Below are 72,089 nucleotides of genomic sequence, written 5' to 3'. Positions count from 1 at the left end.
GCAGAAGCTTGATTGTATCCATATATTTCTAGCAACAATCTAATCACAGTAAATGGATGAAGCTGTAACACAATCAAGCAGTAACTTAATCAGTTATAGTGAATAGATTAAGTACTCTAATCACAATCAATTGCATTGTAACCCACCTGAAGAAAAAAGTTCTAACTGAAGGGTGGAGGGTGTCTATAAGGAAAAGGGGAACCTGAGAAGCCAGAATTTGTATGTGACTTCAGCTCCCTCCAGCGTAAGATGTGTGGCCACTGCGCTCCACTTAGCAGGCTGGTAGAACCAAGGGCTGTTTCCATAGTAATTTGGATTTCAAAAGCTTTATTCGTGTGTCCATTTGTCTACAGGTAGAGAATGCCTTTACCAGCAAAGCAGCAAAATGCCAAGGATTGCATTCTTAGAAATATAATAACAGGCAAAGAGCAGTTAGGAAAATTAATAAAGGAATAGGATACATATTCACTCAACAATCATTTATGGAATGCCAATTACACTCAAGCCACTGGCCTAGGCACAGGAGATTCAGTGCTGAAGAAGAGAAAATCCATGCTTTTATAGCACATTCATTTAAAAAAGAAAGACAGATATTCAACAACAAGATTTACATGATTTCGTTACAATCGTGATTATTTCTAGGAAGAACATATACAGGATTTATCTGAACTGAGAAAAATCACAGGAGCTCCTGAACTGACCTGAGGTTTAGAGAAAGCTTTTCTGAGGATACTTTTGTTTGATTTATGCATATCTTATTGAAGGGAAAAGAAAGAATGAGGGAATAAATACAGTTAGTTAAGGGAGTAACATTAGGCTAACATTGTGAATAGAGTGGGTGACAATAAGTAGCTCAAAAACGATCTGTGACAAAGCAATTATTTGCATACAGAGCATTTTGAAAGACTATTGCTCATGTTTCTTTAAGAGTGGCATCAAGAGAGGCTTACATAGTAATCCACGTTCCAGAAATGATGTACTATTTAGAAATGAACTACTTCTGATCTTTTTTGAACCGATAACAGCTTTGAAGATTTTCACCACTGGAGTTGACCATGGATCGAAATTATCTATGTTCATTCCTGAAACAAAATGAGGGTACTGGAAGTGTGCTATGGTTACAGCCCCATTGGAAAGCACTGGACAATCAGCTACAGCAGATAAGACCAATTTGAGGATGCAAGACCATAAGGCATGGAGGTAAAATGATTGCAATGTGATGCTGAAATAGGGCATTCTCTTGTAATTTCCTATCTGAGGCAGAGAAGGGTTATTGAAAAGTTTTAGATCAACCATGCACATGCTCTAAGTGGGCCTCAAGGGCACTCAGGCAGAAGCTGCATTACCCAGGAATGCGTTAGGAGTTGGAGAGCCAGGACATAAAATATGAAGTGCTAAAACACTGCAGTGTGTGAGATACAAGCAAAGCGCCAGCATATGTCCGCCCCCCAGTCACAGATCTTAACAGAAAGGGGGCAGGAGCCGAGGAAGCAGTGGATAGGTGAGAGAAAAAGTGTACCTCCTTGTGAAAAGACAAATAAAATGTTTTGGGAAGAAGCACTCATAGATTGTAAAGAAAGCCAATTAATTGACTGTTGCCAGGATTATAATGCATTATGCATGTGTTCTCTAAGTGTGTTTCCCTTAAGCTTTTATTGAGAAATTCTTTGTTTGGGAGGTATTCACTAAATATTATGGGGGTTCTTAAATCTTGCCTTTTTGAGGATTATAGTTTACATAAGCAAGATTTGGTGTGAAAGCAATTCAACAGATAGACAATCAGCACCAACAAAACAGATAAAAAAGAAGGAAGAAAGGAAGGAAGTAGGGGAAAAAAGGAAAGGAGGGAGAGAAAAACAGGAAGGATGAGAAAAGGAAATTCAGAGGCCTTGTGCACAAACAGCAGTGTTACATTTTTCCCCTGGATTGCTAGCTTCTCTGATCTTCTCTTCTCTATCTTAACTTCAGTGAAACTTTTTCTTCTTGTTAGTTTCCAGCCCCTGTGAATTGTTCAACTGACCTTCAAGACAGGGTGCTTCACACTCTGAGATGAGCACAATTTGTTTTGTTTTCTTCTAAAAGTCTATGGGGGAGTTTTAATCAAGCAATTTTCATGGGAATTTACATGTATAAAAGTAAGAATACCTCATTTTAAACAATTGTATAGTAAACTAACCACTGACCTAAAAGAGAGAGAGGGCAGAAAGAAAAGCAGATTTAAAAGTGATGGACAGGGGAACACAGCAGAGAGAGGTCTTTTCAGCACTGCTTTGAAAAGACACAAGAAGCTGAAAACAACTGGAGGTAATCTGAAAAGAGATTGGGGATGATTATACTATTTATTTATGCAAATGGTGAATGCAGAAACTTTTTGAGAAATGTATTTTAGATTTGGAAAGGGATTTTAGAGATCTTCTAATACAACCTTCTTGTCTTATGGCTGAAGACTCTGAGATCCAAGAGAAGTTCTGTATCTTGGCAGAGTTTCATATATCTGTTAGCAATCATATTTATTATTATTATTATTATTAATGATTATTTAGTGGCAGAGCTGAAATGAGAAATCAGGTTGCCTGACTCCCACTGCACTCGCTGTTCTTTTTTCAACCTCACATTTCAATTCCATTTTAAATGAATTAACCCACGTATTACAACACATTTCAAAAAAGAAGTCTCACATGTCTGTTCTAATATAGTATATTAAAATGTTGTCTAAAACACATGCAAATACTTTTTCCTCTAGGACAGGGGTCCTCAAATTTGAGAATGCACAAGGATTACCAGGAGAGCTTGTTGGAGAGCAAACATTCCTGGGCCTTAATCCCGGAGAGTCTAAGCAGCTCTAAGCTGGTGCTGATGCTGCTAGTCCACATTTTATTAGCACTTTTACTTACAAGTGTTGCTCTAGGAAACAGCGGTTATAGTAAGCCCACTCTTGGTAAGTTGGGTGAGAACAGGTAATAATTTGCAATGAATGAACAGCATGCAAATAATTACCATTATTAGAGTGGGTTGATTTTAGCTCCAGTTATCATTCATATTTATAACATGCTAGTTCCTTTCCATGTCAAGCAGCCCTTTATAAATTCTCTGTTTACAGGCTTCTCCTAAACTCTATTTGCTTGAAGTTGGCAACTACCCATCTCTTCAGTGCTGCCTACTTTGTGAAGATTCCTTGTGTCCTCCAGGTTGCAATGGGTGTTCTTTTTCCTGTTTTCTCTTTGCATCCTACCTCTCTCGACTATAGTCCTTGTCACATTGGGCTGTAATTGTTACTTTGCATGCTTAATTCCCCCTGAAGACTTTAAACTCCTTGAGGCACTGTTCTTTATTTATACTTTCACAGTGCCTTGCTGACATCATGCACTTAAACATTTGTTGATTGAACGCTTATAAAAATGAGGATAACTAGAGAGAAAACAAATGTAAAATATATATAGTAGAACTAATTCTCTGTGAAATTTATGGTTTCTAATTTTATCTATCCATTTTATCCTTGGTAGACCTATAAGTAAACTGAAAACTGTCTGTCAAAAAACAATAAACGTGTGCTAAGTGTAATTTCATGATACAAAATCTTTAATGCAAGTATTCAGAAATTGCCCTGCAAAAGTCTAGCACCATTGATAATATATTCATTTATTCTGAGCCATTTTCTTTGGTTTTTTTAATTGGTCAAATTTTTATTTTAATGCATGATATGAGAAATGAACTTTTAAAGCAACTGAATTGTATGGAAAATGACACAGCAAATACATTAGACCCATGTTAAAAGAGAAGGTCAGCTAAATGTCCAAACTTAAGGATATAATGGGCACAGATAAACATAGATTCCAGTCTTCTTTAAGAGGTGGCATTCCCATCTGCTGCTGATCTCTGCACAAGTGTATAGCAAAGTTGTGTTTGAAGGACTTCAACCTCTTTAGTTATAGTTCCCAGAATATTACAGTGGGAAGGAAACTTTGATAGAATCTGAGATTCCTTTTAACCACATCTACCCCTGTAGGAGGTCTGTCGCTGAATTTCTCTGATGACATTCCTGGTAGGAGCTAAGCACCTCACAGCGTCCTCATTTCATTTTTTAAAATTCTAATTTTTGGAATTTTATTCTTCTTTTTAACAATCAAACTCATGTATCTTAGTTCTGTTTTTCTGGACATGCATGGAATAAATATAATTCTTTCTTTTTATATCAGTCTTTCAGATTTCTACAGATAGTTGTCATCTTCTACCTACCATGTTTTCTTTTGTAAAAAACGAATAGAAAAAAAAAGGAGACTACATTTTTTTAAATTTAGAAAAGAAATACTTACCAAGTATATGTATTAATTCAAATGCAAATATATATTTACCAATGGTACTGTATTTAGTGTCATTCAGAAGGAATAGATGGGAATGCACAAATCGAATTTGAACTGAAAATACAAATATGAATGACACACACTCATTAAAGGGATTTACTAACCGACTTCTACTTTTTATTGTATTTTGACTTCCAATTTTACAAGTTTCTTAAATCATTGGTGATATCTTTGTTTCCATATTTTTTATTCAAGAATAATATTTATGTGAATGTTAGAAGTATGATCAGAAGACAATGTAAAATGGCAATATGCCATCAAACCTTAGAATCTGTCCCTCATTTCACAGTGGCACTCCCACCCAATTCAAGACATACCTGACAAACCTCCCTTCCACTTGAAGTCTCCATGTCTGACAAAAAATGGAATAGTTGAGTTTATGCAGCTGTTCCTGGGCTAATTATCTGCAATCACTTCTGATTACTTAATAGGCCATGGTAGGATGTGTGTTTGCTGCTATGTTGAATTTACACATTAGGCTTGAATGTGCTGATATGGCTAATTGTTGTGCTCACTGCTGCCTGCTAATAGACCATTCCTGGAATTGAGACCGTATCTCAATGGAATTTGCTTGTTTATTTTAAATAAGTAATAACTACAAACTCAGATCCTAGATCCGGTGTTTACCATTTTAAGAAGGCACTGTTTAATGCTGTATCATTTCTAATGCATTTAAATTATTCAGGTTTGAAAAAATGAGTTATTAAACCAATGAGTCAATAACCAACTCAAGTACATAGATTTAACATTTTTCCTGCTCTATTCAGTTTCCTAAATTGTTTTGTGGTATTGATAGCAAAATAAATTCTTTAAAATTGTGCCAAACAAGCTGAATGTAATAACATAATAATGAGAAAAATAAATGCATATTACAAGCAGACAAACATTTATTAATATGTAAACCAAGATGCTCATGGTAGCGATTTGGAGTGACATAGATATGTTAATACTCAAGGTAGATATGGAATTGTTGTAATGAGACTTTGAATTTGTTTTGCAGTTTTGCATTTTATGATAGCATTTAGTACAAAATGCTAGTATATAGTTTTAAAAATTTAGAAGACTGTTCTTTTGTTGATTACATATATTTGTGTTTCTGATTACCAAAAACAGTGCCAAGTGCCCATGTAGATATAGATACTTTAGGTGTTCTCTTCATCCTTCTCTTTCTGTTTGTAGTCACAGGATCTTTTTTTTTCTGTCTTCACTTTTTTCTTCATCACTTATTTTTTCTTTTTCTTTTTTTGAGACAGGGTCTCACTCTGTTGCCCAGGCTGGAGGGCAGTGGCATGATCATAGCTCGCTGCAGCCTTGCCCTCCCTGGCTCAAGCCATCCTACCACCTCAGCCTCCCACGTAGCTGGGACTACAGGTGCTCGCCACCACACCAGGCTAATTTTTGTACTTTTAGTAGAGATGGGGTTTTACCATGTTGGCCAGGCTGGTCTCAAACTCCTGACATCAAGTGATCTGCCCGCCTTGGCCTCCCAGCATGCTGGGATTACAGGCATGAGCCACCGCACCCAGCTCTTCATCTCTTTTTAACTTCCTTTTTCCTCCCTCATTACTCTTTTATTAGAGAAGCCAATAAGATTCAAATAATAAATAGAAAGTAGAACCATAGGTTTCTTCCATTCTCTGCTGCTTCCCAGGCCCTCCTTTGAGTACAGGATTTACCCCTTCTCGAATAGATTTCAATGAATGTGACTCTGGAACTACTTGGATCCAGCACTGTGGGTGAAACCATATGACCCTACAATCTGCTCCTCTAGAAACACTATATATTCAGTGTTTCCATGCATTTGAAGCCACTATCTCTGCTGCAAAGAAGTAGAGAGAGAAAGAGATTAATTTTGGTAATAACATTCATTGTTCTGATACATGATTTCTATCTAGAATATAATATATGCCTGGGTTAATCTGAGGCTTTGGATCTCAAAATTCGTCATATATGAAGGACTTTTAGGAGTTCTTTCATGTTTTCTATTTCTAAATTTTTGATGTCTCATTGGAACCATAATACTCACCCCAGCATCTCTTCCAAATACTTTTCTTTTTGAACTTCTGGACTCTGTTCCCTAAACAAAAACAGCTTTTGCACTGTTCTTTCGACCCCTAATCCCCTTGCTGTAGGGTGTAGTACAGGTCCTTTTTTAAGGTTATCGTCGTTGTTATTTCCTGTCTGAAATATTCCATGAGAATAGTTGTGACACATAACAGTAGCAGGGCTATTAATGATAAAGATAATAAAATTAACTCAAGAGCTTTAGCTGCCAATGCTAAACCCTTCACGTGGATATTTTATTTTATCCTCAAAACAGCCCTGTTAAGGACTGTGCTGTTATTGTCACCATATAACAGATCAGGTATCTAAGACTTAGCACACAGTAGCCAAAGCTTAGTCAAACATTGAGATCAAGGTCATATGGTCAAGGTCACGGTCAGGGCTTATGCAGATCTTGGGACCAGCAGTCTGACTCCAGGACTCAATTTTATTCAGAATCTGAGTGACTAACCACTGTGCATACCATCTCCCACACCACTGGCAGGATTGATCATTTTTTTCATTTGTTTGAGTTCCTCTGAGTCATTAGTTTAGCACATATCCCAGTGTACATTGGCTTGCTTATCCGCCCATGGGCTCCTTAAGGAGAGAGTGATTTATTTATTTTTGTATTCTCAGAACTCAGAACTGGCCCATCCCAGGATCAATTTATAGCCATGAAATGGGAATTGATTCTTCTGTTACACATTTATCTCCCCATTTTCCTTCACATACCCTATGATCTAGCCAAACAGGAATATTTCTATTGCTGATACCTTCTTGTGCTGCTGCTCTTAGAGCTCTTTGTATATGCTATGCCTACTGCCCCAAATGCCCTTCTACGTATGCAGATCCTCATCAAGGTGACATGTCAACTCTTTCCTCTTTCCTGAAGCTCTCCTAGCTCCTGAATCAGATGTGAAATTTCCCTCTCTGCAACCTTTAGCACTCTGCTTAAAGTGCTTATTTTCCCTTATCATTTCTTCCTCATTTATGTACCTATAAGATCGCTTTAAAAATACTTGTCCCTGAATCTTTCACATAGTAGGTACTCAACAGAGATTAATTGAATTAAACATTTATTTAAATCAGTTGGCTTTGTTTTCTAAAAAATGAAGAGGTTCAAAGTCATGGGCATTGTAAGATATAATTATATTTACTCATCTCTATATGTCCCTAAATACAGTGCAGATATAAGGCAGCATTATTTGTGTGTCTTCTTTCCCTTTTACTGACTGTATATCCTTTGATTCAGTTAATTTTGGCCTGTATATCTGTAAGGAAAGGTCTAGAAAATACCAAAAAAGGGACTTTCATTTAAATTACTGGAAAGATTTAACAGCTTTTAGATACTGAGGAATTTCTTTCTCTTTCATAATAAACCAGTAACACTCTTTTCAATGACGTTTCACTACCTTCATGTTTGAATAGTGGTAACAAGGTTAAAAATGTTCAATAGACTGACATTATATTAAACCTCCATCTACAAAGTTTAACAAATATTTACCAAATTTCTACTGTGTGCAAAGTACAATACTTGGTAAGATTCTGTGAAGAATAAGGAAGAGTCATATATAATTTCTTAAGGAAGTGAACATTAAGAAATACAGAGATGACAAATACAACACGATGCAGACCATAGTATAGTCCAGAAAAGATATCAGTGCTGTAAAGACATCCACAAAAAGAAGAAGTTTCATCTTTTGGGAACCCCCATTAGAACACTTGCTTTTTCATTTCCTTGCCCAATTTGCTAATACTGATAACCTATAATATATAATGATAAGTACCTTTAGAAAAGTACATGAAAACAATGGATTTTTAAAAATAAAATAATGGAACTAAAATGTATAATGAGAATTTAAACTGAACTTACGGGAATTTTAACATTGTAAATTTAACATAAATGTTAGAAAAGAAAAATGACCATGATCTCATCATACCACAATTATTTTCATTTGTGTATTTTTTCCCTTTATTTTTCCTACATAGATGATTCTTAGATAATTGTACATATTAAAGACATGCAATTCTGGGTACAGCTGCTTTTCCTTAATAAATGAAAAGGAGAATAGCTTATTCAGGGTATGGGCATTAGTGCTTCACAAAGTTCATTCAAACCATGGCTTGTGTGACACAGACACACTTCCTACTTAACCTACAGAAGGCCAAATCTCCTTAACTGAAAAATTAGAAATAGCGACAACACCACAACAGCAACAAAGTCTATTACACAGAGTGGTCAAGAGAATTAAGTGAAGTGATCTGTGGCAAATATTCAGCACAGCGTCTGTTGCAAAGTAAGGTTCAATAAACAGTGGCTCTCGAAATCACTGTCTTCCTCATATTCTGACTCTCAGTTTTTTCTCCCATCATTCAAATATTTTATATTCTTGTGATGCTGGTTTGAAATACCAGGAAATGGGCAGATAAACTCCAAAGAGATGAATACCAGCAGATCACACAGCATCTCCCAAGTTAAGCACAAGGACTAACAGATGCAGGCTCTGAAATCTGACAACCCTGTCCAGGTTCTGCTGCTGTGGGAGTCAATGTAGTTGATGTGGGACAATAGCAACTGCTTCCCTCCACCTAGTGGTGTAAGGAAACACAGGCACAGAGATATCTGCTCTCCCCAACTCCAGAAACAGCAGGCAACCCAGGGGATCACCTGTGCCCGTAGACAGCACCAGTGGGGATTGATAAGGAGCCACAGCAGCACCAGAAGAAAGAACAGAACTGCGTTGCAAAGGCTCTGTAAACGACACTGTCATTGATACCAAAGCCTACAGTGCAGGCCGCAACCTACACACTAAACCTAAACAGGCTGATGGCATGCTAAAATAGAAGATTAAAACAGGATCTAAGCTCTCCTAACATAACTGAAACATCCAGGATATGATGAAAAAAAAATCACCTGTCATGCTCAAAACCAGGAAAACAGCCATCTGAATGAGACTAGATACTCAACTGAGGACGACACTGAGATTCGTCAGATTTGGGGATTATCTCACAAGAATTTTAAAGCAGATGTCACAAAAATGCTTCAAGAATCAATTATACAGGCTCCTGAAACCAAAGGGGAAAAAACTAGAAGTTCTTAGCAAAAAACCCCCAGAAATTATATTTTTGAAAAACCAAGTGGAAGTAATAGAAATGGAAAATACAATAATTGAAATAAAACCTCACTGAATGATCTCAATAGTAGAGTGGAAATGACAGAAAAGATTCAGTGACCTTGAAGACAGATCAATAAAATTTACTCAATTGGAACAAAAGAGAGAGAAAAATAGACTGGAAAAAATGAAGAGAGCCTCAGGGATCTGGGTTATGTTCCTTGGGGATCTCAATAACAATCTAATAATCTAACGTTGTATCACTGGAGTCTCAGAAGAATAGGAAGAGTATGGGATTGAAAAAGTATTGGAGGCCGGGTGTGGTGGCTCACGCCTGTAATCCCAGCACTTTGGGAGGCCGAGGTGGGCAGATCACCTGAGGTCAGGAGTTCGAAACCAGCCTGGCCAACATGGCGACACCCCATCTCTACTAAAAGTACAAAAATTAGCCAGGCATGGGGGCGAGTGCTTGTAATCCCAGCTACTCAGGAGGCTGAGGCAGGAGAATCGGTTGAACCCGGGAGGCGGAGGTTGCAGTGAGCCGAGATCGTGCCACTGCACTACAGCCTGGGCGACAAGAGCAAGACTCTATCTCAAAATAAAAAGAAAAAGTATTGGAAGAGATAATGGTTGCAAACTTCCCAAATTTGGTAATAGATAATTAAAATACATAATTAACTTTGTACAATTAGAATGAATATGGTTTCATTTCGCATAAAATATAGAAAACTCATATATAGGTCCTTCAATCTCTCCATCCTTTATGATATAGTTATCACATATATCTACCTGCATTGTAAATTTCACAAGCTAATTTCTTGCTTTAAAAGTCCCATATGTTTTAAAAAAACTAAGAGGAAAAAATATTTTATATTCCTTTAGATATTTGCAATTTCATATTTTCTGTATTGCTTCCTGAATATTTGGATTTCCACCTGGCTTTATTTCCCTTTAGCATTCACTTCAATGAACATAGTTTATAATAGCTGCTTTAAAATCTGTGTTTACTATTCAACATCTGGGCCGTCTTAGGGTGGGTCTTGGTTGATTGTCTTTCCTCTAAAACTGGGTCACATCATTCTGATTGTTCATATGCTGTGTAGTTTTGGACTGTATCCTGAATAGTATAGGTATTATATGCTGAAGACTCTGGATTTGGCATGCAGTAAATTCTCACTTCACATCATCGATAGGTTCATGGAAACTGCGACTTCAAGCAAAATAATGTAAAACAGAACCAATTTTCCCAAAGACTAATTGATATAAACCAGAATTAAGTTCCTACAGCATATTTCTGGTCACAAAAACATCATCAAACTTCTAAATAGATTTCTAATATTAAACACCAAAATAAACATGAGCTGTACATATATTTAAGAAAGTAATAAAAATAAGATATTTTCTCAAATTTTGGTGAATGAATTCATTCGCTTTCCACATTGCAGTCAATTTTTTTTCTTTTTCTTCGTCACGCAAATTTTGGAGGGACTGATGGTGGTTGTAGTGGTGATGAGTTAACTCACAGAATAAATGTTTGCAAACATTTCGTACTGTGTTGATGTGCATTTGTATGATTATTGTATACTTGGCAAATTTTTATTTTCTTGTAATTCATATTCATTCATTTTCCAACCCACTTATTCCAGTTCTGGGTTGCAGGTGGTTGGAACCCATCCTAGCAGCTCAGGGCACCAGGTGGGAACTCTCCCTGGCCAGCATGCCCTCCCATGACAGGGCAACTCACACTCACACATACACTCACCCTGGGACCATGAACATGTGCCAGTTCACCTAAAGCACACATCTTTGGGATGTGGGAGGAACCCAGTGTCCAGAGGAAAACTCATGCAGACATGTGGAGAGCATGCCAACTCCACACAGATAGTGGCCTTGGCTGAAAGTGATTTTTTTCTCATGGTTATAACAAAATGACTTGAATGAAGTGTTATTCAAGGACCTATTGTAGTCTTCTAAAGAGTGTTGATGTATTTATCTCAGCAGCAGATTAATTTGGTTAGATTCCAATTGCAAAATCTCTTCCTTGCATGGCAGATCATATCTTGGCTCAGCTTTTTTTTTTTTTTTTTTTTTGAGACAGAGTCTCACTCTGTCGCCAGGCTGGAGTGCAATGGCGAGATCTCAGCTCACTGCAACCTCTGCCTTCCAGGTTCAAGCAATTCCACTGCCTCAGCCTCCAGAGTAGCTGGGACTACAGGCGTGCGCCACCATGCCCAGCTAATTTTTGTATTTTTAGTAGAGACGGGGTTTCACCATGTTGGCCAGGATGGTCTCCAACTCTTGACTTCGTGATCTGCCCACCTCGGCCTCCCACAGTGCTGGGATTACAGGTGTGAGCCACCGTGCCCCGCCGGCTCAGCTCTTTTATCTTTAGCTTGCTCTGTGTTCAGTTTGTCCCACGCATATATGGTTCAGTAGTCAATGACATCAGCAGTTACACAGAATGTGGTGCTCCCCCTCTCCATGTCCTTTCTGCGATTTCCCGCTTACTTCCCGGTGGCTGTGGCTGCCAAAATTGCCTGCTGATTCTGTAGATGAGAAATACTTCAGGTTTTCTACTGAAGTTCTGGTTGGCCTGCTTGATTCTGTTTTTGTTCTGCCCTCAGGACAAAAGCTGTAAAAAATGGGAAATCACCTCCAGCCTATTCTTTCTTCTAAATTTCACAGCCCTCAAGAATCTGCCTGCTTTAATTCACTCTCCAGCAGTGCTTTTGATTTTGTCCGGAATCTAGTTATCTGTGGGAAGGTTGGGTTCAGCTGGAGCTCACCAGGACACAAGGAGGCAGAAACCCCCACTGAGATTTTTTATGAGAAATTTTGTTATAATAGAATTAAGTCTGAAAGAATGCTGTATTTTAAACAATCTTTCTTTCCAAACAACAACTTGTTTTTGTTCTTGTTTGAACCAGAATGCATCTGGTTCTTTGGGTCTCTCAGATGAAAGTTTCTTCAGGCCGGGCGTGGTGGATCACGCCTGTAATCCCAGCACTTTGGCAGGCCAAGGTGGGAGGGTCTCTTGAGCCCAGAAGAAACCAGCCTGGGCGGTATGGCAAATCCTGTCTCTACAAAAAATACAAAAATTAGCCTGGCATGCTGGCACACACCCGTATTCCCAGCTACTCGGGAGGCTGAGGCTAGGGGATCGCTGACAGGTTGAGGCTGCAGTGAGCCGAGATCATGCTACTGCACTCCAGCCTGGGGGACAGAGTGAGACCCTGTCTCAAAAAAAAAAGTTTCCTCATCTAGATCCTATACATTTCTTATTAGGATAAGGATCTAAGTTTATCATATAACCTATTGTTTCATTTACCTACATTTCCGTGTAATTAATATGCACATTTTTGGAGACCAGACTTTATGGAAGTCCTTTTTGCAGTGGACCTTTTTTCCTCTTTATTGCACAACTAGCTTGCCGTTTCCTTCTTCATGTACTCTCTATGTACTCCACATCAGGGCAGCTAAGATTGTCAACTGTCCAGTCCAGTTCCTGGTCCGTTCTGTAGTCACTGCCCTGTTGAGCAATTTGGGTGAAGATCACTCATCTTAGGTTGGTCCTGTCCTTTCAGTGTAGAGTCAAAATACTTACAAAACTACAAAATATGTTTTGTTCTTGCCAATAATTTCATATGCTATTAACTTCCATAGCTCTGCATGGAAAAATTAGTGGTAGAATGGGAAAGTGGTTCAAGCCACCTTTGTGCTGTCCTTTAAAAAGAATAGATTCAACCAGTTCTGAAAGGACTTTTTTTTACAAGCATACAGAAACACCTTAAGAGTGACTTTTTATTGAGGAGGAACAATCATAGTGATCTCTGCTAAAATTTAAATAAAAGCAGCGGGGAGAGGGCGTTAGAAAAATGTAAATCAACCTCTCTTTTAAATGCCTACATGCAAGTTCTTTTCTTAAATGTTACTTTTATAGTCTGCATCCCCATCACTTTACATGAGAACACAAATTTGAAGTCATACAAGGTTTGGCACAGCCCCAGCATCTAACAGGAACTTAATGTTGGTTGCACAGAATTTTAAAAATAGACTTGTTCATAAAGGAAATCTTATTTCTTCAATTTTATTTAATAAAACAAGAAATATCTTTAATCATGTTATAGTGTTAGTACATGAGAAATGTATTCACTACAGACAGAATATCTTATTTTATTGTGTTGCATAATCCTTTCCTAAAAAAAAAACACTGCTTCTCCAGAGTTACAAGATACTAAAAGCATACTAAAAACACTTTATTGTCATTACTAAATGCATTAAATACACATCCTAAATGGAATATGCTGTATATCTGATGAAATACATAGAACGTTCATCAAGGCAAAAAGAAAACACGTAGCCAACGATGGAAAGATGGCACACACAAGAGAAAAAAAAAAAGAACAGTTCTCAAATATTGCAGTAACTTTTCAATGTATCACAGATATTCTACAACTTTTCTATGAAACAGAGGAGGACCAAACATTACACACAGTTTGAAGAGACTAAATGCCAGAGAATCTACAGATATTAGCATCCAGGAATAATTTTTATTCGTGGCCCATTTTCTGCCCACTGGAAAAAATTGCATTGTTTTTCCTTCCCAAGAGGACACACAAAAAAATTCTTTCCATTGTTAGGTCCAATCTTCAATACTGTTTTCATGATGGAACGTTTGCCATGGTTGCAGAACGGGAAGGACAAATCTGCCCACTGCAAGAAAAAAAGGTAAATTTACAAGTTTATATAAAAGTTTACATAAAAGAATCAAATAAGACTTACCCAGACTGAATTAGACAGATTCTATTATATTATTCTTACTAATTTTGACCGCAAGAGAGATATGAAAAAGGCTATCATATTTTTAGCAATACCATGAATATTGCTAATAATATTTTTATAGCATGATAATGATGTACAGGCTAACCCTAGGCACATGTGATTAGTGCCACATAATCTTCACTGCTGTTATCATTAATTTGACATTGTAAAATAGACAATTAGTCGTTGCCTTTAAAAAAGCTTATATCCTAAAAGAAGCATCTCTCTTGCAAATTTGTTTGAATCATGCAGAAAATGGTCATAATTCTGGGCTTCCCTTTGTCTAAAGGTATATTTACAGAAGTCTCTTCACTTTGTTAAGAATAATTGAAAACTAACAAAATCTTGCTGTAATCACCAACATCCCTGCTATAGGTTGGTTTCAGTTAAACCTGTAAGATCAGGCGAGGCACGGTGGCTCATGCCTTTAATCCCAGCACTTTGGGAGGCTGAGGTTGGAGGATAGCTTGAGCACAAGAGTTTGAAACCAGTCTGGGCAACATAGTGAGACCCTGTCTCTAAAAAAATCAACCAACCAACCAAACAACAACAAAAAAACCCCTGTAAGATCAAAGATTTGTCATGATTTTAATATTAAACTTCCTTAGGAAAAGAAAGAATCAAATACTTACCCAGACTAAATTAGACAGATTCTATTATATTATTCTTACTAATTTTGACCTCAAGAGAGATATGAAAAAGGCTATATTTTTAGCAATACCATGAATACTGCTAATATTTTCCCATTACATCTATAAAAGCTTCTTGAGGAGGAAATCTATGAATTTTGTAGGGTAGAGTTACACTGTGTTCAGAAATTGAGGTCTAAAATCACTATCCAATTTTCCCTGCGAAATTCCTTAAGAAGGTATCACATTGAAGACAGATATTTGATCTTTCAAAACGTCCAACCAGAAAATCTTTGCTCCAGCACTGACACATATCAATATTTTCTTTTTTCAGTTCTATTCCAGATGAAGAATAACTAGAAAAAATATGTATCTCTGAACATTAGAATCACACTCAGCCTGATGAGATGCCCACACTGAGGAAAACTGGAAGTGAGACTCACTAAACGGACTGGAGGTTCTTATCTGCTATCTTAGGTTCATCTTTAGGGACACATCCACAGACTGGGAGGGCATGAGGAATCGCCTATAGCTAAATTGCTGTTGTGCCATCACTTTTTTGGGTCAAGTGTGGTTAAGTAGGATTTGATAAGGTTATTGTAAATCCCAGGCATGTAAATGGTTTCTCATAAACCTTTATCCAATGCATAAACCAAAGGTTTTGATGTAGCACTGAAGCAGGAAGAACAAATTCTTACCTTGGATTATTAGGCACATATGTACTACTAGTACTTACTAGTCACTCAGTGTCTTTCTAACTTTACAAGCTAAGGGCAGCACTTCTAGACTTGTGATTATAAACATGACATACTCTAACAATGTAATAGCTATTATTTTATTAAATTTCTTTTGGCTGAACATCTGAATTTTAAGTTACTCAACATTCAAGCTTTAGACTGAATGCCAAAATGGCTATTTCAAATTTAAAGGTAAAAGGTAAAACTAGGAGAGTATTGCTATTTGTTATACATTAATAACCAAAGCATTTAATTACATTTTAGTAAGATAGATAAATCTTACACATACTTCAAAAAATCCACATTGTGCTTCTCTAGGTAGAGGACAGGCATAAAACTGCCTGCCCTTGTTTTCCCCATCCTTCCTCACAACTCGGAGAATGCAGAGGTGGTTGTGTTTACTGCAGCGAGGGCTGTCAGGATTTAAGGTACGAGGGCCATCTGTCACATTAATTTGAAGTTCACTGTAATGACAGGTTACAAAATTAAGTACAGCATAGGAGTGCTAAGGGACCATTCACACCACTTTACCCCCACATGTCAGAATTTCACTTGTACAAAGAAATTTTATCAAAAAGTGGACCTCGTTAACATTCGGTCATTATGCAAAATGCTGTCTTTATTCTTTGTTTTCCCAGGTAATTCTAATTTATTTCCGAAGTTACCTATGTACCTAAAACACGTAATTTAAATTTCTAAAGAACAAAAGCAGCCAGACTGTGTATCCAGTAAATCAAATTTTATTTTTCATTTGTGATATTCAGTTGTTTTCTTACCCAATATTACACTGTAGCCACTTCTTTTTCCTCTAAAATATTCTCAAGTCCAGGTTCTCCATTCCCACTGGCCCCAAAGCAGCTAGTCACAATCTTCTCTAATTATTTTCTCATCGGTAGCAAACTCTCATCAATGGCTCTGACAAGGCCATAGAAATCACTCTCTCTGCTGTCCACTTTAAAGACAATTTTCTATGCTTTTCTTTGATCAAGGCTACTATAATAGTCGCAATCATATTCCTGCAAGAAACAGGCTGGCTGGCAGAGAGCAAAAATATGAATTTTGTAAAGCTAGCAGGGAAGCTTTATTCTCCCCCATAATTAGGATCAAGAGTATTTGGAGGTTGTCCTCATACCCAGTGAACACAGGCTGGAAGCTGGCCTTGTACTGTAGCTGTATAAACAGAATTTTCTTTTTGAAAAGAAGCTTATTTAAATTTTCTATGTTGTGCATATTTTAATAATGACTTTATGAGAATTAGTTTTTTAATAAACTGAAGAGAAAGTGTTCACATTCATTAAAACCAGAAGTCCCCCTCTTAATATTCCTATTTTTTTAACTCTTTAATGATAAAATAGTTAATCCATTCTTTTCGGTAAATATCTAAAGAACAAAACTATCATTCTTAAATAATTGTTAAAAATACTTAAAAATCAAAGGTGATTTCCCTTTTTCCTTGCTTCCTAAACTGCATTTTTTACACACTTGTTTCTATGATGCCTCAATGCATCATATCTAATTGAAATGTTCAGAGAATGCAATCTTTTATTCGTGATGAAATGGACTGAAATTCATTTATATAAAGGATGCTTAAATATACTGCTTTGAAAATGTTTGCTGGGATGAACTCAAACATTCTGAGGGCAGTTTTTGAAGGTTTCTTCAATAGCCATTTGTAAAATAAGAGCAGCTGCAGGCATTGTTAAATAAATCGTTATCATTAAATACTTCACCAGCAACTATTTTGATGGTGCCTTTTCCAGGGTAGGGGGGTGGGGTGGTGGTTGTATTTTAGAGTCATGGGTAATATCAAATCAGAAATAGGAAAGCTGAGAGGCAAAGGACTTTTCTTTTCCACAACCTTTCAGTTCAACAACCCCCTTCAAAACTCCATTTCAACAATCTCCTCCAAAACTCCATTTCACCAATCTCCTCCAAAACTTTAACTTCAAGAGAAGCCAGATATCTGGACAGTTGTAGAGAAGTCAAGAGATTTCACAATTAAAGCAAGTGGTTCATAAACAATGCTCTCTTAAAATTAAAGGAGAAAAGATTAAGAATATTAACACAATTAATGAAATGATGCATTCTTATTAAAAATTGTGTGGACATAAAAACCGTTTTATGTATTATTTTAGAGGCGGCTGTTTTGGATAACGGTTGAACGTTTTCTAACCTACTTGTTTCAACCTAGAGAGCTCCAGGGTTCCACGTATCCAGGGAGAGGTTTAGATTCTCTATTAAAATTTTTCTGGGGAGAAGGGCCAAGGTAGAAGGTAGGATTAAAGTAGAAAGGAGAGGCCCAAATGTCATCTCTCTGCCTTCATTTCTGCCTTCCACTCCATTTCTTCCTTTAAAAATTAAATTAAAAACATAGCCACAGGCTGGGCACAGTGGCTCATGCCTGTAATCCCAGCACTTTGGGAGGCTGAGCTGGGCAGATCACCTGAGGTCGAGAGTTCAAGACCAGCCTGGCCAACATGGTGAAACCCCGTCTCTACTAAAAATACAAAATTAGCTGGGCGTGGTGGCATGTGCCTGTAATCCCAGCTACTTGGGAGGCTGAGTCAGGAGAATCGCTTGAACCCAGGAGGCAGAGGTTGCAGTGAGCTGAGATCGCGCCACTGCACTCCAGCCTGGCAACAGAACAAGACTCCATCTCAAAAAAAAACCAAAAACCAAAAAACAACAACAAAAAAAACATAGCCAAGTGTGATCTTATTCTTGGTACTCAGTGTGGTCCACTGACCAGAAGCATCAGCATCACCTGGAGCTTGTTAGCAAACACAGACGTATCCACCCCTACTCCTGATTGCCTGCAGAATCAGAATCTGCATGTTAGCAGGATTCCCAGGTGATTCGTATGCACATTAAGTTATGAAGCACTGAAGTAATGTAACCAAGATACTAATGCCACCTGTGATCACACTGGCTCTAAATATGCACAGCTAATCTTAATTTTACGATAGAAAACATTATCCAGGATAATTAAATGTTCTGATTAACTGAGGACATCTTAGTTCCTCTTTGTTTTATAAAAACTTTCTAAAATGTAGCAGATTTCTTACTTAAATGTAGCATACAGAATTGTTCATTTTAGTGATCATGACCATCATTTTGAATATTAATTCTGGGTTATAAATGATCTATTAATATAATAGATCGGGGATGGCAAACCTTTTCAGATAACATATTTTAGGCTTGCTGGTCTTATGGTCTAAGTTTGTTATCACAAAAAGCAGCCATAGAAAATATATAAACAAATGTAAATAAAGCTTTACACAAACAGGTGGTGGGATGGATTTGGCCCTGCTGGCTATAGTCTGCTCATGTACATGTTATTAGAATCAAGAACAATGCCTGAGGCATAATAGATTCTCAATACTTATTAATAAATAAAACTGAACAGAGACCAGACAAAAACTATCATCAAGAAGGAAGACATTACTAAGCACAGATCTGTAATTTTAAAGTGAATATTATTTTTTCATGGTAAATTTATCACAGTTTAACTGAGGGGTGTCCAATCTTGGCTTCCCTGGGCCACAGTGGAAGAAGAATTGTCTTGGGCCACACATAAAATACAGTAACCCTAATGATAGCTGATGAACTTAAAAAAAAAACAACACACAAAAAACTCATGTTTTAAGAAAGTTTACAAATTTGCGTTGGGCTGTGTTCAAAGCCGTCCAGCTCACAAGCCTTTGGTTGGACAAGCTTGGTTTAACTCATTTTGTAGATAGGGTGATTCATTATAATAAAAATACTGTCTGAATTTTTTGGATTAATCGGTCTCACTGAATGTAGATTTTGTCATACAGGATTATTTCAAGGATTAAAACAAACAAAAGTGAAGTGACTCATTCTGGATGGTCCTGGGTGGTTCTGAAATCCTTAGACTGAAAATTCCAAGAAGCAACCAAGAGACAAGGACATGGTGTCAGTACTTGCACTGGTGATTAAAGACAGATCTTCAACACCCCTGACGGCAGCAAACGTGAGAAAATATTAATGATTTTGTTATTGTCATTTCACCCTCCTATGTGAGCCTTTGCATCAACTCAGGAAAAATTTCAACCTAAAACGCATGCATTCTTTGAAAATGAATCACTGTGTTTTGCTCTGTGTTTACAATAATTGGATCGAGAACTTAAACTGTTTCTAGTAATTATTCTTAACTGTTTAAAAATGGGTTCAATCATCTAATTTATAAGCCAATAGCTGGACGGAATACACATCTATCTCAAGACCAATCAGAAAATACGCCTCATCAACACTGCATGGATTGTGTGGTAATGAGACCAGTAATTAAGAGAACAAAAGTCAAAGTAATTATCATATAATATTAAAGAAAAAACAAACTGGCTATAAATTATGAACGGACCACCTGCTTTAATAGTATTATGTTGTGAGCTTCTGCTAGGCATCTTGTCCACAAGATGAACACTATAGCTGCCAGACAAGGAGAAAAATGAAATAAATGACAGTAATTTGCAATTTATTCCTTGTAAAGTAGCTGGGTGCAGAAGGGCTGCTGGGTGAATTTATTTCATCACTTGACATTTATTCTGCTAGTTGATCTTGATTGATTGTGGAGTCTCAGTCCTGGTGTTCTTATATTCAATACATACACAGGCTGCAGCATTTCTAAGTAATGCTGTGCACTGTGATTAATCATATGATCCTGTTACTAATGGCTTATGAAGAAATCATTTAAATTTAAGGTTACATTAATGTTTTTTTAAATCCCTAATTCATTAGTTAAATTGTCTGAGATTTTCTACATTTTCTACAAAGCATTAAGGGAATAAAAATACACCAAGATATTTCATCTAGGTACAACAAATGCCACAATATTTTAAGATGATCACTTCTACTTTTCACTTAAGCCACGGAACAGAAAAGACTGTTCGGAGATGATTTTCTGCTCCAGGACAGCCTCCCAACTCAAACATTCTTAATTAACTCCTTCATGAACTTCCATCATGAGGCATTAATTAGGGTTAAAGTGAAAAGGTGGTGGATTTATCCAGTCAGTTAAAAGTTTAGCCCCCTTAGCTTACTTCAAATGTGAGTATATGAACAAAAGTTAAACCAGTTATCATAAATAATTATGAACAAAACATTTAAAAAACCAGTCAAGGATAAATCATCAGGATTAACTGATGGTAAATTTAGAGTTGGAATAGGCAATTTGGAGTAAATACATCTATTGAGCAAAGACTGTCTCAGAATTTGTTATGAAATAAGCTTAAGGATTCCTACAGGTTGCTCTAGTTTACACCAAATGGTCCCTCATCCCACTGCTGAGAGGAGGCATCTACCCATCAGTAAAGGCATAGTTAATAAGAGGAAAAGCCAGCGAATCTCAGAATTCCACCTGAGATTACTCTAGGTCCCAACCAAAGTACACTCCTCCATATCCATAGGTTCCCAATCCATGAATTCAACCAACCTTGGATCGAAAATATTTGGAAACAAAAAATAATAATAATGAAACAATAAAAAATTATACAAAATATACAGTATAACAATTATTTACACAACTTTACACTGAATTCAGTATTATAAGAAGTAATGCAGAGATGAGTTAAATATATGAAAAGGTGTGCATAGGTTATATGCAAGGACTATGCCATTTCATATCAGGGACTTGAGCATCTGCAGATTTTGGTATCCTGGGGGGTGGTCCTGGAACAAATCCCTTGAGGATACTGAGGGATGACTGTAACTCTTTCTCTGCCTGTCTCCCATTGGCAAGAAAACACATACATGGGAGGACGACCCTCCATTTATGTGATATAAATTCTCCACTTATTTAAAAATGCTGGATGTAAGTCAGCTGCTTTCTGAAGGAAAAAAGAAAGCAGCCGAGAAAAGAAAATAGTGGAGAAATGTGTCCTCTGTTGGAGATATAACATCGGGTTGCCATAGTTAGGAATTCCAGATAAAGTGACTGGGAGGGCCAGATAAAGGGGGAAGGAGGGTCAAAAGAAAATTGTTTCAGGAGCTGCCAATAATCATTAAGGAAAAGAGAGGATGACATTATGTATTAAAATTTCTGTATTACAGGTGACAAAAATGAGGGTGTTCTCCTGGACATGTAGCTGGAAGTCCTATAAAATATATCTGCTCTGGTAGTATTTATTAGTTAGAATTACAACTTTTGAATTTCAGATACAAAGTAGCAAGCATGCTTTTTAGGACTTTTAGTTAAAGAACAACACCAGGTGTAGTGGCTCACGCCTGTAATCCCAGCACTTTGGGAGGCTGAGGTGGGCAGATCACCTGAGGTCAGGAGTTCAAGACCAGCCTGGCCAACAGGGCGAAACCCGGTCTCTACTAAAAACACACAAAAAAATTAGCTGAGTGTTGTTGCAGTGAGGCGAGATTGCGCCATTGCACTCCAGCTGGGCGACAAGAGCAAAATGCCATCTCAAAGAAAAAAATAAAAATAAACACCACCTCACATGACTGTTTGAGATCCATTCACGTTCTTTAACAGAAAGGTCACTAGAGGCATCTCAGACCCCTCCTTTTAGAACACAGTATACTTACTGAAGTTTTATAAAAAGTAGTTCCCCGTTTGGAAGACTATCTTTCATTGGAAGGAAATGTTAAAAAATGCTAACTGGTTATTGATAAGCAATATGATTATGTGTGACAAATATTTTTCTTTATACTTTACAATATTTGCCAAATATTCTGTATTGATCATGTGTATGGTTATTGTCAGAAAAAAAAACCCAACTTTTTATACATGTAGGAAATTACGTTTTCCATTTCCTTCCCTTCTCTAACATTATAATCTAGAGAAGGGAAAGGAGGCAACTACTGTAACAGTCTTTCAGGGTTTGATTCATGTTACCAAAAGTAATTCAACTTCCTTAGCAACGGACAATTTCCGTCTTAAAACTTAATGCAACCGGCAGGGTGTGGTGGCTCACGCCTGTAATCCCAGCACCTTGAGAGGCCAAGGTGGGCAGATAACTTGAGATCAGGAGATTGAGACCAGCCTGGCCAACATGGTGAAAGCCCGTCTCTACTGAAAATACAAAAATTAGTTGGGCCTGATGGCATGTGTCTGTAATCTCAGCTACTTGGGAGGCTGAGGCAGGAGAATCACTTGAACGTGGGAGGCAGAGGTTGCAGTGAGCTGAGATCACACCACTGCACTGTAGCCTAGGTGACAGAGTGAGACCTCATCTAAAAAAAAAAAAAAAAAAAAGCAATTATCTTAAAGACCTTAAAGACCAAGGTTAAAAGCATCATACCTGTTAGAATATGTAGGGTTGCAGCTTTTAAGCTCTGGTGATGAGTAGTGGGCCGTTTTCAGTTTTTTATGTGCTGGGCTACATAATTGAGATTCTGAACTGATTGTAGGTGATATGTTTACTTTGCTGGATAGTTGAGTTATATTGTTTGTTCTCTTCTTGGAGGGGTGCTGTGTATCATTCAAACAAACATAAGTAGGAGGAGAGTTTTGAAACTCCTCATCTAGTATCTGGTTTTGCTTTGTTTTTCTTTCCAAAGTACTGGATTTATTGCTAAAATCAGTCAAGACAAGAGTTGTAGTTCCAAATGCAGTTTTCCTGTTGATCTTGACTTCTGTATGAGGTTTTCCAAAAGTATTACACGGGTACTTCATTAAGTGGCTAAAGACAGTAGAATTTTCTTCATTCTTGAGCGCTGAATCTGGAAGGAGAGATAAGTAATTCTGCAGTAGTCCCATAAATATAACATGCTGATTATGTGAAACATCTTTTTATTTGATTAAAAAATTTACTTCACTTTATTACAGTGAACTAATATATAGAACTAATAACACAAAGTTAGCTCAGACAAGTCAGAATTAATCATCTTCTAGCTAGGAAATGAAATACTACGTAAAATGCAAAATTTCGACTTACAGAAACCCAGACACGGGTTTAACAAAGATTTATATTTGCTTTTTATTATGTTTAAGCATTTAAAGGTCATTCAGGTATCAGTTTTGCTAATATTAGGCAAAGTATTAAAAAGTGGTAATTAAGAGATGATACCCCATAAAGCTTTAGGTCAGCAGTTAGAGACCTGTTTCTAGACTACCAGGAATGACAAGACAAAGTGAAAGGCTTATTTAAAATAAGTAAAGATGAATTACAAAGACTTAACATCTTTTTTTTTTTTTTTTTTGAAACGGAGTCTTGCTCTGTCGCCCAGGCTGGAGTGCAGTGGTGCAATCTCGGCTCACTGCAACCTCCACCTCCCAGGTTCATGCCATTCTCCTGCCTCAGCCTCTCAAGTAGCTGGGATTACGGGCACCCGCCACCATGCCTGGCTAATTTTTTGTATTTTTAGTAGAGATGGGGTTTCACCGTGTTAGCCAAGATGGTCTTGATCTCCTCACCTCATGATCCACCTGCCTCAGCCTCCCAAAGTGCTGGGATTACAAGTGTGAGCCACCGTGACGGGCCAGACTTAACACCTATTAAATACAATGTTTCAACAGAGTATCCTAGGATTTTGGAATCTGTGCTATAATAACATTCTATACTATCATTAAGATGTCTTTCTGACTCAGAAACATTAACAAGAAAATAGTTAATGAGACATATAAATGCATTTCAGAATGTTGAAATCAATGTGGCAACCTAAGATTGTGTTTTTCCATGGGTTCTGTCTCTGCTGAAGGATACTGAAGAAGGAGGGATGGAAATAGGAGATGCAGCACAGCAAAGCTGTGTAAGGGGTGATGTCTGCCTTTCTGGCCCAGGGAACAAAACACAATATGACAGTTGACACAATGCGGGGGTGCATAAGTCAGGAATGAACTTTCTCATCTCTAACTGAAGAAAGAAATAACACTTTGAGAATACAATAGAAGCCGCAGCAATGAGATGGCTCTTAATCACAGGTTTCCTCTGAGGTTTTACATGCTCTAAATGCATGAAATCGTGAGCTATAAAGAGTTATTTTGAAGGATTTCAATGAAATCAGTAGAATTGTCTGGATAAAGATTTTAATAACAAGGGGTAGAAGGGATAAAGAAGAGAAAAAATTCAGCATTTTTCTATTCCACCTGCAAAGATATTCTTACAGAAATCCTCCCTTTCAATTTATGAAACACTTGGACTGAATAACAAACTCGAAAGTTGCTGAAATCTGCATAAAACAAAGCTTTATTGAATAATTCATTAGAAACAGTAGAGAACAGATGTGATCATCTCCATATTTTTGAGATACAAAGGCACATACTGTTATAGCACAAACATGCTTTCCCTGCCTGTTAAAAAAAATACTCAACAGAATATTAGCATGGTTTACATGTAAAAACTGACAATTCCTTTAAACCTTTGAGAAAAAAATTTTATTTAGTTATGGAATATCAAGATGGAGCAAGATATATTCCTGACTTTGTATAATTAACCCTTTAAGAAATGTAACAAACTCGAAATCAAAATTCAGTCTTACCAACAGGCCTTGAGGTCAAGCAAGCATCACATGCCTTAGAAGAGGGCTTATTGATTAAAGTACACACCACACAGGTCCACTGCTCCTCAGACTTCCGAGCCACAGAGTCCATAACATGATCCACCCTGCTAGATGTCCAACTGATTATAGTATTTCTAGGCGGTAGCTTGCTATAAGATAATTTTTAAAATGAATCATTAACATTGTTATTACTGCCTTGTTCTTGTCTAGGTATTTTAGAAATGATTACAGAACCATTAATACCCCAATGCTATCTCTTTATTATTGCTTAGAAGTTAGTACTGTATCTTAGAGTCTTTTTTTTTTTTTGTAGAGATGGGGTCTTGCTCTGCCATCCAGGCTACAGTGCAATGGCACCATTAGAGTTCACTGCAGCCTTGAACTCCTGGACTCAAACAATCCTCCCACCTGAATCTCCTGAGGAGCTAGGACTACAGGTGCACATCAGCATGCTTGGCTAATTTTTAAATTTTTAGTAGAGACAGAATGCTATGTTGCCTAGGCTGGTCTCGAACTCCTGGCCTCAAGTAATCTTCCTGCCTCAGCCTCCCAAAGCTCTGGGATTAAGGCATAAGCCACCTCACCCGGCCAGAGTAAAATGTTTTCACCTGGACCCTTTAACAACTAATTGTTGTTAAAGTGAGAAACATCAAATAAAATTATTTAGAGTCAAATAATTGAGTATTTTTTTAAAAAACCAACTAAAAATATTTGATATCACAATAGGAAGTATTTCTCAAATAATATTTTAAGTAATTGGTACTTTTTCCCAAACAAAATGAAAATACCTTTATACACTTAAATTATGGGAAAATACACCTATGCAGAAATTAGAGGATTGAAAGACGTGAAAGTTTTACATTTACTTCATGTGCACAGGAAACTCAGGAAACTCTAGAATTTCTCTACAGTATCTGCTGAGCACTATGTAAATTCACTAATTCATAATGATGAAAAAAGATATCTTTTTGTGTTATTTCCCTTCATGTAAGACTGTTTCATGGTGGAGAGCCAATTAATAGATTAGCAAGCAAACAATAAAACCCTGATTTTTGGCCACAAATATAAATCATGATTCTCCATCTGAAGTCCTTCATTGACCATGTATTTTTACACAAAATGCCTTTATTTGGCTGTGACATAGTCCTACTCTCTAATGCACAGCTAGCTATAGGTCTGGACATAGAGCATGTCACACGGTTAAGCAACCATGGCAGTATCACGGATTCCCTTCATGATCCCAAACATTAATACTGAAAAAAGCTCTTGCAGGTAAAGGCTATGTATCTTACATTTCAGAACATGAGTTCTTTGACTTTCAAAGGTAACCTTGTCTCCTGTGACATTTTGTTCCTTACATATAATTACACTAGTTTTAAAATTCAGGAGTGTCTGGTAAAATAATAAATAGAATAAGAAAATCTGAAAGTAAGATACATCTCATTAGGATTCTTTTATCTTTACTTCCCTTGACTTTTAATGCCACTCAGTATTTATTATCCCTATGGAATATCAGATCTTCTACAGAATTTGTTTATTTGACCTAATCTCTGTCTTCTACTAACTTACTTTGAAAGGCAGCATGATGCATTTATCTATAATTAAACAAACACAATTTAAATGACTTTTAGATTTTCCATGTGCTCCAACTTTTCTGTATTTTCATTTTCTTCTGTCCTATAAGTTTCCCTGATCATAAGGAGAATTTTATTGTTACATATGGAGGCTTTGGAAACATTCTTGCCTTTCCTTACTGCTCCATTTCTTAATCACTCATTAATAAATTCTTCCCAATCTCCACTTGGATGTGTAAGAAGAATCTCAAACTTAATATGTTGTAGTAAGATGAATAATGGCCTCCCAAAGACATAGGGCACAATTCCAGGAATCGATAAATGTTACTTATAAAGAAGGAGAGTTTTGCAGATGTAATTAACGATCTTGGCATAGAGAGATTATTTTGGATTAGCTGGTGGTCCCTTAACCCAATCACAAGTGTCTTTGTAAGAGAGAGGCTGGGGGAGATTTGATACATACTGAAGAGAAGGCAAGGAGACCACAGAGGCAGAGGTTGCAGTGATGTAGCCACACATGAAAGAATGCCAGCAGCACCAGAAGCAAGAAGAGGAAAGGAATATGATTCCCCCCAGTGCTTCCAGAGGGAGCACAGTCCTACACACACCTTTTAGCATCCAGCATTTGAGTGAATGCATTTCTGTTGCTTTAAGCTACCAAGGTCATGATAATTTACGATGGCAGCCAGTGGAAGTGAATACAGATAAAATTCATGACCCATCAGGCCGGGCGTGGTGGCTCACACCTGTAATCCCAGCACTTTGGAAGGCTGAGATGGGCGGATCACGAGATCAAAGATCCAGACCATCCTGGCTAACATGGTGAAACCCTGTCTCTACTAAAAATACAAAAAAAAAAAAAATTAGCCGGGCATGGTGGCGGGTGCCTGTAGTCCCAGCTACTCGGGAGGCTGAGGCAGGAGAATGGCATGAACCCAGGAGGCAGAGCTTGCAGTGAGCCGAGATCGTGCCACTGCACTCCAGCCTGGGTGACAGAGCGAGACTCCGGCTAACAGCAGATCTCTCCGCAGAAACTCTACAAGCCAGAAGAGAGTGGGGGCCAATATTCAACATTCTTAAAGAAAAGAATTTTCAACTCAGAATTTCATATCCAGCCAAACTAAGCTTCATAAGTGAAGGAGAAATAAAATCCTTTATGGACGAGCAAATGCTGAGAGATTTTGTCACCACCAGACCTGCCTTACAACAGCTCCTGAAGGAAGCGCTAAACATGGAAAGGAACAACCGGTACCAGCCACTGCAAAAACATGCCAAATTGTAAAAACCATCGATGCTAGGAAGAAACTGCATCAAGTAACGAGCAAAATAACCAGCTAACATCATAATGACAAGATCAAATTCACAGATAACAATATTAACCTTAAATGTAAATGGGCTAAATGCTCCAATTAAAAGACACAGACTGGCAAATTGCACAAAGAGTCAAGACCCATCAGTGTGCTGTATTCAGGAAACCCATCTCACGTGCAGAGACACACATAGACTCAAAATAAAGGGATGGAGGAAGATCTACCAAGCAAATGGAAAACAAAAAAAGGCAGGGGTTGCAATCCTAATCTCTGATAAAACAGACTTTAAACCAACAAAGATCAAAAGAGACAAAGAAGGCCATTACATAATGGTAAAGGGATCAATTCAACAAGAAGAGCTAACTATCCTAAATATATATGCACCCAATACAGGAGCACCCAGATTCATAAAGCAAGTCCTTAGAGACCCACAAAGAGACTCAGACTCCCACACAATAATAATGCGAGATTTTACCACCCCACTGTCAACATTAGACAGATCGACGAGACAGAAAGTTAACAAGGATATCCAGGAATTGAACTCAGCTCTGCACCAAGCAGACCTAATAGACATCTACAGAACTCTCCACCCCAAATCAACAGAATATACATTCTTTTCAGCACCACACCACATCTATTCCAAAACTGACCACATAGTTGGAAGAAAAGCACTCCACAGCAAATGTAAAACAACAGAAATTATAACAAACTATCTCTCAGACCACAGCGCAATCAAACTGGAACTCGGGATTAAGAAACTCACTCAAAACCGCTCAACTACATGGAAACTGAACAACCTGCTCCTGAATGACTACTGGGTACATAACGAAATGAAGGCAGAAATAAAGATGTTCTTTGAAACCAACGAGAGCAAAGACACAACATACCAGAATCTCTGGGACACATTTAAGGCAGTGTGTAGAGGGAAATTTATACCACTAAATGCCCACAAGAGAAAGCAGGAAAGATCTAAAATTGACACCCTAACATCACAATTAAAAGAACTAGAGAAGAAAGAGCAAATACATTCAAAAGCTAGCAGAAGGCAAGAAATAACTAAGATCAGAGCAGAACTGAAGGAGATAGAGACACAAAAAACCCTTCAAAAAATCAATGAATCCAGGAGCTGGTTTTAGGAAAAGATCAACAAAATTGATAGACGGCTAGCAAGACTAATAAAGAAGAAAAGAGAGAAGAATCAAATAGATGCAATAAAAAATGATAAAGGGGATATCACCACTGATGCTACAGAAATACAAACTACCATCAGAGAATACTATAAACATCTCTATGCAAATAAACTAGAAAATCTAGAAGAAATGGATAAATTCCTCGACATATACACCCTCCCAAGACTAAACCTGGAAGAAGTTGAATCTCTGAATAGACCAATAACAGGTTCTGAAATTGAGGCAATAATTAATAGCTTACCAACCAAAAAAAGTCCAGGACCAGATGGATTCACAGCCGAATTCTACCAGAGGTACAAGGAGGAGCTGGTACCATTCCTTCTGAAACTAGTCCAATCAACAGAAAAAGAGGGAATCCTCCCTAACTCATTTTATGAGGCCAGTATCAACCTGATACCAAAGCCTGGCAGAGACACAACAAAAAAAAAGAGAATTTTAGACCAATATCCCTGATGAACATCGATGCAAAAATCCTCAATAAAATACTGGCAAACCGAATCCAGCAACACATCAAAAAGCTTATCCACCATGATCAAGTGGGGTTCATCCTGGGATGCAAGGCTGGTTCAACATATGCAAATCAATAAACATAATCCAGCATATAAATAGAACCAAAGACAAAAACCACATGATTATCTCAATAGATGCGGGAAAGGCCTTTGATAAAATTCAACAACTCTTCATGCTAAAAACTCTTAATAAATTAGGTATTGATGGGATGTATCTCAAAATAATAAGAGCTATCTATGACAAACCCACAGCCAATATCATACTGAATGGACAAAAATGGGAAGCATTCCCTTTGAAAACTGGCACAAGACAGGGATGACCTCTCTCACCACTCCTATTCAACATAGTGTTGGAAGTTCTGACCAGGGCAATCAGGCAGGAGAAGGAAATAAAGGGTATTCAATTAGGAAAAGAGGAAGTCAAATTGTCCCTGTTTGCAGATGACATGATTGTATATCTAGAAAACCCCATCATCTCAGCCCAAAATCTCCTTAAGCTGATAGGCAACTTCAGCAAAGTCTCAGGATACAAAATCAATGTGCAAAAATCACAATCATTCTTATACACCAATAATAGACAAACAGAGAGCCAAATCATGAGTGAACTCCCATTCACAATTGCTTCAAAGAGAATAAAATACCTAGGAATCCAACTTACAAGGGATGTGAAGGACCTCTTCAAGGAGAACTACAAACCACTGCTCAATGAAATCAAAGAGGATACAAACAAATGGAAGAACATTCCATGCTCATGGGTAGGAAGAATCAATATCGTGAAAATGGCCATACTGCCCAAGGTAATTTATAGATTCAATGCCATCCCCATCAAGCTACCAAAGACTTTCTTCACAGAATTGGAAAAAACTACTTTAAAGTTCATATGGAACCAAAAAAGAGCCCGCATTGCCAAGTCAATCCTAAGTCAAAAGAACAAAACTGGAGGCATCACGCTACCTGACTTCAAACTATACTACAAGGCTACAGTAACCAAAACAGCATGGTACTGGTACCAAAACAGAGATATAGACCAATGGAACAGAACAGAGCCCACAGAAATAATGCCGCATATCTACAACTATCTGATCTTTGACAAACCTGACAAAAACAAGAAATGGGGAAAGGATTCCCTATTTAATACATGGTGCTGGGAAAACTGGCTAGCCATATGTAGAAAGCTGAAACTGGATCCCTTCCTTACACCTTATACAAAAATTAAGTCAAGATGGATTAAAGACTTACATGTTAGACCTAAAACCATAAAAACCCTAGATGAAAACCTAGGCAATACCATTCAAGACATAGGCGTGGGCAAGGACTTCATGTCTAAAACACCAAAAGCAATGGCAACAAAAGCCAAAATTGACAAATGGGATCTAATTAAACCAAAGACCTCCTGCTCAGCAAAAGAAACACCATCAGTGTGAACAGGCAACCTACAGAATGGAGAAAATTTTTGCAATCTGCTCATCTGACAAAGGGCTAATATCCAGAATCCACAATGAACTCAAACAAATTTACAAGAAAAAAACAACCCCATCAAAAAGTGGGTAAAGGATATGAACAGACACTTCTCAAAAGTAGACATTTATGCAGTCAAAAAACACATGAAACAATGCTCATCATCACTGGCCATCAGAGAAATGCAAATCAAAACCACAATGAGATACCATCTCACACCAGTTAGAATGGCCATCATTAAAAAAGTAGGAAACAACAGGTGCTGGAGAGGATGTGGAGAAATAGGAACACTTTTACACTGTTGGTGGGACCATAAACTAGTTCAACCATTGTGGAAGTCAGTGTGGCGATTCCTCAGAGATCTAGAACTAGAAATACCATTTGACCCAGCCATCCCATTACTGGGTATATACCCAAAGGATTATAAAGCATGCTGCTATAAAGACACATGCACACGTATGTTTATTGGGGCACTATTCACAATAGCAAAGACTTGGAACCATCCCAAATGTCCAACAATTATAGACTGGATTAAGAAAATGTGGCACATATACACCACGGAATACTATGCAGCCATAAAAAATGATGAGTTCATGTCCTTTGTAGGGACATGGATGAAGCTGGAAACCATCATTCTCAGCAAACTATCGCAAGGACAAAAAACCAAACACTGCGTGTTCTCACTCATAGGTGGGAATTGAACAGTGAGAACACATGGACACAGGAAGGGGAACATCACACACCGATAACAATAATAAGCGCAATGATAGAAGCGAAAATTAAATGATTTAACACAAATAAAGTGCCAACAATAAAAAAAAAATTCATGATCCACCAATCTGGAATTCTACTATTCTATCTCATGTCAGGAAATGGCATCAACATCACTCAATTCATCAGGCCCAGACCTAGAAGTCATTCTTAACACTTCCTTTCCTCACATCCCACTTCCAGTCCATCAGCAAATCCGGTGGGATCTGCAGATGCAAATTTCCATGAAGCAAAAGTTTAACTTTCCATGGCTTGATGTGTCCTCTGCGGACTGGGGTGGGCAGCATGGAGAATGGGAGCCGTAACTCAGCCACATGCTGGGGGCTCAGAGGATTGCAGGCAGCGGTAGTCCTGGGGCCTGGGTGCTGCCAGCATCACCTCACATCTGCTCAGTGCCCAGGGAAAATATTGCCCTGGTGACCCCAAGGAGCAGGAGGACTCTGCCCTGAAGCTTGAGGGGAAGGACCTGGACAAGAGATACTGCATCATTCTGTGCTCACAGGCCACCGTGATCCAGGCTGCCAGGCCACTCTACCCCTATACTACCCACCCTAACTCAGAAACAACCAGGTAGAGGGGGGGAACCTGAGGCACCTGAGGAAGATCAAAGGGCTGGGGTTCTCAAAGTCAAGTTCTCAGGCCAGCAGCATGCGCATCATGTGGGAATGTGTTAGACATGCAGATTCTCAGGCCCCTCCTCAGACCCACTGAATCCCCAGCTCTGGGGGTGGGGCCCGGCAATCTGTGTTTTCACAAGCCCTTCAGAAAATGCTGGTACACACTGAAGTTTGAGAGGCACTGCTCTCAGGGTTTCCTTACAGAGAAGTACTGCTTAAAGAAAAGATAGAGGAAGCTGGAGATGTGTCACTCTCAACAGCCAATTGTGAAGCTAAAAGTTTTCTCATCTAGTCATAATAAAAGATGTAATGATATTGTTGGTGGTCATATGAAAAGGCAATCAAGGAGTTTGCAGCCAAAAGCATGAAGGAACACAATTACACAGCTGTGTCAGGCAGTGAACTAATAATATCTCATTTTTCTGATGTTTGTGGTGTTTAAAAAATATAATTTGTTGTGCTTTCTTATTCTAAATATTCACATTAGGACCTAACGTTGTAGTAATAATTTTTTATTGTTTTTCATAAATAAGGCCCCCTAAATTATATAAATTTCTGGCCTTAACCCTACCTCAACTTCCAAAATTATCCTAAATTCAACCTTTTTTTCCCACCACTTCCTCTGTCTTCCCTGTCACCAGCATTTACCACCTGCATTACTGTTGAGAGCCCCCGATGTTGCCGCTTCACTCTGGTTCCATGACAGTCACTATTCCACACAGCAGCCCAAATCATCCTCAGAAAACCCAAGTCAGTTCATGCTGCCCTCCTGCTCAAAATCTCCCAGTGGCTTCCCAGCTCAAAGTAGGGCAACAGTCACCACAGCGATTAAGCTTTTCAAACATTAAGTCAGTTATTTCACGCCCATTCAAAACCCCCCAAAGGCTCCCCATTCTGCTCAGAATCTTTCCTTGGCCAAGCCGACTCTGCACGCTCCTTGGTCCCTCCCAAGCAGACAGGCTCCCTCTGTCTCTCATTCCCTCTGCTTGGTTCAGTCATACATGCCTTCTTTCTCTTCCTTGAACAACTCAGAGGCTTTATGCTTTTCTGGGCTACCTTCTTTGAAATTTTTCCCCCACCCTCAGATTGTTACAAGTCATCAGATCTTTTCAACAAAGTCCTCCCCACGGACTTATCTGCCACCCTATCAAAAATGAGCCGTCTCTGTCACTATCCACTACTGTGGCTGATGTTCTTGAGAACACTAATCACCACTTATCATTGCCTCATGTCTTATACATGTATGTATAGATAGGTTTTTTTCTTTTTCTTTTGAGACGGAGTCTCGCTCTGTTGCCCAGGGTGGAGTGCATTGGTGCGATCTCGGCTCACTGCAACCTCCACCTCCCAGGTTCAAGCAATTATCCTGCCTCAGTCTCCCAAGTAGCTGGGACTACTACAGGCACACGCCACCATGCCCAGCTAATTCTTGTATTTTTCGTAGAGATGGGGTTTCCCATGTTGGCCAGGCTGGTCTCAATCTCTTGACCTCGTGAACCTCCCTCTCAGCCTTTTAAAGTGCTGGGATTACAGATGTGAGCCACCATACCTGGCCCAAGAACCGTAATTTCTTGACACATAACCTAAAGAACTTTACCAGAAATGATCTGAGATGATAGCTGAATCTGGTAGTATTTGCAATCTCTGGGAATGCACGGAGGAGAGGCAGAAAGGTCCAATGGTGAGCCTTGCTGTTGCCTTAACTTTGATGACCAAAAGAAAAGGAGCCCATGAAAGAGAGGTAGAAGAAACAGTGCTATAGGAACAAAGATGGGAAGTGATGGAGAGAATTAAATTCAACTGAGTTGGCTGGCACAGTGGCTTACACCTGTAGTTCCAACACTCTGGACAGCTGAGGCAGGAGGATCGCTGGAGGCCAGGAGTTCAAAACCAGCCTGGGCAACATAACAAGACTCCATCTCTAAAAATAAAAATAAAAAATTAGCCAAGCATGATGGTGCATGCCTGTTGTCCCAGCTACTTGGGAGGCTGAGGCAGGAGGGTCACCTGAGCCCAGGAGTTCGAGATCACAGTGAGCTATAATCACTCCACTGCACTCCTATCTTTAAAAAGATTACAATTTTAAAAATTTAAAAATAATTCAATTGAGTTAGAGAGGGTGAAGCTTGAAGAAGCCTATTTAAGACCTCTGGGAAATAGGTGATTTTCAAGAGAGCAGTTGTAATAGATATGTAGGGGCAAAATTTGTTCATTAAGCCTATATTTATTGAATATTTGTAGATAACTATATTCCAGTGGGAGGAGATCTTTTTAAGAAAAAACTTGGCTGGGTGTGGTGGCTCATGCCTATAATCCCATCACTTTGGGAGGTCAAGGTGGATGGATCACCTGAGGCAAGGAGTTCCAGACCAGCCTGGCCAACATAGTGAAACGCTGTCTCTACTGAAAATACCAAAAATTAGCAGGCGTGGTAGCATGCGCCTGTGATTCCAGCCAGAATCTTTGAACCTAGAAGTGAATTGTAGTGCCGAGTCGGCCATGATCTCAAACAGGTGAATATTCATTCTTCTCAAAAAAAAAAAAGAACCAATGTCTTCCCTGTGTGCAGCTTTCCAAATGTTCTCCCTGTATACTTTCCCATGTGTTGTTTTGTCTTTCAGAAAATCCTTTTCCTACCTCTTGTCTTTGATGAATTCCTATTTCTTTCTATACTAAGCTCAAAGACTGCCTCTTTCAGAAAGACTTCCTTGTCCTTCCCAGGTAGACTTAAGGGTTTCTTCTTCCATTCTTCCATTGCCATTAGGATAAACACATCCCTTTACAACACTTCCATTACGGTGCTTTATCTATTTACCATTTACTTCCCACATTAGCCCTTGAGCACTTTGAGAGGCTGTGTTCTATTTTGTCTTTGTATTCCAAGTACCTGGCGTATAGTAGACCCTAATAAATAAAGTAAATAACAATTAAAAAAATTTAAAGTCCCTAATGAAAGGTAAAGACTACCTCCTCTGTTTTCTTTAAAGGAAATAATACTCACATACATAAATTATATTAGCTAGCAAATAATTAAGAACCAACAATAAGCCGGACACGGTAGCTCACACCTGTAATCCTAGCACTTTGGGAGGCCAAGGCAGGCGGATCACTTGAGCTCAGGAGTTTGAGACCAGCCTGGCCAACATGGCGAAACCCCGTCTCTACTAAAAATACAAAAATTAGCCAGGCATGGTGGTGGGTGCCTGTAATCCCAGCTACTCGGGAGGCTGAAGTAGGAGAATCACTTGAACCCAGGAGACGTAAGTTGCAGTCAGCCGAGATCACACCACTGTACTCCAGCCTGGGTGATGAGAGCGAGACTCCAAGACTCCAACTCAGAAAAAAAAAAAAAAGAACCAACAATAAATAGTATCAGTATTAAAAGTGTGATGTGATCAGTAGAAACTGGAAAATTGGGGGAGGACTTCATGAATTCAGGAAGCTTTCAGCAAGAGAAGAAACAGGAGGACTTAGATAACTGGTAGTGGCCTTTTCAGACTTTTTCAACTTAACTTGAAATGACTTTTCATTAAAATGAGAAAATTTAATCAACATAAAAAAGGTTCAAATACTCATCCAGAAAATAAATGGGATGTACTTATTCATAGAAAAATCTAAGAACAGGGCAAATCACCCTGGTTTTCAAGCTTTTTAAAATATGTAAACATTTATTTCGCAGTATATAGTTGGTTTTCCAAACAAAGTCTTAAGCTAACTGCCAGTGTAGAAAACAGAATCAGGTTGGGAGGTAAGAGGGATTACAAGCCCCAGAACATTTTCAGCACAGCCTTCCCTAACTCATAGGTCTCTTTCGGGGAACCGTGGGGTCTTTGAAATCTAGTTTCAAAAAAATCTTTGACATTGACAACTATTTATATGATAAATAACATATTTATTTGATAATTTTTTAATCTCAGAAGATATCAATTCATAGAAAACCAATATCGAACATTAATCATTTATTTAGTAGACAAATATATATTGAAGGTCTTCTATCTGCCAGCTACTGTGTTCAACGCAGTATCTAGTTACTTAGTCAAATAAATGTATACCTATATTATAAAAAAGTTCCTGATCATAAAAAACTATGAAAGTTCTTGTTCATAAAAAAATTATGAATGTTCATAAAAAATTAAAAAACATAAGTGTGTATTTTATATATATGTAATTATCTAAATGTATTTCAGATATCTATGATAGTAACACGGGGTGAAGCAGCTGAGTGGAAGAAGATATAGAGTGGCGTAGAGAAAAGTACTGGAGAACAAGAGTGATGCAGAAAATGAAACGCACAAAGAAAAAGTATGCAGCTCTCAACATATTTATGAAGACTTAAGCTGGGACTTCCTCTGCACGCCAGCTCCCTCCCCTGCCCCCGAGCTCTACAGACATGACGGCCCTTCCCACCTCCCGGGTTTCCCACAGCCGAGTAGTGCCCTGAGTCTCTTCCTATGTCCAATCCTATGGTTTTGTTTCCTTTGCTTTTTCTTTCCTGCCCACTTTGTAGTTATAGGTATTTGCTGAAGCTCAGACCTTGGCTCATTTCCTTTTTCATTCTTACTGAACTGAGAAGTTGGAATGCTTCAATCAACAGCACTGTGCCAACAGCCTCTCTCATCCTGGATCGCAGCCCCTAAGACGTGTCTTCCTGGATATTCCACGGTTCTTTCACGTATCTAACACATATGGCATCTTCACTGCTGCATCCCAATTTTCCCAGACCCACAATGTGAACATTTTTATTATTTGGTCCTGAAACCTTTTGCATTATCTTACCTATCAAATCTGCCACAGTCCTTGTTGACTTTTAAAAAGTGTTACTAGGGTACCATGTCCAGTGTCTTGACCCCAGGCTGGTAACCATCGCTTGCGCCATTACTCTGCACCAGCTTCTTTATAGGCATTTTCAGTCTCTTCGTTTTCCGTGTTAACTATGCTACAATCAACTAAAAGTCCTTAATGTGCTAATTTAGGAAAGACCTTAACCATTCCCCAAACTACTAATGACCCCCACCACTTGATCCCATCCTCCCTTGTAAAACTAGCTTTTACTATTCCACAACGTGGAACCTCTGTTGGGGTTGGCCAGTATTCTCATCATCCCACCACCATGCTATGTTTATTAATGATTCAAGGTTTGTAGCCATGCTTTTTTTCCAATTAAATACTATTTGCTTTATCATTTAATCAAAATTCTACTTTTTAAAGTAAATTTCAAATGATACTTTTTTTTAAGTCTAGTCAAGTACAGTAGGGAGAAGGGGGGAAAGAGTGGAACAAGGAGCTCCATTCAAATGACGCTTTCTTTGAGATCTTCACAACCTTCCTGCACATGGAAACCTCTAATATCCCTGAACCCATGCAGCATTTTATGTGCTTCATGTCATACTGGTACTACTGATTTATAATCACATATACTGCTATGCAGCTGCTTTATACTGCATAATCTTTCTCTTAGATTTCCCCAAAAAGTCCCATGGCCTGTTACCAAGGTAACTGTACATTGGGGAAAAGAAAATAATCAGACTTTTTAAGGATTATTGGACACTGGCTCTGAACTGACACTAATTCCAGGAGACAAAAATATCACTGTGATCCACCACCAGTCAGGTCAGGTGATCAATGGAGTTTTAGCCCAAATACCTCTCACAGTAAGTCCTCAAACCTATCCTGCGGTTATTTCTCCAGTTCTGGAATAATGCATCATTGGAAGAGACATACTCAGCAACTGGCAGAACCACCACACGTGAGTTTAGTAAGTGGTCTATTATTTCACCAACAACACATACAATCTGTAAAAAGATCTTGCTCGTGTTTTAGAATATTATTTCTAAGTGAAGCAGAGACTTTTGAAGGTAGCCGCATTTTTTCCAATTATTGACATCTCCTGGTACTCACTTTACAAACTAGGTTAAAGGTAAAGGCTAGATATTATTCCCTGAGCCAGAGATTTTCTACCTAAATTCAGAACTGGTCCATAAATCACCTTTGGCTCCTTCGGGTTCTTTGGTGACATTATTTACTATTTCCTTCCACGGACTAGAATACTTTTGAGTTACGTTCTCTTCTGAATAGCCTGACAGTTATTCAGTTGTATTCTCTTATTATTAGCCTTTTAGTTAGATGGTTAGGGCAAATGGTATCCCTTTAAATGAGATATCTTACCATATATCAACATGTTGAGGATTTTCTTTTTGACACTGAGGACAGAAATATGTCATTCTGTTATTGTCCCCAAAGCGGCACACAGTTATTCTGCAGTGGCACTGACCACAATTAGGACGCTTGTAAACCTTATAGTGTTTAGAGAGAGCAAGTCCTGCTTTACGGCACTAAAAAAAAAAAAAAAATTCTGTTATCCAGAAAACAGTGCGGCCAAGGAGCCAAAGATACATTCTCGAAAGTCATCTCTGAAAATCATCTGTTAAAAATTTACGTATGTTTGTACATATGTCAATATAATCTTTTCTTTCATCAGAGAAAAAGGTATTGATAAGATTTGGTAATATTTGTCAAATAAAATTTGTGTGAAATAAGTCATTATTTGATGACATTAGTATTCAAAATTGCTCTTTGCATAGCTTTATCCTCTTATCTAAATGACATGTAAAAGTTCTATATTTAAAAATGTCTTTTATGCTTTTAAGGTTTAATTAACCATAATTATATAGTTAAAAGAAAAAGGCTAGATTAGCTTGAAATATGATTATTTTTAGAAGACTGAAACTGCTCACTCAGTTTCAACAACCAAAAAACTTACTTCTAGGGGAAAAAATTTAATAAGAGCATTTTCTTTGTTGATCTGAAAAAGGACAATTTTTTTCTTTTTTAACCTTAGAGATTCACAAAAAAAAAAAAAAAAAAAAAGAAAGAAAATAAACATTCAAATACCATCCTAGCAGAGAATATATTCCATTTTGGTATAAATTCTACTTCAAAAGATATTTTGATATGTTTTGTCAGTTTTATTCCACTCACAAATATTTAAGGTTCCTACAAAGAAAATATCTTGAGTTTCCATCAGCACTGTGAAAATTTAAAAGCCCAGAAATATGGCTCACCATGTATGAGCTGAAAATTACACAATTTATATTAATTTAATCTGGGTGGAAATGGGCAGTTTTCTATGGTCATCTTTTTCTGGAGGAAGAAGTAAGCAAATGCAATTTAAACATAGCCACAGTTACTCAAGACAGATCTGCAGAGCAAGAGGTTCATTTACATTTTAGGCCAATTAATAAAGAATACTACAATACCTGCCTTCTGAACATAGTAAAAATGAAAATTTTGGATACAGAAAATGGACTGTGAAGAAAGGACATATTTGCATTACTTTGTTTAAAAGATGTGTTTATTGAATTCTATATATGCATATAGTATATAACTTTCCACATTTACGAGTTAGCAAGTACTTCATTCTCAAAACTGTGGTAGACAGAGAAACATTATTATCCCATTTTACAGATGAAGAAACTGAACTTAAATAAAGTTATCCAAATAATCTAAACCACACAGATAGTAGTAAGTGGCAAAGCTTGATTGAACCAAGGTCTATAGTCAGTGGCAAAGCCTGATGGAACTAAGGTTATCTGAAAGTGTTACTGTAGGTCAGCCTCCCTAGACTTTCTATATTTTATTTATCCAAAAATAGAAAAAGAATCTGTGAAATGCCAACATGGCTGCTCCCAACTTGGTATAAAGATAACTGAATATGATTATAGTTAGACGAGTTTGAACTGACCTATGACCTAGAATTTCAAGATGTTAATTACACCCACATAATGTCACTCTCCCTAATGCACCTCTATGCTCTTTCCACTAGATGGCTATATACAGCTTTCACATTTTTTGGTGCAATCCAAAAGGAAACCACTGACATTTTACATTTTACGTAGTTGAAAAATTGTGCTCTTACCCTGTAAAAGAGAATGCTGAAATCACGTATCATTTTCACAAGGTGATGGGTCTGTTCATCTGTTAACTGAAAAACCTTAAAGTGGAAAAAACAGCAGAGCCTAGTTTCATGACTTGCTCCTTACCGTAAGAAATAATACGCCTTGCCAATTCTGTGAAAGAGAACTGTAAACAGATTTTGAATACAGTTGACCTTTGAACAACATGGGTTTGAATTGGGAGGGTCCACTTACACGCAGAGTTTTTTGCGCCTCTGCCATCCCTGAGAAAGCAAGACCAACCCCTCCTCTTGCTCCCCAATCTATTCAATGTAATGATGATGAGGAGGAAGATCTTTATGATGACCGACTTCCACTTAATGAATAGTAAATATAATCCTTATGATATTCTTCTGTTTTTTTAGAGATAGGGTCTCACCTATTGCCCAGGCTGGAGTGCAGCGGCATCATCATAACTCACTGCAGCTTCAAACTCCTGGGCTCAGCCATCCTTCCGCCTCAGCCTCCCAAGTAGCTGGGACTGCAGGCGCAGACCACCACACCTGGCTCTTACGATATTCTTAATAACGATTTCTTTTCTCAAGCTTACTTTATTGTAATAATACATATGTAACACATAAAACATACAGAATATGTGTGAACTATCTTATCAGTAAGGCTTCTGATCAACAGTAGACTATTAGTAGTTACATTTCTGAAGAGTCAAAAATTGCATATAGATTTTCAGTGGGGGGGGTTAGCACCCCAATTCCTGTGTTGTTCAAAAGTAATCATATATGCATATCTTCTACAGCTCTATTTCTCATGGATCTATTTAGTACCATTAACAGTAGTTTTATTTTGAACTGATATTACTGACAAAATATGATTTCTATTTATAAATTTTAATGGTAAATTCAAGCAATTATTGAATATTTATTCTGTATTAGACATCTTCAAAGTCTCAGCATTGTCTATCAGACACCTTGAGAAGTCTTGCTGGACTTGAAAAAAAAAATTACGAAGAACAATATAAAACAGAAAGGAGGGAAGGGAAAATAGGCACAGGAGTAGATGACCACCAAGGTCACTATCAAGCTTTAAAAAAGATATGCATTTATATACATGCATTAATATCAAAGTACTTATTAACACATGGAAGAGCTCAGACACAGACCTTACTGAAGAATTTTTTTGACACAGCCTAACATAAATCTCAGTGTTACCCTTGCAGAATTATTATTTGGCACATGTGCTGTCAATGGCAATCCCAAAAGAAACCGTCTGATGCCTCATGCTTGTTGCCTGTGTGTGAATATCTACATGTATAGCTGACTCTTCAACGACACAGGTTTGAACTGAGCAGGTCCACTTATATGTAGATTTTTTTCAATCAAACATGGATGAAAAATATAATATTTGTGAGATGTGAAGCCTGCATGTGTGTAGGGCTGACTTTTTGTATAGCAGTGTCCCTAGGGCCAACTGCAGGACTTCAGTGTGCATGGATTTGGTATAGGCAGGAGTACTGCAATTGATCCCCTGTGTATACTGAGGGAAGCTGCATATAAACAGACACATACATGTACAAAGAAAATTACTTACCAGTGACTATAAAAGTGAAAATCTAATCAACATAGTCATCCTGAAAGTATTATACATATTCCTCAGTTGTTCACTTAAACTTTAAAACTTGCATACATCCAAAACATTTATTACTTTCCATATCTTACATACTATATTAAGTCACATCTTGAAAGGTTAAACTGTACTTTTTCAGTAATTGTGCACGTGCTTTTAAGAAGCTAATAGCTAAACTTCAGAAATATTTTTTTTTTTTTTTTTTTTGTGAGACAGAGTCTCACTCTGTTGCCAGGCTGGAGTGCAGTGGCGTGATCTCTGCTCACTGCAACCTCCACCTCCCAGGCTCAAGCGATTGTCCTGCCTCAGCTTCTTGAGTAGCTGGGACTACAGGCGTGTGCCACCACGCCCAGCTCATTTTTGTATTTTTAGTAGAGACAGGGTTTCACCTTGTTGGCCAGGATGGTCTCAACCTCTTGACCTCGTGATCTGCCTGCATCAGCCTCCCAAAGCGCTGGGATTACAGGCGTGAACCACCGTGCCTGGCCAATGTCATTAATTTTTAAACCCCCAGGCATTATGGGTAAATGATCTTTTCCTAGATGGATGGATGGCTGGATGCAGAGATAAAAAGTAAATTCTCAGTGCATTACAGATAACAGCAATACCCTGGGTTCTTTTTTTTCTCAAAAACAACTTTGGTAGAGGTCTAAGTGATGTTTAAAAAGCTCACTCTTGTTAAAGTTCAATTTCATTATTTCCATACTGAACTCACTTGTTCCAAGTATCAAAAAGCAGAATCTAATCTAGACCTATCATTAACTGGCTTCTTTTAAAGCTTCATTCCTACTGATTTGGGTATTACTGAAACTATCTAGTAATTATTTACACAAAGTGAAAAAATAACCTGGGTTTATGTAAAAGATAATTTAGTTAATAGAGTCAATTATGTAAAAAAATAATTCAGCTAAAAGAGCTAAAAATTAATTTAGTTAGTAGCAACAAGTCTTGATAAAAGCCCTAATGTAGAGGTCTTCCCTAGAAACTAAAATGTATGCATTCTACCTGGGTTAGGGTTCTCACCTCTCTCACCCTCTTAGAACATTGCTGTATTCATCCCCATTCCCTTTTCTACAATTTTAACCTCTGCCCTTTAACCATTTTTTTTTTTTTGTAATATATAAATGAGTTCAAGTCTCTCCAGTTGTAGAACAAGAAAAAAATAAAATAACAAACTCATGTCTTCTCCTGGAATCCCTGCTAGCAGGCCAATACTTTCCCTTCACTCCAGCCTACGTGAACAAGGGCTCTACATTTTGTTTTCATTTCCTCACTGATCACTTAGTCCTTGGTCCCTGCTGGCTGCCTTCCATTGCTATCCTTCCACTACAACAGCAGCTTCTAATGTCACCAACAGCTGTAGTCAGGAATACACGAGTGTGTGCAGAACGTACTTACTATGCCAGAGAGAGAAAATAAGTTGTGAGTTAGTTCATTCACATATTCCACAAATATTAATATCTAATGCCTACCATACACCACAGGCCATGTTCTAGATGTTGGGATACTTCAGTGAACAAAAGCCTTGTTTTCTTTTGAGACAGTGTTCTAGCGGAAGGAGACAGCTTTTAAACCATCAGTATAATAAGTAAATATGTTATGTTTGAAAGGGATACCTGGTATGGAGAGAATAAAAAGCAGGGCAAGTTAAGGAAGACTGATAGAGTGAAATGTGGGTGGGAGGGTGTGCACAAGGCAACTGTAAGTGCGGTGGTCGGAGCCGGCTGCACCGAGAAATTGACCTGGGTAGAGATGGGAAGCGGGACACCTGAAGTCTGATGAGACTGTGTTACTGCAATGCAGAGTTATGGCTTCCACGTTGGTTCCTTCACAGTACTGAAAAATCAACAGATAATTAAGAAAATACTTAAAACTTACTTTAACAGCTGGGTGGAGACCACTGTCAAAGAGAGCTTCATTTTTGATGATGTTCCCTACTCCAGGCAATACGTTTTGATCCATTAGCACATCACCTAGCATCCGGCCTTTCTGTTTTTTAAGTTCACTTTCTGCTCTCAAGAAACTAAATTCAGGTGAACATACATCTAATTCTTTCATCATTCTTATTCTCTGTTGGCTTTCCATTGAGTTTCTATAGAAAGGAATATAAAACACATTAATCATAAGTCTGGTTATAATTTCACAAAGTGTCATTTAAAATGAGCTTTGCTATAAGCACTTTATGTTAATCAGGGTATAAGAGTTATATATGCAAACAACAAAGACCTTACAAATTATATTATCTGAAGGCTTCTTTAAAATGAGGTTTCATCAATTACAAACTATTTATTTGTTTCTTTAGTCACATATGTGACATCCCAAACCAAGCTCTGCAGTATTGCAGCGTAAGTACTTTTATTTAATTTTTTTTACCTGAGTTCTACTGATGAGTCAAAGAAACAAATCAAATCTTTGGTGAGCTGCACTTCCAAAACAGGAGAAGCTCCATTTTTATATTTATACTCAAGTGGATTAATCATGATGGAGCCTTTCATTCCGAAATGAATCCTGAAACAAGATCAAACCCATTTTTGAGTGGCAGAAAGTATATCATTTATCAAGCTTTTTTCCTGTACTATCATTTTTTTTGGATTATAAGCAAACAAATGTTAGTCAGGATAGACACTTTTAAAGGGCAGAAACCAGTAGGAAGATTATTACATATTTTTCTCTCATGACTTTGTATCCTTATAAAGATAGAAGACATGACAATCAGTTTTTCCACTCAAAAGTAAAATAAATTCTCAAAGAAATAATAAGGTACCAACAATAAGCCCAAGAAAATACACCCCTGCTCCTCTTTTCTTGTCAGATGAAGTATCTTTTATTCATGGAACAGTCTGGCATCTCTTGGCATTTTCTTAGATTCAAAGGCTTGGGATGAGATAAGGCTAAGTTTAAGTTGCCTATAGTTTGTGTTTTCATAAATTCTACAAAGCCACTAATATTCAAATTCCTTATTTCTAACCACAATGGATTGGAAATAATTACCTATTGCAAAATAATATCTATGGTTTAAGACACTCTTTTCCCCCCTTGTTTTGCACTGGGCAATGAAATAGTTTTTTTATTTTTGCAAAATCTTACGTATCAAAAAAAAGAGAGAACAAGTCAAAATGCTATTGTCCTCAATTCTTTTCGTTTTCTTTTACCTTTATATGTATTGGGAAGAGGAGATTTATAAATATTTACTGTTAACTTGAAAGCCACAATGCAGTAATGAAAAATTCATAACCCTTCAGATTTTATAGGATTGATTAGCATGTCCAGTTTTTTAAAAAAGTAGTACTGTAAGACCTCTGATGATGAAGATCAAAAATGATTCTCAAGATGAAATACTGTGTTCCGCCTTTCAAATTCTTTTCCTTATAGCTTTGTTGAGTTAATAAATATGGCTCTTTTGGCAGCAAATGTTACTGCTCTGTGCTTCTAATTGCGGAGCACCATGTTATAGTATTGTACAAGGTTAACCAGTCCAACTTTAAAAACGTGGGTTTTAAACTCTGTGTGCGTTACTATCAATCATAAATGCATTTTACATGCCCCATAGTTCTTGACAGGAAAAATGTGTGCCTGTAAGTACTCCATAATTTAGCTTACGGAGGTTCAACCCCAGTGAAAGGTGTACAACTGTCATGCCCACAAGCCATCATATCTGAAATCTTTTCAGCTGCATGGCTCATAAAGTGGATTCTAAATCACTTTCTATAATGAAACCACATCCACATAAAAAGTCTCAAATTCAAATGCAGGAGTAGCCCCAGCAAGAACCTTAGATCAAATAGGTATGGCTCTGTCTTATAAATCAATTCATTGTTAGGAAAAAAGTGCACAAAATGTTTATTTTACTTTTGTCCATTTTGTTTTATTAGTTAGATATTATCATTGAGCCCCAATAAACCAACACATCTCGTGGGTTTATTACTAAGTACCTTTGATCTTAAACTACAAAAAATATATCAGTATCATGAAAATATTTGAGGCACAGTAAACATCTATACTGCGACAACAATTGATACTGATTTTTTTTTAAACCAGGACATAGGCCCATACTACGTAAAGAAAAGACATTTTTAGGGTTTCATTTGCTTTTCAAGATGTCTCATAATTAATTAGTTTAGGAAACTTTTATCAGATCCTTATTTCTATCTCAAGCTCCTTCTACCAACCCAAAAGGTTACCCGAGACAATTCGTTCTGCATCATAGAAGTCTACCTGCCAACCACAGTGGCCTGGTCCACGGGTGGGCATTAGGCTTAACCTGAACAGGTCTCTGTCGTTTTCTCAGATCCTGTGCCCTTGATACAGTTGATTCAGAAATGGACAACTGTCCCAAGCTAGATCCATCAGTACCCAAGCTGGATTCATCAATTTTTCTGATGAATTTAAAGATGTAGGACCCAAGGAGATCCTGTTAGCATTAAGAGATCTAATATGAGAGCTGTCTACGGGAATGATTCCCAATGTGAGCACCAGCAAAGCAAAGGAAGGTCTCCCTGCAGAGAGGAAGACTACAGAAGATTGCGGTGAGGAGCAGAGTGAAGAAATGAAGAGAATCCTAATAGCTTTTAGGCTTTGCTTGCTTTAGTTCTCCTTCAAGCCTGCCTGTATTCTCTTCAGGTTTTGTAAGATACTCCATACGCTTTTTTAAATTTTAAAAAAGTTTTTGGTGCCAAAGTCAACAAAAGATAATAAATAATTATTGAACTTGCTTGAGTTGGGCTTCTGTCACTTGCAACCAAGTTCTAATATGAAAATGTGCCCAAACTAAAAATTCAATTAATAGTAAGACAATTCCTCTCATTAGAAATATCTTCCTAAAGAAACTAGTAAATAAGCCCTGATCCTATTTTAAGAATCAGCCGTATTCTCCAAGCTATCACTGTCAGAATAATCTGAACATCCTTAAGCAAGCACAAATAGCATAAACAAAGCAGTACTGTCACAGTTTCACATTAATGACAACTACATTTTGCAAATAAGGCAACTGCCTATAAAAATTTTCAAGTGGTCAGAAGTGTCCTAAGGGTAATAAAGAGTGGAAAATGTAGAATATAATAGTTGTAAAACCTATGCTGGGAATTTAAAAAAAGAGAATGTAAAAAGATACGGTTTTAATAATGCTGAAGGAAAAAAAGGAGTTCTGCTTCTACTTAGGATACAGAAGGCTGAAGGTGAACATAGCTACCACTCCAACAAGGAGAAAAAAATCACATTATCTACAAAATCATACATTTTCTTAAGCCCATCAGAGACATGAGATTGCAACGCAACCAGGTAAGCTAAATTCCAAAATGTGACAAGCCCCGCCATGGAAAGTAAAGTCAGAATACACAAATTGTTTCACCTATGGCAGAGCACAAGAGGAAGAGAAGGCTACTATAAAAATGGGAAAGCAGAAAACTGCAAAATTTTCAACAAATTTTTAGATACTGAATGTGGGCTGGTGTGACAGTTTAGAATCCCCGGAGCCCCAGACACAAGGAGAATACACACTCGTGGGCCCATGTGAAAGATGTGAGTGACAGCAAGAGACCTGAAAGAGCTGCTCTTGGTGGCATGACACCTGTCTTCATGAAACTCTGTCTGCTTCCTGAACACTTCTTTCAGATGAAGTCCAAGTCTTAAAAAGTCTTTAAGCTGCTGGGGCCAAGGGAGAGGTAGAAACAAAGGTCGTATCTGTCCTTGAGGGAGGAACAGGAAACTTCCTCTGCGCAAACAATATGTCTTATACTGAATAACAACCATAAGCAGTCTGCCACAGGAGAGCAGCAGAAACCCTTCGGCCACCCAGCCCAGGCAAAGGTACCCTGGCCTGTTGAGGGTGAGGTAGAAGCAAAAGCCGTCTGTCCCTAGAGCTGAAACAGAAAATAGGCTTTGGCACAAAATACTGTGATGATACAAAGAGAAATCTGCTCCCACTAGAAGACAGGTAGGAAGCTCTCTGACCCAAGCACACCCACAGGTGCAAGGCAGAGTTTGGCTGCCATAGGAGGGCAAGGGACAGTAACCCTAAGAAAACTGCAACCTTGGGTTCTACATACACAAAGGCCTGCCCAAGTCTCAGGCTAGTCCAGAAGTAAAAATCCCCACTATCTCCATCATGAGCCTCCCACTGAGTCACAAGTGACAGCAGCCTACATGGTGGAGAGGTAAGAACACGGAGGGACTTTCTCTGTGACATGAATATGCAAGATGTGCTGAAAGCTGAGAGTTGAGCAGCAACATAGAGAAACCATCCACTGCCAAACCCGACCACACACAAGGCATAAAGTAGCAGTAGCAGCTGGGGTTTTGAAGTTGTTGGTGCACTGAAGCCAACCCCAACAAAGCAAAACTCAAACCAAGGTCAACTACTTTACTAGACTCACTCAATCCCCGACACTAATGACTGATAGAAGAGGCATGACTGTTTCTGAGCTTAAATATAATTTAGCTCTTATTTGTCTATACATGGTGTCTGGGATTTAGCTTTTTGTCTTCTATAGACAATGTCTAGGATTCAAAAAAATTATAAGACACATATATACACATAAAGATTAAAAAAGTGTCAAGAGATAAAGATATCAAGAGATAAAGCAGTCAACAGAGCCAGACCCAAAGATGCACCAGATGTCATATCTATGAGACAGGTGATTTAAAAGTAATGTTAAACTAATTTTAAACTTAAAATATTGATTCTTAATCAAATTTGATATTATATATTAGTTAATATGTTAATGATTTAACATATGTAAGGATCCAGTATAAAGGCACATGAACAGGTGTGATATTTCAGCAGAGAAACAGAAATACATGATAGCAGGGATAAGACATTTCTTCAATGAGCAGACCAGCAGACTGCACAGAGCAGAGGAAAGAATAAGTGAAACTGAATATAGATTAATAGAAATTATCCAAACCTAAGAAAGAGAAAAAAGGATGAAAAAGATAAAACAGAGCACGTTCCTTAAATATGCCTGGAGTTTTCTTTCTTGAGAGGTTTTAAACTATCAACTCAACTTATTTAAAACACATAGAAAATAACTCATATTATTTACTTTTCTAGAGTATGTTTTGATAATTTGTGTCTTTCAAGGAATCTGTGCATTTATTTTAGTTGTTGAATTCATGGACATAAATTTGTTATGTAATATATAGTGTCCTATTTCTATTGAAATAACAACTTGAGGATCTGCAGTAATGTTCCCTTTGTCATTCCTCATAGTGTTTATTTGTGAGCGGTATTGTCCAATATGGTAGCCACTACCCACATGTGGCAAGTGAGCACCGGAAATGTTATTAGTTCAAATTAATGTGTACTCCAATTATAAAATACACAGATTCTGAAGACTTAGTATAAAAAAAAATGTTACATAGCTTATCAACAATTGTTTATATTGTTTATATTTGAAATATTTTGCATAGGTTAATAAAATACATTATTAAAATTGATTTCTTTTTGCTTTGGTTAATGCAGCTATTGGAAGATTTTAAATTATATATATGTCTCCCATGTTTATATTGGACTGCATTGAGCTAAAAGTTTATCATTTTTATTACACTTTTGAAAGAACCAATTTTTGGTATCATTCATTTTTATTATGCTTTTCAAAGAACCAATTATTTGCTTCATTGATCTTTTTTCTCTATTGCTTTCATTTTTAAATTCCATTGATTTCTGTTCTTATCTTCATTATTTCCATCCTTCTGTCTGTTTTGGGTTTAATTAGCTCTTACTCTTCAAGTTTTTTATATGCAAGCTTAAATCTTACAGAATTTTATTCATTTATAATAAACATTTAATGCTAGGACATTCCCTCAAGCATTGCTTTAGCTGTGTCCTACAAATTTTGATCTGGCATTTTCATTTTCATTCAATTCAAAATATGTTGTAACTTCCTTTGTGATATATTTGACACATGAGTTTAGAAGCACATTGATTTCCAAATACTTAAAATTTTTCAGCCAGGAGCAGTGGCTGACGCCTATAATCCCAGCACTTTGGGAGGCCAAGGCAGGTGGATGACCTGAGGTCAGGAGTTCGAGACCGGCCTGGCCAACATGGTGAAATGCCATCTCCACTAAAAATATAAAAATTAGCCAGGCATGGTAGCAGGCGTCTGTAATCCCAGCTACTCAAGAAGCTGAGGCAGGAGAATCACTTGAACCCGGGAGGTGGAGGCTGCGGTGAGCGGAGATCGCTCCACTATACTCCAGTCTGGGTGACAGAGCAAGACTCCATTTGAAAAAGAAAAAAAAGATTTTTCTAGGTATCTCAATAATTTCTAGTTTAATTCTGTTGTAGTCAGGGAGGATTCTTCCATGATATCAATATTTTTAAATTTGTTAAGACTCATTTTGCTGTCCATAATCTGGTCAATCTTGCTGAGTGTTCCACGTGCACTTGGAAAGCATGTGTTGTTGGGTGGAATGTTCTCTACTTGTCAGTTAGGTCAAGGTGGTTGACAGTGTTGCTCAGGTCTTTTATCCTTGCTGATTTTTGCCCACTTGTTCTATCAGTTACTGACAAGAGAGTGTTGAATTATTCAACGATATTAGTTTCTCTTTGCCCTTTCCATTCTAGCAGTTCTTGCTTTACATCTTTGGAATTTCTATTAGGATTACTATATGTTCTTGATGAATTAACCCCTTAATCTTTATTTAATGTCCTTCTTTACCCCCAGTAATATTCCTTGATCTGAAATATACTTTGATTTTATTCTAGCTACTCCAGCTTTCTTTTGATAAGTGTTTCCATAGTATTTGTTTCCATCCTTTTATTTTAACCTGCATCATTATATTTCAAGTGGTTTTCTTATAGGCACGTTATAGTTGGGTCTTGTGTTTTTTATTCAATTAATTTCTGCCAAATAATTGGGACAGTTAGATTATTTACATTTAATGTGATTATTTTTATGCTTTGATTTAAATATACTATATTACTATTGTTTTCTATTTGTTCCATCTATTCTTTGTTCATCTTTTAATGCCTTCTTTTGGATTGAGCATTTTTAAAAATTCTATTTTATCTCCATTAGCAGCTTATTACTTTTACCACTTTTTGAATTTTTTTTAGTAATTGCTCTAGGTTTTATAACACACATCTTACACTGTGATGCAAGTTATCACTGAGATAACTTGTATCACAGTGTAACTTCAAATGATATGCAAAATGTATATTGCAACAACATTAAAGTAGTGTACCATCATTTTCCTATCTCATTATTTGTACTATTGTTGCAATGCATTTTACTCTGACATATGTTATAAAGTCCACAATAAATTGTTATTATGCTTGCTTTAGATATAGAACATAAGAGAAAAACATCTTTTATATTTACTTCCAAGTTTCCCATTCCCAGTTTTTTCTTTCTGTAGATTCAGATTTCTATCTGTTATTATATCCCTTATGCTGGACAGACTTTAACTTTTCTTGCACTGCAGATCTCCTGCTACTACATTCTCTTAGCTTCTTTTTTTCAAAAAAGTCTTTATTATACCTTCATTTTTAATAAGACATTTTAGATGGGTTTAGAATTCTGAGTTGAGAGGTTTTTCTTTCAGCAAACTTGCTCTGTTGTCTTCTGTCTTATATAATTTCTGTAAATGTATTTCTTAGCTTTGTTCCTTTGTATTAATATGTAATGTTTCTTTTTCTCTGCTTCCAGCGCTTTCTCTTCATCTTTGGTTTTTAGCACATTGGCTAGGTGTGTGTGAGGGACATTTGGTTTGGTTTGAGGTTCTTTTAGCTTCTTGGATCTGTGGTTTGTTTAGAAAATTCTTGGCCATTTAAATCCAAAGACGTCTTCTGTTCTGTTGTTTCTTTCTTCTAGGATGACAGTTACAAGAATGTTAGATTATGTCACCTTGTTCCATAGCTTTGTTAATCCTGCACAATTCTTGGCCATTACTTCTTTTAAAAATGTCTTCTGTTTTGTTTTTTTCTCTTTCCTTTCTGGAACTCCAAATACATCAGACCAGTTGATGTTATACCAATAACAAATCTACACAAATGTTTCTGGAATATCAGATAAAACTCAGTTAGAGGCCATCATTACCCTAATACCAAAATTAGACAAAGGCAGTAACAGAAAAATAACACTATAGTGCAATATCTCTTATGAAGACACATGCAAAAGTCCTCAATAAAATATTAACAAATCGAATCCAGAAACATATAGAAAGGATAATCCATCATGACAAAGTGGAGTATATTCCAGGAATGCAAGGCTCATTCGAAATTTAAAAATCAATCAATATAGAATTCCACACATAAACAAATGAAGTAAGAAAGGCAATATGATGATCTCAATAGATGCAGAAAAAATACTTGAAAAATTCAATGAATTAGAAATAAAAGGGTAATTTTTTGATTTAATAAAAGAAAATCAAGCTAGTATCACAGACAACAAGGCAAACTTATTTGCTCTCACCACTACTACTCAACATCATGCTGGGGGTCCTGGCCAGTGCAATAGAACAAGAAAAAGAAATAAAAGGCATATAGGGTGTGGGGGACAAGGGGAGGGAGAGCATTAGGACAAACACTTAATGCATGCGAGGCTTAAAACCTACATGACAGGTTGATAGGTGCAGCAAACCACCATGGTACATGTATACCTATGTAACAAACCTGAACGTTCTGCACATGTATCCTAGAACTTGAAGTAAATTTTTTTTTAAAAAAAGGCATATATATTAGAAAGGAAAAATAAAACTGCTTTAATTCACAGATGATATGATCATCTACATAGAAAATACTAAAAGTATACAAGAAAAAGCGACTAGAACTATAATGAGTTTAGCAAGTGTATTAGTCTGTTTTTACACTGCTGTAAAGAACTTCCCTGAGACTGGATAATTTATAAAGGAAAGAGGCTTAATTGACTGGCAGTTCCACATGGTTTGGGAGGCCTCAGGAAACTTACAATCATGGTAGAAGGTGAAAGGGAAGCAAGGACTTTCTTCAGACGGCAGCAGGAGAGAGAAGAGAAAGAGAAGGGGGAAGAGCCCCGTATAAAACCATGAGATCTAGTGAGAACTCACTCACGATTACAAGAACAGCATGGGGGAAACTGCCCCCATGATCAAATCGCCTCCTTCCCTTGACACATGGGGATTACATGCCCCCGCCCCCCGTACCTCGATACGTGGGAATTACAATTCAAGATGAAATCTGGGTGGGGACACAGAGCCAGATCATATCAGCAAGGTTGCAGGATACAAGGTCAATATACATACAAAAATTGTATTTCCATACACTGCAAATGAACAATTAGAAATTCAAATTTTAAAAAGTACCCTTTACAATAGCTCCAAAAAAACCCACTTAGTTACAAATATAAAATATGTCTGGAACTGAAAATTACAAAATACTGATAAAGAAATGAAGAAAGATCTAAATACATATTAATATATATTGTGTTCATGGAGTGGAAGACAATAATGTTAGCATGTGAATTATCACCTAATTGATCTATAGATCAAACACAAGGCCAATCAAAATGCCAGAAAGAACTCTGTAGAAATCAACAAGCTGGCTGGGCGCGGTGGCTCACACCTGTAATCCCAGCACTTTGGGAGGCCGAGGTGGGCGGATCACAAGGTCAGGAGTTCGAGACCAGCCTGGCCAACATGGTGAAACCCCATCTCTACTAAAAATACAAAAAAAAATTAGCTGCACGTGATGGTAGGTGCCTGTAATCCCAGCTACTCAGCAGGCTGAGGCAGGAGAATCGCTTGAACCCGGGAGGCAGAGCTTGCAGTGAGCCGAGATTGTGCCACTGCACTCCAGCCTGGGAGATAGAGCAAGACTCCATCTCAAAAAAAAAAAAAAAAAAAAAAGAAATCAACAAGCTAAGTCTAAATAACTAAAATAACAAAAAACAATTTTGAAAAAAAAGGAATAAAGTCAGAGGACTGACACTACTTAATTTAAACTGACTTTAAAGCTACTTTAATTAAGACAGTGTATTACTGGTGAAAGGACAGACACAAAAAATGATAAAAGAACATCATTTTATCTGATATTCTTCTGAATGGAGAGTTCAGAAATAGACTCACACATATATGGTCAACTAATTTTCAACAAAGTTGCAAAGAAATTCAAGGGAGAAAGGATAATCTTGTCAACAATAGTGCTGGAAAATACACATGCAACAAGACAAAGTTCAACTCCTGCCTTGTACCATATACAAAAAAGAACTCAAAATAGAACATAATCCTAAACAGAAGAGCTAAGTCTGTAAAACTTCCAGAAGAAAACAATGAAATGTTGATTAATTTGCATTAGGCAGCTATTTTTTAGACTGGTCACAAAAACTATGAATGAACAATGAAAAAAAATTTGATAAATTAGGTTTCATCAAACTTAAAAGTTTTTAATCTTCAAGAGACATGGTTAAGAAAATGAAGAGAAAAGCCACAGATTAGGAGAAAATACTTGCAAAACATGTATCTGATAAATGGCTTACATCTAGAATATGTACAGAATACTATAACTCAATAATACAAAAATATATCCAATAAAAAAGGAAAAAATTAATAGACACATCACCCTATAAAATATACAAACAGGAAATAAGCACATTGCATCAGATATCATTAGTTAGTAGGGAGAAGAAAATTAAAATCATAATGAGATACACTGTACACCTATTAGAATAGCTAAAATTAAAACGACTGACAATACCAGGTGCCGGCAAAGCTGCTGAGTAACTGAAATTCTCATACTCTGCTGGTAAGAATGTAAAATGGTACCACCACTTTTAAGAACAGTTTGGCAATTCCTCTTAAAGTCAAACATATGCTTATCAAATGACTTAGAAATTCTAATCCAATGTATTTATCCAAAAGAAATGAAAATATATGTCCACACATATATGTCATATGCATGTGAATATGCATAACATTTTATTCATAATATTAAAAACTTGAAACAATCCAAATGTCCATCATCTGATGAATGAATTAACAAAATATGGTACATTCATACAATGGGAGACTACTTAGTAAAAGAAAAGAAAGTACCACTGATACTTCAAACAATATGAATGAATCTTAAAGTATTATACAGAGAAAAAGTACACTTCTATTTCTCCTAACATGTTATATGACAGTACAGAAACTATGTTGAAGCTGTAAAACTCTTTTATAAGTAATATATGATGGATTCAATAAAGACATTTCAGCAAACTAAAAAGAATCATTATATTATCTCTTGCATAACTGTTTTTTTAAGGTTCATACTTAAACCCCAATAAATTATAAAATCAATCATGTATAAGGCATTTCTAAAATGGCAAAGCCTCCAAAATATCTCAGATATAGTTTCTGGTCTCTGAGCACATATAACTGCAAAAGCCAGAGTCATGTAAATCACAAACTGAAACAGCAAAGGGTCTTGGAAAAATATACTTCTTTATCTATCTTTTAAATTTTAGTCCAAAATGCAACAGCTATGTCCATTTTAATTAAAATGATAGCTTAAGTGTGAGTGCAGCTGGATGAACATGCATATAAATATCTGCACACACTATACTGGCAATGTGGCAATGTATGCATCCAAAGTTAATGAAGATTTTATCTGGTAGTGGGATTGAGAATGTATTACTCTACACTTATTTTCATTATTTTTCAGTTTTCTCTACTGAGTACTTGTTACATTTATAGCAAAAACTTCAAGTGGCGTTTGTGTTGTTTTAGTTGAAGAGTTACTGGAAAGTGTTCAGAAGTTGTACAGGTATTAATCACACATAACACCATAATAGTGCTCCTAAAATAAATGTATATCAAATAATTTTTAGTATTCCTTGGCACTATCAGGAGCACTTGAATATATCACTTAGTAGGTAGAGAAGTAATCACTCTCTAATTTGTATCTTTCTGATGTGTGGATTTTTACAGGGCAGATTCTTTTAGAGGGCTATGCTTGTATTCTACTTTCATTAACAAATGAATCCCAGGAGATTCAACAGATGAATCCCAGGAGATTCATGGCCCAACCTGTGAGATGCACATACTTTTATGATTAAACTCTGCGGGCAATTTTGCTTGTGAAAAGTTGGGTATCAAGGGAAAACTGTGAGCAACCTTTAAACATGTTCCCTGCTATATGCTCTATCAAATGCAGATGAGCCAGGTGGGTGGGAGGCAGAAGTCAAAAATGAAGACTACATTTCTATTGCAGGTGCACAGACCTGCAACCTCACAAAAAGATCACATGTCTTTGAGAGAGTTATCCATTCCTCTAAGAAGCACAGGTTGGAAATACATTTTTTGAACTCCTGTTACATTGTGAAAGGGGAGCAAATGATTTTAGGTTCAGATTCCAACAGCAGATCTGCCATTGACCTTGAATTGTTACGTCCAATAGTTGTTATGGCTGCAGGAAATTGAAAGGAAGCAAGCCACTGCATTTTTCCCACCCATATACTGACATAGGTACTCTCCAGGGAGGGCACTAGTTCAGTGAGTTTGAAGAAGTGATTGTCCTTGTTTAGAACTTCATGGAACACTTACTGACAGCCCTGTGCTGATAAATGACTTCCCCCTTAGTCAGTCTGGTGGAGAGCACTTGATAAAAACCCCCTCTCGTCTTACAGAAATAAATCTGTACCTAACACCAGAGAATCAATAACATATCAATGTTTTCAACTATCGTGCATAGATCCCATTGTGTACTACTCTATCCAGAGCTACGAGTTTTCAATCACATCAATCTACTACAGCAGCAATGTAACCTGCAATATATCATTACTGCATGAACAACTCGGCATATGCTGACGTTATCAATTCCAGACTAAGAAAAACCATGAAGTGACAATGTTGTCCAAGGACAGCAGCTGCTGACAATGAAAAGAGAACGCCTCAAAGGAAAAGCAATTACATAAACCGTGGATTACTCTAAATATGTGGTAGATGAGATGCAATAAAGAACAATCATATAATATCATCTCTTTGTGACAATTATTCACCTTTGGTTAGCACGGGGTCCAGGAACAGGTCTTTTCTTTCAAGAAAAAGGTGATAACTGTGGTCAGTATCTTTAAACAGCACTAAAACTGATTCGAGGAAGCAGTATCAATTTTTACAGTTGGCAAAAGCTTAGGCTAAACTCAGAAAAGACAGAATGAGATTGGGTAGACATATTAACTCAAAGGCTGCTTTCATTTTCCTGCAAAAATTAAATATGTGATCATGCATCACAATTACATATCTTTTGACTTTTTTATCATTAAGTCAACAAAGGGAGTAGGTTGCTAGTCCTTCTCTGCCAGTATATTAGCCATGAATTTCCATGGGAACTGTGAAACAATGGAGAACCTGTTATTTCTCTGGAAAGTTTTTACATTCTCTAAGTAAATTTCCAAATTCCATTCAAGGCTTCAGAGAAAGCAGGAAGCCAGAAAAATATTTAAAAATCAAGTGATACATTTAAACCAAACTAGGGCCTGTCAGAAATATAAAGTAACCGATGTCACTGAATACAATAAGCATTTGGTAAAAACAAGGAGAGATTTGTGGTATAGGGAGCTTGGGGACTAGCAAAACAGATATGTTGCTCTAATACATCTTGGGAAGCCCTGTAAAATGACTGTCTTCCAAGTAATGATGACATCAGAATTTATTCTTCTGCTGTTTATTGATTTCCATGATAGAATCACAACCTCTCATATTGCAGCCCTCTTAAAAACACAGTACTTCCTATATGATTAAATGTGACACCCGGCAAACTCCATCTAGCCTTCTACGCATCTTTAAACATAGAGAGATAAGATGTATCCTACAGGCTTATCTTACCTTAAAGCTTTTGGTCCAAAGTACATAAAGAGTTCCTTCCCCAAAGTTTCCACGCCACTGTAAACATATCCATTAAACAGGCTCAAGACATTCTGGCCGGAATCATTATTATTCAGTGCAGCAGCCTAGTAGAAAATACATGTACACACATAAGCACACACACACAAACTCTAAGCAAAATTATAATTTCATTCTTAAATGTGTTTATATTACTTCATGCCCAGGTGCATTCCAATGAGAATAATCTCCAACAAGTTATGTAATGTAATCGGCTGTTTACAGACATTTTGTCAAATTACTATGCAGTCATTTCAAGAGAGAGAGGCCAAAAAAATTAAGTGAAAAAAAGTAATTGGTAGACAATCAAAATAAAGTTTCTTCCAGGACCATATAGCTCTGTGCATATGAAAAGAAAGCACAGGAATACAACACGAATGTTTTAAAACTAAAAACTGGAATGTAGGTTCTTCCATTTCCAGAAGTATATAGCCAAGTTCCCTGAAAGAGTGGTCAGATAAAAACAGCTACAAATGACAGATGATAAAATATGATAACAAAATATTTTTAACTGCACCGATGAACTTTTAAGCTAGTATGAAATAATAAAAGGTCAAAAACTAAAAGTGGGAGAGACCCCTGAGAAGTAGTAGGGAGAGCTATGAAACCAGCATCTATCCTAAGGGCACTGATTGAAACTAAGGAATGAGAGCTTCAATTTTCGCATCTTGTGAGGGTGCAGGAGATCAGAGATAAAAACCTGGGGCCCCCTGAGTAAGGGAATCTAATTTGAGACCTGTCCTGTTCCAAGCACAATGTTAAGAATAAAGAAAAAATAAACTCATATTCTCCTTTCCCCAATCAGCCTTGCAAAACCAAACAAAATACATTGTTAGAATGACAACGTATAGGCGGAATCCTATAAGATATTCGAGGAAATTATAAACATGAATTAAATAGAAAACAAAAATATAAAATGTAGGTTCTTCTGTGGGAGAAGAAAAGAAAGGGAGTTTGGTTTAGATTTTAGTAATGCCCTTTTTCTTAAACTGAGCATTATGTATACTGGTGTTTCTTATGTCATTATTTTTTATTATTTATATATGTTTTATAAACATTATTTATTACTCAAAATGTAATAAAAAATGTAAAACTTAAGACATGCATAATTATTATACAAGATAAAATAGGGTACACAGAATTACATCTATGCATTAACTCAGTCTAAGGTAATATCCTCATTTACCTCTAACTTCTTTACTGTTTTTCTCAAGTGGGCCTAAGGATCCTCAGAAGATTCTGAATGAAACCTTGGTGGGCACTGGGAGTGGGGAAATGTCAAGATATAATTATAAAACAGCTTTAGATACAGAGTCTAGAAACAAGTCACAATTTTTCCTCAATTTAGAGTGAAATGATATTGTTCAGTGATTCTCAAACTTTTGGTTTTACAGACATTTGTCATTCTAAATGCTTAAGATGGCATGTCCACTCTATTCTTTATTTCACTAAATTGGTCTTTGTTAAGATACAATCACAGTACTTAGCTCAAAGAGAGATAACAAGGAGATAAAGAAAAAAAAAAAAGAGACAAGACACTATTCTTCCACTAAACCCATAGCTACAGTCAATGCCAGAATTTTCCAACTGCCTAAAGTTCAGGCGACTGGCTTTATATATCCCTCCTTTGTTTAAGAACTGGAGAATCAATCACTGGCTTAGAATGACAGATAAATTAAATGCACAGGAGTAATTAAAAATGACAGCAGGCCGGGCGCAGTGGCTCACGCCTGTAGTCCCAGCACTTTGGGAGGCCAAGGCGGGTGGATCACGAAGTCAGGAGATCGAGACTACGGTGAAACCCCGTCTCTACTAAAAATACAAAAAAAATTGGCCGGGCGTGGTGGTGGGCGCCTGTAGTCCCAGCTACTCGGGAGGCTGAGGCAGGAGAATGGCGTGAACCCGGGAGGTGGAGCTTGCAGCAAGCCGAGATCGCGCCACTGCCTTCTAGCCTGGGCAACAGAGCGAGATTCCGTCTCAAAAAAAAAAAAAAAAAAAGACAGCAGTCACTTCCTGTTCTGCACAAATCACAAAAAAAGAACCTGTTGGAGACTGTAGGTATATGCCGCCATGTCCTCAAAGCTCAGTCTTTGGTTGCCCTTTCTGGGATGAACTCTAGTACCTATCAATAATTATCAAGCACTGGGAAGGCAGGCTTGAGTATTCAGTGAGGAAAAAACACATTTGCCTTGTTTTTATATAAGTCAATCTTTTAGAGCCCTGAATTGAGAAACACCAAGAATCTTGATGCTTTTCTCCCTAACAAGAGACTTTAAGTCACTTAAATACACTTCAGGCCAAGTATAGATTACAACAGTGGGTTTTAAGGTAGGTTTCCATGACAACCAATCAGTATGTAAAAAGTTCTTATAAACTTGCCAGGACACTTTTAAGATGATGATATACAAAGCTGATATAGATCTTTGTCTCAGTATAGATTAGGTTGTACATTTTCAGGATCTCAGATTTAAGTTCTTATTAACATTTTAAACCCTCATTTATAAGTCAATGGTCAGAGCCTTGTTTCCCCACCACTCCAATGTCAACAATCTCTTATCTTTTTCCAATATTCTTTACTAGCAACTTGGTTCAGCCATACCCTGTGAAATCTTCTAGCTTTTCTTACAGCTCCCAGCAGAGGCCAGGTGATGAATGTTACCCCATTTTACACACACACACACACACACACACACACACACCCTTGTCTCTCTCTCATATATAGTAGCGCTCCCTGCTTCTTCGGTAGGAAAGAATTTGCTACTACTGCCACTCCTGTGCTTTAATCTCCTTTACCCCTTTAAGTTTTATAAGTTACATCTGATGCAAAGGCATAAGGATGATACATTAGACTTTAGGGACTTGAGGGGATGGACAGAGGGGCGTGAGGGATAGAAGACTACACATTGGGTATAGTGTGCATTGCCCGGGTGATGGGTGCACCAAAATCTCAGAACTCACCACTAAAGAACTTATCCATGTAACCAGACAGCACCTGTTCCCCCAAAAGCCTACTGTAATTAAAAATAAGAAATTTTAAAAAGTTAAAGCTGAAACTCAACATCTATCATTAGATAGACGAAATTCTGTGTCAGCTGCCACATCACTGTTTCTCACTGCACCTGACTGGCTCTCTTCCCTTCTTCCAAGATGGGAAACCATCTGACTGGCCTGCACTCACTACTTGTCTTCTCCCTACCTGGACCTTCATTCTTCTACTTAGTTCTGACTTTACCAGGTTTTATAATGGCTACTAGCAAAGAGACAGAGAAGCAACCTTGAAACAGACAGTGCTGTCACAACACCTAATAACATAGTACATGAGTCCCAAATGTCTCATGTGAAGTCTGCTCACATCACCAAGTTAACAGCTTTGACAAGAACTTACACCATTTATTTAAAAACTCCAAAAGCCAACATCTGTAACAGTTCATGTTATTCACTTGGCTTTGTCTACAACAAAAGTGGCACATGACATCTGGAAAGATGATCCTTCTCCCCATTAAAAATGGCTGTTTACCTGGATAAACTCATTTTAGAAAAGCTTACTGACCCTCCACTATGTGTCAGGCCTTGTTCTAGATGCTCGGGATGCATCCATAAATAAAACAACTAAAACCAGCTGCCCTCATGGAGTTTATGTTCTAGCAAAGAAAAAGAGTAGGCAATAAACACAGTAACACAGTATGCTAGAACATTCGGGAAAGAGATGGAGATGAAAAGGAGAGATCAAGATTGGGGGAGGGTGCAACAGGTTGCAATTTTAAAGGAGCAGTCATAATTTCATCAAGGAATTGAAATTTGGGCAAGTTTTAAATAAGTGAGCCATGATCCAGGCAAAAGGAATGACAAAGCAAAGGCCCTGCTATGCCACGCCCAGAGAACAAGAGGAAGAGTAGTAGATAGATTTTCTGATTTTACTCTATCAGTTCTGAAAACTGCCAATTTCCTGGGGAAGTTTTCTACTCCATGAAGACAACTGCCCCATTATCAAAATGCCCAAATCTAATTCAGCAGTAGTGCCCCATTGAGTTTTGTTGTAATTGGCAAACCAAAATACTTACAAAAATAATAAGTGTAAAATTTTTTGTACCATTTAACCTCAAACCACCATATGACATACATTTCAGGTGAGATCAACTGAAAAAACAAACAGGAAAAAACTGACAAAAGTAAGGGTTCTTAATGGAAACCTGAACTTCTTTTTACCCCAATATTAAAATGCTTAGGACTCCTAATAATATTTATTAGGAAGAGACTCAAAACTAGCCATCCTGATTTCTACCAGAGATTTTCCCCCAGGGAACTCCTATGTGGTAAATGAGCCTATAAGATCCTGCCTCAAGACTCTATAGAACCTACACTGTGGGGAATATAGTTCCATGTACAATTTATGAAAAGGACGGCTGAAACATCCCTCATAACCAATGCTGAGGGATAGGCTTTTTTCAAAAAAGTTTTTATTATTTCCAGGATTTACGCCTCAAGGCATCAGAGGTTATCCTGGAACAGACATCTATATCTGCAAATCTACTGTCATCTATCAGAGATTTTAGCAACTTCTAACCATGGTGGCCAGGCATGGTGGCTCATGCCTGTAATTCCAGCACTTTGGGAGGCCGAGGCAGGCGGATCACCTGAGGTCAGGAGTTTGAGACCAGACTGACCAACATGATGAAAACTCTACTAAAAACACAAAAAGTAACCGGGTCTGGTGGTGCATGCCTGTAATCCCAGCTATTTGGGAGGCTGAGGCAGGAGAATCGCTTGAACCCAGGAGGTGGAGGCTGCAGTGAGCTGACCTCTCAACAGCACTGCAGCCTGGGTGACAGAGCAAGACTCCATCTCAAAAAAAAAAAAAAAAAAAAGAAAGTTTTCTAACTGTGGAAAATGATGTGGCCATTTAGCAAAACAAAGTTTTGGTGGCTAGTGCTTCAAACCTTATGGTTACCGTGCCACTTATTAACAAGAAAAAAGGTAATATGTTCCCTTGTAAATAAATTCTGTTGTGAAAGGAAAAGGAGTCAAAAATGCAAAGTCCCCAATATACTTAAAATGCATGAGACCATTATATATCTTCACATGGCTGTCAATGGACATTGAAATACGTTGTCCTAGCTGACAGAGCCTCAAAGAGAACCTCCAACTAAAGTCTTAAAGGTGTAATACATGTCTTATTTGCTCTACTGGTGTTTTACCCTATTCTCTGCAATTAAAAACAACATACAATATGATCTTTAAAAAATGAAAACTCTGAAATTACCAATGTTGAAAAAAGATGTTTATCGCCTGATGAATGTTAATATTGTAACATACATGTTGACAGAAGAGCAAGTAAAGGAATTCACAGGTAGATATTAACTTAGAGAAAAACATTAACCTAAAAATATCAAATGACTTCAGTGCAGCAGAAACTCTTCTAGCTACAGATGCTATATGACCTTGGCTTGAATATGTTTAAGAATTCCTTTTTTAATACCCCATGGTACTCGGCTATTAAAATAAAACGTTAGTAAAACCTCTTCCTTGCTCACATATATAGTTTGTAATTCTCTCTGGGCCTAGGGTTTCCCCGCCTGGACAGTAGGATAATCTTGAGGCTTTCTACCTGCCAAATTTCGCATGGTATTTTCTAAACCACTGTCATAGTACTTACTATACTGACTTATTATTTGTCTGTGACTTGCATTTCTTCCCTGTCTATAAGCTCTCTGGGGACAGTAACAAGTTTAGCTAATATCCTTGATGGCTTTACACAATGCCTGAGGTTCAGTGAACATTTGGGGGATTAAATAGATGCCTCCTCCTTTAGCTCTGAAAACCAAGTGTGGTTTTAAAATATACATTCACTGCTTCCCCTCCCACCATCCCCATCCTGCTTGACTTTTCCCAAAATATCTTGGCAAAATCTTCTACTCTACCATCTACTTAGTAATCTCCTTTTAAAATTCATTAACATCCCAATATCTTATTTTCTAATTACCTGTCATGGAGTGAGATTTAAACACAGGAGGACCAAATTCTCATGACTACTAAAAGCTACAATGGAAGTAAAATACTCTACTTACCAAAATTTCCCATAAAATTAAATGAACCATATGGGAAGGTTTAGGGAGGAGTTCCTCTGTGTTTAGCAACCAGTCCTAGAATGCCTGGTTTTTATTTGACATGTTTACTTAGCATTTAAAGTGTTGCTCTAAAAAGATCTAATCCAATACAGTAGTTCTCCCTTATCCAAGGTTTCACTTTCTGTAGTTTCAGTTACTCGTGGTACAGTACCATAAGATATTTTAAGACAGAGAGAGATACCACATTAACTTTTATTACAGTATAATGTTATAACTGTTCTATTATTAGTTATTGCTATTAATCTCCTACTGTACCTAATTTATAAATTAAACTATCATAGGTTGTATGTATAGGAAAAAAGATAGCATATATAGGGTTTGATACTATCCATGGTTTCTGGCATTCACTGGGTGTCTTCGAATGCACCTTCTGTGGATAGGTGGTACTACTGTGCTTAATTTTGGTTTTGAAATGACACATCAAGATTTTGTTATTCAGTTGTCTATCATGCAGATGGTTTACCCAAGTCAGCGGATTCCTGGTACTCTATCATTTCTAAAATAATCAGCTCTGGATAATATACTTGGGATAAAATAAAATTTTCAACTTACGATTGGCCATTGCAAACACCTGCATATATCTTTCACTGTTCTTTTAAAACTCCATCTTAAGGCAAAATTCTGGTATGCCGGTAATGGTTTGCTCTACTTGTTTTAAGAGCTATTGTGTACAAACTGGGCAAGCTTTTGCAATAAACCTAAGATTTATAAGATATTCACTTGTCCTACCATAAAACCTAGGGTTATCACTTCTTTCTACAAGCTTTTGCTGCCCAAATTCAAAAACTAATTTCCATAAGCCTGTTATCTTTGCTATGACTATACACAATTGTCCAATATACACTTGACTTTCTCATGTTGACCCTTATAATCCATTACTGTATTATTTGAACATTTCATCCTTTTTATTTTTTCCTGAAATAAAGATGAAAATCTCCTTTGACACAATTTTAAGTATGATTGAGAAGGGTTCACCTTCCTATTTTCAAGTGGCTTAATAATGTGAAATCTTCAAAACAACATATATTTTCAGAGACAGCACATGATTTATTCTGCTGATTATCATTTATCCTGCCTATCCATGGGTGGACAAGGAAGATAAACTTTTCAGAGCAGAATAAGACTTTTCCATAGATAAACGTTTCAACTCTAGTGCACTTAAGTATTTTCCCTATAGAGAAGAAAATACCATATTTACTTTCATACTCTCTCCTCTTTTCCTCACACACTTTCCCCCCCAATACAACACTTTTTTTTTTTTTTGAGATGGAGTCTCGCTCTGTTGCTCAGGCTGGAGTGCAGTGGCGCAATCTCAGCTCACTGCAAGCTCCACCTCCTGGGTTCACACCATTCTCCTGCCTCAGTCTCCCGAGTAGCTGGGACTACAGGCGCCCACCACCATGCCCGGCCAATTTTTTGTATTTTTAGTAGATACAGGGTTTCACCGTGTTAGCCAGGATGGTCTCAATCTCCTGACCTCGTGATCCGCCTGCCTGGGCTTCCCAAGGCGTAAGCCTCTGAGCCCAGCCTACAACACTTTTTAATCAGAGATCACTTATATACCAATCGAAGTCATCAAAGAATATAATTCTAAAGTGATTTCTAAACACCGAAATAGAGGTCTTCAGGCCCATTCATCAAAAACATATTCTACAATTTTCTAAGTGCAAGACCTTCAAGCACCTACTCAGACACTAAAGACTTTGTACCTTATCTGAAGGCACCAAATGATTACAAACCCTTCATAAAAATAGGGTGTTCCTCAGATAAATGGGTCTGGTGAGAAAGCTCTGATCCAGAAGAAAAAGGAACAATTCCCAGGGTGTTTATTTTGCTAGGCACTAAGCTAAGAATTTTATATGCTGCTTAATTTAATCCTGACCAAATAAGCTAAGATGTGACAATAAGCATCTCCAGACGAGGAAGTAACAAAGAAATGGGAATTCAAAATCAAGATGATCAGATGTTCTTTTCTCTACAGCATACCGAATATGTTCATCTTGGATAAAAAGTTACAATGGCCATGGAAAATCACCTCCCCTTTTTCCTCCTTTGTAAGAATGTTTCTGTTCTCTGTTATCCCTTGTTTCATGATTCCATAGGATTCTGGATACCGATAATGATGATCTTGAGTCATTAAGGAGAAATCATTATCAGTACCCATTTAAGAAGGTAAGGAAGTATATAATGCATGTTCTCTAAATTATTTAGAAATCCCCTTCAGATGCTTAAAGAAATGAGCCTCATTTTGCTGGAAAATGAATCTCTGTAGATTAGCTCATTTCTTTAAATAATGGCAATAAAATGAGCCACGATTTTTTTTCCCCACTTTGAAGAAGGAAAATTTACTACATGGTTTATATTCTGGTAGTAGGAATTTCATATAACATGCATAACAAAATATACACATTCTCATAGTGAAAGATTCCAAATGGAATTTATTTCTAAATCTTTAATCATTTTGCACTATTCAAAACCTTGCTCTTCTCCATCCATTCAACTTTTATTAAATGTCTCCTCAGTTCCTGACACTGTGAAGCACATATAAAGAGAAATAGCTGGCATATTAAATACATGTATCAAATTTAAGGAGTGATGGAAATAATCAGACCATGTTTCAAATAAAATGCTTATAAACTGTTTCATATCCTGTTTTGTGAGATTGAAAACACATGCAGATTAAATATGATTTCACTAAAATATTGTATCCACCCAACAATTAAAATCAAAGGACTGACTCTTCAAAGCTCATTAACCAGATATGTTCATTTATATTCCAATATTGTTTCTTACTATAAGTTTCCACAATCTCCAGCAGAGTTTTATGCAATTTGCTTACACTGTTGCACAATTTTATGCTGACAAGACAGTGGATCACAACTCAGAAAAATAATATAGTATATCCATGACTAGCAGATGCTGGGATCTTCTATGGCTAGGTTTTCTCAAAATGAGGATCAGCTGTCACAGGGAGACATGCATTCAAGTGTGTTCTCTAGAAACTTTATACTGGAACAAAGAGGAATGCTATATGACAGAGTAACAGTTCATTATGGCAATAGCTACTGAAGTAGTGTTTTTTGGTTTGTTTTTTGGTATGATTATCTGAGGTTTAAATATTTTATTTTTAATGCCCATTAAATATTTCTTTAGCTCTCATTAGTAACTTTTTCCATGTTTACTGCACTGTAAAGAATGCAGTATGCAGTTATTAAATTATTTTTAAATGCTGCCTTGTGAAAACTAATCATTTCAAGCCAGTAGCAGAAACATTTAAATAGCTTTAACTCTTTGGCATAAATGCCTAGGAGACATGGGATCATCTGTTACAGTAATGATCTTGCCAGAGGTTTGTGACAACCTACCATGTTTTAATGAAATTTACTATGGATCCCTCTAAAATGCAAAAGACTCTTCATGTTTACAAAAGGTTATGTTTTTTTTTTTTTCAGATCAAAGGCCCAGAAAATGAAGCCATAGTAAATTATTTAGAAGTTTACCAACAGCCTCAAAGTATGTATTCCTTCCATATTGATTTCAAAATCCAGTGTCCATAGAACCAGATTCCTGATCCTAACCACAAAGACCTATTCCAATTTTTAATGCCTCTTTCTATCAAGGTATCAAAAATAATACCTTTAAATGCCAGGCTTTTTATGTGTGGGGTATAACTTACTGAGTATTGCTGCTAAGTGATGTTAATAATTGCCTAACCATTACTGAAGCATTTGTATTATATTATCAGGCTGCACTCTTTTGTGCAATCCAAACATGGCCATAGAAGCTGTTAGAAGAGAATTACCAGAATAGATATAAGAGAATTGACTCAACTGAACAAAACTAAAAATGGTGGTAGACACAGCCAAAAATCCAAGGTTGCACTTTTCTATTTAATAAATAACCACTACTACATGCTGAGCATTATGGTGTTCCTACCACTGTATGCTAAAAAAGCAATAAAGATCCTACTGAATCTTTTATGGCTGAGAGGAGCTATGGCATGGTTAAGATGGTAGTCTTTGGAGTTTTAAAGAAAAATCAAACCCTGGTTTAGCCCCTTACTAGCCATGTGATCTTGGGCAAACTTATTTAAACTCACTCTGAGCCTCATATGCCTCATCTGTAGAATCAGGTTAATCCTTTATCATAGGGTTATCCTTTTTCATGACTGAATGAAATGTAAAAGCATCTCATGCCCTACCATCAGAGATAATCACAACAATACTTAAAAGGAAATGTTTAAGCTATTTTTCCTAAATACCAATGAGGTGATATTTATTTAAAACATTAGGTCAGACTCTCACAGCAGAAAGCATATCCTACTCATCTTTGTATCCGCAGGAGCTAGCATATAACACAAAATACGTTGTGGTTGAGTGATGTAAATGATGATATCCCTAAGTATATTCATGTCATATCCATTGCTTAGCCCTCCCATCTTTAGTTCTAAAATAGTGATTCTCTTGTCTTCATCTCCACCACCAACACTTGACCCCAAATTTGTCACCTGGATTTCTGCAGTCGTCTCCTAAATGAGAGGGCAGTGCCTGCTCTGGCTTTCTTTCAGTCTTTTCCTTTTCCAATCCCTGAGCTGCATAGCTTCTACTCACCCTGCAAACCTCAGCTTTTTTTGTGTGTGTGTGTGAGACAGAGTTTTGCTCTTGTTGCCCAGGCTAGAGTGCAATAACGCGATCTCAGCTCACTGCAACCTCCACCTCCTGGGTTCAAGCGATTATTCTGACTCAGTGCGATCTCAGCTCACTGCAACCTCCACCTCCTGGGTTCAAGCGATTATCTTGACTCAGCCTCCCGAGTAGCTGGGATTACAGGCATGCACCACCACGCCTGGCTAATTTTTTATTTTTGTAGAGATGGAGTTTCTCCACATTGGTCAGGCTGGTCTTGAACTCCCAACCTCAGGTGATCTGCCCACCTCGGCCTCCCAAAGTGCTGGGATTACAGGCGTGAGCCACCACACCCGGCCCACACCTCAGCTTGGCTACTTCCCTGGGGAAGCCTTCCCTGATCTTCCTACAATTCCTTAAAGAACCATGTTATCTCTCCTTCACAGAACTTATTAATTTATATTTCTTTAGGCGATTATTTAATGAATGTCTTTGTATCTTCCCAACTAAAGTATAGGCTCCAAAAGAGGAAGTATTTGTTTTTGCTCCCTAGGTGCCTTGAGTATTCAAAATTTTGTTGAATGAGTAATTTTCATAAATATTAATATTCTTAAGAAACCATCTAAAATCCATCTCTGTGGTACCCTGAAAGTACCCTGAAATGATTTTAGAAACACTATAACAATAATAAAAAAATAGGTACAGAGTACTTACTAGCATATCAAATCAAAATAAACAAAAGGGCAACTGGAAGGAGATGTAAAACTTATTCTTTTTTCCCAAGTTTGAAAATATATTTTCTTAGACTTAGAACCTCATTTCTTTCAAGTTGTAAGCATATGCTAATTTCATAGCAGGCAACTTTTTCTTCTAGGACCAAAGGCTGTGAGGAAGCTTTGCAGAAGAAATTGAAATACAGTACAATATTGCACGTAGGCATGAAATACAATCATCCACACATCTAAAGGGCTTTTAAAACATGATGCCTTAATCAGAATATTTTTAGTACAAGTTCTGGCCAAATGAATACCACATCGTCTGCAATGAATGCCTGAGTGGCAAAAAGCTGTGCTAGTCTACTTTAAAAAGAAATGAATTCACTTAAGGGAACCAGAACTGGGTTTCATTGCCCCTTAAATAGATGGCAATATGAAGTTGAGTGAGAAGTTAGTGCTAAATTTTCTACGTGTAGTTTCAGAATTATATACTAGTTGTGATATACTTACCAATTGCAGATTAGGCAAGCAAGCAAGTAGAATTTTATGCTAAAAGCTTAAAATGGGACGAAAAAAACATATCAGAGGTAGCAGAGATTTGATAACATCAACAGTAAAAAATGCAGCTGTAGACATGGGAAACCATGTGGGTATCATAAGGAAGTTAAGTAAGCTGACTCGGATAAAACACCTTCACTGGATTCCCCTAGGGCATCTGGCTCAGGCAGCTAGAGCCCAGAACGCTAGCCCTCCTCTCCTGCGCAGGCGCGCTAGGACCGACTTCTGCCTACAGTAAAGTGACGATAAACTTTGTGAAAGGTAGGACCCCAGGAAACCTGGGCCAGAGCAAAGAGATGACACTTTAAATCCTGGAACCCTGATGGGGTCTTTATTCCATTTCCCCCTGCTGACTGCATGGCCTGTTAGAGGAGTAGCTCACCTGCGGGGAGACCACAGCTGTGGAGGCTGCGAGCCGCAAGGCGCGGCCCTGCAGGCTCCGCAGAGCGCTTCCCCGCATGCCGGTCACCGCCTGGCCCGGAAGCACCCGCGCGCGAATCTTCTCTCCATTCAGAGTACAGCCTGGTCCTTCCACCATCTCTGTGGCCGGCACTGTGGCCCACTGGTTGCAGGGCCTGGTGAGAATACCGCCGTGCAACTCAACCTCTGCGTAGGCACTGACTGCACGCAGAGGAAATTCAAATCTCGCGCGCGTCTGGCCCCGCCCAGGCCCCGCCCAAACAGCACCCTAGCTGTTGAGGGCGCTCCCTTCGGCGCATGCGCTGTGGTTCACCCCCGCCCTAGGTCTTGCTGTGGGTTTATTAAGAAAACGCAAACGCGCATGGGGCGAGGGGGTGGTGGAGGACGACTAACTAGGCTGAACTGTAAAAGCAGAAGAAATCGGGACTTGGAAAGCTCTGAATGTATTTTCCTTGCGTTAAAGTTTTGCCCTTGTCTTTGAGCTACTTAGTATACACACATTTTGTGTTCTGGTCCTCTTAATCTGTCCTTGTCTGTGACAGGACACATATGTCACAGACGATCTTGTTTTTGGCTCTGTTTTTGGTATGCTATATTTGGACGTGAGTGGGATAAGAGAAACGAAGAAGAGGGTTTTTGGAACAAACAGCAGAATATATTCTAGTGTCTATATTTAAAAACTCCATTATTAGATAGTTAAGTGAGCCCTACCCAAGTCCACGCATCCATTTTGTAAGGGGACACCCCAAGATGAAAGCTATATAAAATTGCTTTGTTAAAGGTAGAGCGTTATATAAATTTGAGGGTAATGCGTAGCTTTTCAAATTTACCGACAACTCTAACCAAAGATTCATATCTACATATAAATCTATGAAGTTTATGACTCCATATAGTTTTGTAAATTATAAAGTGTATTCTTTTTTGAAAACTGAAATACAACACATTAAAACAGAATGTCAATTTCTAAGTGATTTCATAAGCATAGCACTGCACTGCAGTTAAACCAGGAGAGCATATACACAGGTGGTTGCTGACTTAGGATGGCTCAGCGTAACAGTGTTTTGACTGTATGATGGTTCAAAAGTGACACACACCCAGTAGAAACTGTACTTTGAGTACTCATACAGCCATTCTGTTTTTAATTTTCAGTACAGTAGTCAATAAATTATTCAACACTTTATTATAAAATATGCTTTGTGTTAGGTGATTTTTCCCAACTATAGGCTAATGTAAGTGTTCTGAGCACATTTATGGAGGGCCTCATGAAGCTGTGATGTTTGGTAGGTTAGGTGTATTAAAGGCATTTCATGTACCAGGAAAGGTTTGCAGTGTTTTGCAAATATTGACTCTTTTTAATTTATTTTTGTTTTTTTAGAGACAAGGTCTCACTTTGCCACCTAGGCTGAAGTGCAGTGACGCAATCATATTTCACTGCAGCCTTGAACTCCTGGGCTCAAGTGATCCTCCTACCTCAGCTTCCTGAGCTGCTGGGACTAAAGGCACTAGCCACCATGCCTTGCTAATTTAAAATATATATATATATGTGTGTGTATATATATATATATATTTTAGAGATAGGGTCTTGGTATATTGCCCAGGCTGGTCTTGAACTCCTGGACTCAAGTGATCCTCCTGCCTTGGCCTGCCAAAGTCCTGGGATTATAG

The 72,089-nt window shown here is 37.6% G+C and overlaps 1 protein-coding gene across 2 annotated transcripts; it reads right to left on the bottom strand.

The window, feature by feature from the left end:
* Positions 1-13,763: 13,763 nt before the first annotated feature.
* Positions 13,764-70,623, bottom strand: NEIL3 (nei like DNA glycosylase 3). 2 transcript variants are annotated; one of them, XM_032148958.2, is made up of 10 exons: positions 70,387-70,623; positions 57,924-58,048; positions 44,514-44,648; positions 44,019-44,232; positions 40,523-40,597; positions 38,773-38,939; positions 25,158-25,327; positions 22,979-23,399; positions 15,997-16,171; positions 13,764-14,233 (listed from the first exon to the last, which is right to left on the bottom strand). In XM_032148958.2, exons 1-10 carry the CDS (start codon positions 70,540-70,542, stop codon positions 14,051-14,053), a joined length of 1,821 nt encoding a protein of 606 aa, XP_032004849.1. In that variant the 5' UTR covers positions 70,543-70,623; the 3' UTR covers positions 13,764-14,050. The 2 variants fall into 2 exon arrangements, with proteins under 2 accessions (XP_032004849.1, XP_058292888.1); XM_058436905.1 differs by lacking the exon at positions 40,523-40,597 and having other exon boundaries at positions 70,387-70,595.
* Between the last annotated feature and the right edge of the window lie 1,466 nt (positions 70,624-72,089).

The sequence above is a fragment of the Hylobates moloch genome, unplaced genomic scaffold (assembly GCF_009828535.3).
Source record: "Hylobates moloch isolate HMO894 unplaced genomic scaffold, HMol_V3 SCAFFOLD_3, whole genome shotgun sequence".
Lineage (NCBI taxonomy): Eukaryota > Metazoa > Chordata > Mammalia > Primates > Hylobatidae > Hylobates > Hylobates moloch.
The sequence above is the reverse complement of the archived record's forward strand: the minus strand, read 5'-3'. Positions and strand labels throughout refer to the sequence as shown.

Excerpts from the sequence above, each read along its gene's own strand:
- NEIL3 (XM_032148958.2), bottom strand. The coding sequence starts at position 70,542 with ATGGTGGAAGGACCAGGCTGTACTCTGAATGGAGAGAAGATTCGCGCG. Across the intron at positions 44,233-44,513 it reads GACTCATCAGTAGAACTCAG|AAACTCAATGGAAAGCCAAC; the intron begins GTAAAAAAAATT and ends TCCTTTCTATAG. Across the intron at positions 40,598-44,018 it reads GTCTCCACCCAGCTGTTAAA|GTTTTTCAGTTAACAGATGA; the intron begins GTAAGTTTTAAG and ends TTCCACTTTAAG.